The sequence below is a fragment of the Protopterus annectens genome, chromosome 7.part0 (assembly GCF_019279795.1).
Source record: "Protopterus annectens isolate FY-2018-M chromosome 7.part0, PAN1.0, whole genome shotgun sequence".
Lineage (NCBI taxonomy): Eukaryota > Metazoa > Chordata > Ceratodontiformes > Protopteridae > Protopterus > Protopterus annectens.
Window position 1 is genome coordinate 1,987,329,500 of NC_056739.1, and position 72,089 is coordinate 1,987,401,588.

Below are 72,089 nucleotides of genomic sequence, written 5' to 3' on the forward strand. Positions count from 1 at the left end.
AGCATTACTGTAGCTCCAACACCCTAGGTGTAAAGTTCCTAGAATCCATACACTCAATTGCTATGGAACGACTTGTTACCACTCCCACAAGTGGGGAATACATGCTGTACCTGTTCATCACCAACATGTGGACTATATGCTCCAGACCAGAAGTGTATCCCTCGCTGGTAAGATGACACCATAGACTACTCTCACTGTATATTCACATACCAAATGCAGCCCCTGCACAGAAAACCACAGTCATAAAGTTGTGTAATGCAAATTACATGTATTCACATGAGGCAGGCTTTACACATGGGAACTATTTCAGGTCACAGGTACATATGTCTATGTGACACACACATACTTCATGTGTGCATTGACATTACTGATATGCTCTATGTCATACAATATTAAGAGCAACACCCCACACACATGGACAAACTGTGTGACAGAAACAAACATGGCATTTGTAAGATTCAAACCCCTACCTAATTATGTTATGACACTTGAGAGAGATACATTAGCAGAGCATGCTATTCGCATCACTGGGAGGTTATCCTTCTCCTGCTGTACTTATAGGGTGCTGACATCATCAATGTTTAGAATGAGGAATGTGCATCATGCAGTGTGTTCTTGTAGTTGGCAAAAGGGACATTTCTTTCACACACACGGAGCATTTGCAGGATTCAAACCCCTACCTAACTATGTTATGACACTTGTGAGAGATGCATTAGCAGAGCAGGCTATCCGAATTACTGGGAAGTTTTCCTTCTCCTGCTGTACTTATAGGGTGCTGACATCATCAGTGTTTAGAAAGAGGAGTATGCATCATGCAGTGTGTTATTCTAGTTGGCAAAAGGGACATTTCTTTCACACAGAATTGCACACACACTAACCCCCCTCACCCAAACACACACACACATTGAGCATTTGCAGGATTCAAACATGGTTGTGACATTGCAAATTCAACCCCTGGGATCTCCACTGTGTTCCTGTTTGACGGAGGCACAGCACACTAGCTTTACATGGTACCTTCTGTGGCCTACTTTACAGAGGCACAGTAGCCTACTGTACTGGGGAGGCAGATGCCAAGCACACTCTGGCTAAGCTTGTATTCCCTAGGGCAAACAGCCTAGTATTGACCTCTACACCCATATGTTTAATTTTCAGATGCACAATATTTGTTGCTGATAAACTGTTTGTAGGTCTTTATTGCCATAGCTTTCCCTGTTTCTATGTACAACTTGTGTATCTGTGGAAGATGTTTGAATATGTGTGGGATCCACTATTTAACTTATGTCTCTGTAGTCATTTAACTGTGTGCACTGGACAGATTGCTGTCTTGTGGTTGGTTCCTGGTTTAACACATACAAATACCACATATGTGTGGCCAACTGCTAAACTGAGACATGGCCTAAGTGTGTGAGCATGCCCAGTTCAGGCATATTCCATGGCTTGTTGCCTGACATACGTCTCATTTATCAAAGTGTGTGAGCATGCCCAGTGTGTGCTTTCCATATGTTGAGATCTTCAGTCCACCACATTTGTGGGTGTGTGTGAACTTCAACAATATTTCACATTTATAGTTGTGTGTTGAGAGTCATGTTGTGTACATACTGCCCAACTGCTTTGTGTCTGAACCCAACAGGGATTACACTGTGCCTGCAGGGTTTCCATGGGATAGTTTGCATACAGTTGTCAACATCCTTTCATAATGACCATACACTGTAATATTGTATAGTGTACTGGTTCAGTACTTTCACTGTGGTGGACAGTATCCTGGGTTTCAGTCCTATCACTGCTTTCAATATTCATAGTGAGCACACCAGACTGGTTAAGGGCCAGTTGTGCACATATGACCATGCTGCATTTTGTTCGGATATGGACTACTTACACCAGGCTTGTCCAACATTGGTAGTGTATTCCACAACTTGAGTGGACATTGACAAACACTAGCGATGTGCCCTAGGCCATTTCTACTGCTAGTCAGAGAGTGTGTTTGTCCTTCAACACACATTGTAACTGGAATTTGACATGACATATTTCAAGGTTAGTATACTGTGCCTCTGTCTACCCATGACATAACAGTGATACCCAGGGTAAACCTACCATCTCCCATCCACTCATCATGATTCCTGTTGAGGAGAGTCAATGAGGGACTGTCTGGCTAACCTGTACTGGGAGTTTACTCAAGAGTGGAGTGAGCTTCTGGGTTATGGATCAATCACTACAGCATGTCCTATGTATGTCAGTGCTGGGGTTCAGGTCTCCCATGTGCATAGCTCACTGGCATTCAGATTGTACAAGGTACAGCATGTTCACTGATTCCAGCTTGGACATGGCTTTATACATCAGGCACAGATTGCCTCTGGGCAGGCAGTATGGCACTGTGTGGAGCTGCGGTTTGTTTAATCAGGCAACACATGGCATCTGTTTGAGCTCTTTGATCCTCCTGGTGGGCACTTTTGGGGTCTTTCCAGTTGCTGGAGGTATCTGCTGAGGTACATCCCACAGGGGCCATTGTACTTAATTGTGAGGCTGATGAAGGATGACTGAAGAGGCACGATGACCTCCCCTGATCTAGATCTGACTACCTTCATGATTAGGTGGGTATATGGTATGTTTCTGTAACCACTACAGCCACATGGTTGTCAAATGCAATATATCTATAAAATTGTGTCCCCAGGTCTCTTATTACTTCTAAAGTACTTAATGGGTTAACACCTATGTGGTAATTGGTGGGCACTTACTGTTTATCCACAGGGGATGACTATACACTTTTCTGCAATTAGCTTGATGACATGGCTCTGGCACCTGTTGTCTGTTTTTATGTGGCCCTTTTGTAGGATGCTTGTGTCAGCTGGAGGGTCAGATAAGGTGCCCAGTTTGTAGCCCTCTGCAAACTTGTTCAGACACAGTCCTTCCATGTTGGCCTGTACCTATGGGAAATATATACCATACAAGGGAGGTCCCAGGACTGAGCCTTGTGGGATGCCAGTTGTAGATGGTTTGTAGTCTGACATGGCTACAGCATGTCTGACCATGTCAGTTCTGTCCTTGGGCTGGTTTGCAACCCATCTACTGACATAAGGGGTTTATATTTAAGCTGGTGAGCTTATCTATAATGAACACGTGGGGTATTGTATGGAAGGCTTTTGCAAGGTCCAGATAGGCTGTGTGGACCACATTCCCCTCATCAACGGCCTTGATGACTGTTTCAAATGAGTCAGACATATTTACAGGGCAGGATCTGCCCTTAAGAAAGCCACGCTGGGTAGGGTCCAGTGTCTGTAGGTCCCCAATATCTTTATTTCTGAGGTCCATGATGATCCTTTCCATAGCTTTGCAGACCAAGCTTGTCAGGATTCTGGGGTGATAGTTTGCAGTATCCATTGAGGCACCACCTTTATGGAGAGGGACCACTGTTGCTGTACACTGCTCTTTGGATACATATCCTGTGGTAAGGCTGAAATTGAGCAGTAGTGTTATTTGGCATTCCATTCTTCTTGGAGTTCATGTTGGACACAGCCCAGGACACCATCTCATACCATTGATGCTGTGTGTCTTGCTTTGAAGATGCTGCCTGTTACCTCAGCATCTGCAATGTCATGGGGCCAGCACTCTGCTGGGATAGATATTTGTCATTTGGGGGGGGGGGGGGTTTGCACTGAACCTGTCAGGTTGGATGTTGGCAATGTGTGTGGGTTTGGTGTATTGTTTGTAATATTTGGTAATTCAGAGCATATCTGTGAATTCCCAACAAGGTTCCTACCATCAGTTAAGACAGCCTTGTGATTATCCTTAGTGTCCTGTACAATTTGTATCTCCATAGGTTCATAGGTTCATACTGGGCTATCTGCCCTAAGGCATTTATCAGCCTTGCCAGAGTGTGTGTGGCTTTCGCCACCCCTTGCTATGTGAATATTATGGCCGTTTAGGGTTTACCTTACTGTGCCTCTGTCTAGATGTGACACACTGAAGACTGCCACTGTAAATCTATGATCTCCCATCCACTTGGCAAGATTCCTGTTGAAGAGAGTCAGTGAGGGGCTCTGCCTAACATGGAGTGGGTTCTGTTCCAGAGTGTAGGGAGCCTCTGGGTTAGGAATCTGTCCCTCCAGCACATCCGATTTATTTATGTGTTGAGGTTGACATCTGTCACTCTCACGGCTCTAATGGCTTTGCATTTTCTGAGGAGGAGCATGTCCATCAATTCTGTATTGGATATGCCCTTGTACATCGGGCATACATCGCCTCTGAGTATGCAGTATGTGACTGCATACAGCTGGGGTGTTGTCAGCCAGGCAGCATATGACAAATGTTTGACACCCTTTATCCTCTTGGTCAGGTACTTTTGAGGTCTTTCTAACTGCTGCAGGTGTCGGGTACGGTACATCCCAAATGGGGCATTGTACTCACTTATGGGCCTGATAAGAGAAGAGTATAGGGGCACAATGACCTCTCTTGATGTAGATGTGAATCCTTTCATGATAAGGTGGCCAATATAGGTGGTCTTCCTAGCCATGTTGGCAAAGTAAGTGTTGCATGTGGGGTTACTGTCCACTTGTGTCCCTAGGTCCCTGATTACTTCTTCCATACGTAATGGATTACCACCTATGTGGTGATTTGTGAGTACCTTGTTTGGTATTTGGGGAGACATTCATACTTTCCAGTGTCTTCAGGGAGGCTGAGTGGTGTTCCTGGGTCTGAGAGGGTGGTCTGTAGCATGCTACAAACTGTACAGCGGTTTTGCCTACAGTTAGTTGCACATGGATGGTCTCTGATGCTTCGTGCATTGTCAGTAACCTGGACGTGTGGGTATCTTTGCTGAATATGGATGCTCCCCCTCTTTTTGTGGTTTGGTCCAGGTTTTGGGGGTGAAAAGCATGATTTGAGGTATAACCTGGTAGTGCTGGGGTGCTCTCAGGAGCCCTGATGCAGGTTTCCATCACTGCACAGACATCAATGTTCTCCATACTGGGGAGGGCCTCAAGAACGTGCATCTTGTGGTTTAGACATCTGGCACTGAGCAGCATTACCCTCATGTTTTTTCCACTTATGTTTTCTGGGGAGGTGGGTTTGTCTTTTCAGCCTTGCCTACAAAAGGCACTATGGAGGTGGCAAGAGCCTTAGCCAATATCCAGACACATAGGGGTGACAGGTGCAAGCCATCCCTGGCAAAGCAGAGTGGCTTGTCAAGCATGACATCCCAAGCAGACACACATTGTATCCCCTTGGAATGACACCAGTAATTGAGCCAATTGTTAAAGCTGATAATTCTGTGTTTGTACTGTGGCATCATTCTTGGTGGGGGTAGGATGCTGATCAGGGTCAGAGTCATACCGGCCTGGCCTACATAATCAGAGAGCTCCTCTATGTCTCTTTACATGTAGTTCAGGGAGGTACGTCTCAGGTCATTCACACCAGTATGGACAATGACTGAGTCATATTTGTACTTGCTTTGGAGTGACCTGCATGATTGTGTTATCTGGCAGATTGTAGCAGCCTACAGGCAGCTTACTGTACCCTTTTCCTTGTTCAGTCACATGAGTGGGACATCAGTGTGTCTGACTATGGAGTCACCTATTACAAGTGTATCAGGCATGTTGTTTGTCCTTACGGGCTGTGACTGTTTGGCACACCGACTTTGTGTACTATGTGTTGCATGTGCTATGTTTGGGGGTAGTGGTTGCTTGGGTGTCTGCTTTGGAGGCCTCTGTTGATTTGGTGGTTTTTAATTATAGCCTCCAGGAATGTTTTTGTGTGTTTATGTCTTTGGTTTGCAGTTGTGATAGGTCTATGTGAGTGGGTTTGTGGTGTGTGTGGTTACCTTCTCCTCCTGACTAGTTTAGACAGTACTGAGTTGAGTGAGCTCAGCCTCCAGTTTGGAGATGTGCTTGCATCTCTCACATATATTTGTATTTCTTGGGGGGTGGAGGGGGTTGTCTGTGTACATGGGGCAGGTGTAACATTGCCCAAGATTCACAGATTCAAGTTGTTGTAGCTGGCCTTAGTGGATTTTATGACTGGCCATATTTTATTGCCATAATACTGATCAGATATTACTTCCCTTTTTGGGTTTGCTCTATCATGTGGTGACTTCCTCATTCTCTTGCATGGTTTGGTAGTGGCTGTGGTCCACCATGCCAGATGCCTGTGTGTATGGTATTGGGCCTTGGTTTTATTTGGGATTGCATAATCCATGCATTCCTGACTGTGTTCATAGAATGCATTTATAAAGGGTTCTGAGGTGTGGCCCATATTTTCCACAGGCACAGGGCCTTTAATGGATTCCACATCAGTTTGGAGGAGTGCAACATTTCCTTTACACATGTTTTTCACTGTGGTTTTCTGGCCAGGGACTGTGGTCCGGCTGTGAATATCCAGTGTGATTACTCTATGGTCTGATCTTACCAGTGAGGAATACACTTCTCATCTGGCCATAGAGTACCCATGTTGCTGATTATCACATCCAGTATGCTTACCCCTCTTGTGGGAGTGGTACATTGTTCCTAAGCATTTTGGTTTATGGATTGTAGGAAACTTTGGCCTAGGGTGTTGGTGCTGGGATAATGCTCCCAGTCTATGTTTGAGTATTTTCAGTCACCCATTATAATGTTGTTTGGAGAGCTTGATATTTCCATGTGTTCCAACGTAGGCCAAGTGCAGTTCCTGGCATTAGGAGGGTAGTCTGTAGCAGGCTACAAACTGGCAGGCAGTCTTAGCCACTGTTACTTGAGCATGGATAATCCATGCTGCTTCTTGTTGTGGTACCAACATGGGGGTGTGGTTATCCTTGACAATTATTGCTACTCACCCTCCTTTTGTAGTTTGTTCCATGTTTTGGGGCTGTAAAGCATGGTATGAGGTATAACATGGTAGTGTTAGGGTGCTCTTGTGAGCCTTAACCCAGTTTTCTGTTACAGGACAGATATCAACATTCTCCATGCTGAGGGGAGTTTAGACTGCATGCATCTTTCAGTCTGGACATCTGGCATTGGGTAGCATTACATCTAGGTTCTTATCCCTTGTAATACCTATGGAGGTGGAGCATCATGCCTTGCTCAGCATGTCATCTCAGGCTGGCACTCATTGGATCCCCTTTGACTAATGGCAATACTTAAGCCAATTATTGTAATTGATCATCTCGTCTTCATATTCTGGCATCATGCTTGGTGAGAGTAGGATGTTAGTCAGGGTCATCATGTTTGCATTATACTACATGGTGTTACATTGCTTAACGCATGGTAATCATGCCTCAGGTGGTGCTGCAGGGCTGTCTATGTTGGATGCACTTACTACACTCCCTGTACATGTTTGATAGCAGGTTGTGTCAACTTAGGCATCCCTTTTACTATATGTGTGAGTCAGAGAGAGGTATCATTTCCTGGGTTCCTACTGAGCCAGTGTATGTGCTATGCATTGCAGCTTTGCCAAGGCCAAGGCATACTGGGCTCGCCTCCTTCTGCCTACTGGGGCAGGCTCAGGTTATTCCTCCTCCGAGTCACGCTCTGCCTGTGATTGGCTTGGCAATGGTGGGGGGCTGTTTGGCCCAGCCCTATGCTGGTCCTGCTGCAGCTGTTTTTACAGAATCATATTATGTAGCATAGCACATACCATGACGATTTGGGTACATGTAGTTGGTGAGTACTGCAAGGCTCCACCAGATGTTTCCAGGCAACGGAACCATGACTTGAGCAGCCCAAACACACACTCAATTACATTTTGTGTTTGTGCATGTGCCTCGTTATGGCATTCTTGTTCAGGTGTGTGTGCGTTTCTGATGGGTGTCATCAGCCACGGCTCCAGTGCATAGCCAGCATCCCCCACTAAGTGACCATATGGGATGTCCCCATTGGCAAATGTCTGGTACAGCTGCATCAGATGCCAGATATGTGAATCGTGGTAACTTCCAGGGCAGCCAGCACACACATTCATTAATATGCCCTGGGCATCACACACAACCTGGCAGTTGATGGAGGGGAAGCCCTTGCGGTTAATGTAGGCCCTACCCCGCTCACCGGCTGGTGCTTTGATGCATATATGCATGCAGTCTATTGCACCCACTACCTCAGGGTATTCCGCTATTTGCTGGAAGAGATGCATATTGCTGGCCAATACCTCATGGGAATTGGGGAAATATACATGCTCACTGACATGTGCTGACATGGCATCCAGGAACCGGTGCAGTACCCTGGATGCTGATGCCTGTGATATCCCCATCATATCACCAGTTGGTCTCTGGAAGGTACCTGTTGCTAGTATTCTTAGGCCAACAAATACCTTGGTTTCCACTGGGATGGGTTCCCCTCTGTTGGTTCTGTGTGTGAGGCATGGCCTGCACAGCTCAACAATTTGCTGCATGAGGTTTCTGTCCACTCTATAGTGCTCCACTATCTGCAGCTCATGTAACCCCAGGTAGGTGACCCTGGGCCTGTACACTCTTCTCCATCTCATCACTGTGGGTTGTCTGGCAGCATTTGCATAATCATCACTCTCAGCAAGTTGCATATGTCTCCTTATAACAGCTATGGCAGCCCCTAGCATTTTTGGTCTGAGTGAAGCTTTTTCAGTTTTCACTTCTAGTAGCTTACTCCTCTGTTGCAGTGTCTCTTGAGAGAAACATTCTGCACTGTTGTTTGCAGTGTTTTAAGTGCTGGGCTGGGCTACTGTTCTGCCTGTGTAATTGCCTGCTTCTGATTGTTTTCACCTGCTAGCTCTGCCAGTAATTTCTGCTAGCTTCCTACTATTTCCCATGCTTCCTTTTTCCCTTCTGTTTCCTCAGGGAGGAGCAACGTGCATACCAGCAAAAACACACTCACAGTGGCTAACACACGCGCACACATGTTTAGACGGACTAGAATCTGCTTATTCGGGTTAAAACGCACGCACACCAGCGCAAACAAGCATACAGGTGTTTAAACAGGCTCCTACATGCATATTCTGCCTTAAACGTGAGCACTCATGCTTGCACATGCGCACTCTGTCTTACTCGTGCCTACCAGCGCACACATGCGCGCATGCACGCCCAGCAAGAAACTTTGGTGTTATCCATCGTGTACACCTTCCATTTCTTGGCTTTCCCATGCCTACTTGTTGACACTCCTCTTTCCATGATGTGTGACTGAAAGCTTTCACATGCCACTGTGCTCCAATGAGCTGCATTCCTTTCATACATTCCCCCCTGTGATGTCATCTATCTCCTACTCTGTTACTCCCCCTTATCCTACTCCTACACTGCACAGATTGTGCTAATTTTCTATGTAACAGTGCGATTCACTATCCTACCATTCATTTACATAGGATTGCCTACTAATGCTTAGTTACATGTCTTACACTCCGCTTCCCCCCTTAGCAACCCCTACTCAATGGCCATCTTGTTTTACCCTGCTATTCCCTTCCATTGTATACTCATGCTTTGCATAAACCCACATTTGTGGGTTTAATATTTTTATTTTTTGTTTTTTTATAGCGCAGCCCATTTGCTCGACGATGCGCTATGTTTAAACATCGCCGAAAAAAATAATTTTTATTTCATGTTTGCATCAGGGTACGTTGCCACTGGCCACATATTTGGCCATTGGCATGCTGCCTGCGACATTTGCAACCTTTATTTGGAGGTGACAGGGCTCCATTGTGTTATTTGCAGAATGGTACTCAGTTATCAACTGAGTACATTTCTGTAGATAACACGGCTCTTACACGGGCAGGTTTCTGCTTCCTGGATCGTGAATTTACCTCATTTGCATGCCTTTCGGCTGCAAGTGAGGTAATTAGCATATCCACGCCCTGCCCGTGTAAGAGCCGTTTTAGGTGCTCTCTTACATGCACAATCTGGCTGTTCCTGGATCACAATGGCTGCATGGAGTCTTACACTACTCTATGAATCCTGCCCATGGTGTTTACTGTAATTTATAAAATTCTGTTTAAAACTGCGAACCTAAAGAATACTACCACTGTAAAAATAGTTTGTGCTGAAGAGTTTGAAATTCACATTTCTTAGTAAGCTCTGTGGTTTCATAGATATGAACACTTGTTTGAAATGTAAGGACATCATTTTTATCTTTCAAAAACCTTAAGTTTTGCCCATTTGGAAGTTACAGTGCAAACTACCAGAGCTCCATTAAAGGGAGGGAGTTAATAGACTCTCACAAGACTATACTATACTTTTAAATAAGACCACTCTTTTTCCTGTCAGTTTAATGGCCATTTTGGAGGGGGAGATTGTGTTTATTTTACTTTTGGGCTGAGAAAGTGCTTTAAAGTGCTTTTTACTGTTTATCATTGAAAAAAGTGGCTTTTAAAGATTTTTTTAACAACATTTGCTGCTTGTTTTCCCTGTGAAAGAGGCAACGTTTTTAGACTGACCATGGAATAATCTGTCCATCATATTGGCAGTCCTTTTTTCCGGTCACAAAAATAAAAATGTTAAGCTAACAGTCTTTGGTATCACAGCAGAGAATCAGTTGGCCTCAGCCACAGGTGAATGACAATGCTGTGGATATTAGTTATACCTCAGACCACTCATCATTTATCCCTTTGGTGTAGCACCTACAATCACTATGGACCAGGGAGTAACCACTTACTGTATAGCTTTGGAGTCCTGTGAGTGGGTAAGGGAGAGATACTCTTGTCAGTCATGGGAAAGGAACAGGGAAGGCTATTGTACCTATCCCTGGGGAAGCTACTGCTGCTATTAATAAAACTGCTGTTCCCATTATTCCTATCAAAAAGAAACAGAAAACTAAACATGTATCTATTCTTCCTCAAATTTCCTTACACAGGAGTTATTTGTGGCTCAAGGTTTAATTCAGGCTATTGATTCTTCTTGTAAAGAAGTTTCTGATAAAAGAAAAGAAAGAGGGATACCTCCTTTCCTAAATAGATTCAAGATTCTGAATATGGACAGAAGGATAAAGGAACAGATCCAGGGTTTTCTCCTCAGATTTCTGATTCAGACTCGGAGGAAGGCTCAGTTTGACTCTCCATTTGGGGGGGTTCTCTTTCTCTGATAATATTTTTATAATGCACCAGAGGCATACCTCTCAACCTCTAGGTGCAAGAAGTCTGGACAAAGCCAGAAATAATGGGGGAACAAAGGTCCAAAAATAGAGACACATTTTAAATACTGCTCCTATAACCTTAGAAAGTTGTTAGAATAGTAGATTTTTTTATTATTATGTATTCTCTGAACGATATGAAGTCTGAAAGTGAAATGTCTGTTATTATTTAGTATTATTTAGTTAATCCTCAATAATTTGCTAGAAAACTGCAAATTCTGTAAGGAACAAAACATTAATATGAGGCAAATATCTGTACATTCTGTGAAAAGCTGGACAGTTGAGAGGTATGTGGTTCCAGTGGAAGAACACTGGGGTTTTTCAGTCTCTAAGAAAATACTTTTGAGCAGTTGCAGAAGGCATTTGCAGAACCTTCTCCAGTTCTGGCAGTATTGGAGGATGTGTGTGTTACTGCCTGCAATTTCTTCTGACAGTCAGCCAGCTGACCCCCAAAAAGGCAGATAGGATGTATAAAGTTCCTCAGTCTTTTAAGTTTTTATAAACACCTCCCAAACCTGATCTGGCAGCTATAGCTTAAGTTAATCCTTCTACTGCTAAACACCTAGTTAATTCAAGTCTTACTATTTCTGGCAAGGGTGGGAAGATTACTGATAAGTATGGGGGAAAAGTCTATACTTCTATAACTTTGATTTTCAGAATTTTGAATAATCAGACTCATATGTTAAGGTTTGTCCTGACTAATTGTGAAAGTGTAAGGAATGTTTTATCTGTAGTTTCTTCTTAGGAGGAAAAATCTGCTTTAAATAACTTAGTTTCTTTTGCACAGATCACTACTCATTGTTTACAGCATGTGTACGATTCTGCTAATACTTCTTCTAGGGCTATGGCCATAAGTACTGCTTTGAGGAGGTTTGCATGGCTGCTTTCGCAAAACCTTCCAGATGATGATAAAAATGAGATTTTAAATTCACCTTTGCACACAGATTTAGTTTTTGGTGCCTGTGCTCAGGGATGATCAAAAAGTGTGATGAAAGGGGTAAGTTGATTCAGAAACTCTCTAAGATTTTTTTCAACCATCCTTTTCCAAATTTTCAAATGGATTCTGTAACTCACCAACAAATTTTGTTAAGAAACAGTCTCAACAAAATGCAGGTGAATAGACATTTAAGAAGAAATGGTAAGGGAGTTCCAAGAAGAATTCTGGAATCTCCTAAAACCAAGGACAGTCCAATAAGTCAGAATGACTTTTTGAGACTCTGTTGCCCAGTCCACCCTTGCAACCCCCCTTTTCCCCAACAGAGTCTAAATATCCACTTTTCTCTTTGCAACAGATAGTTAAGACAAATAGATTCTGAACATCATTCATCAAGGTTACAGATTATAGTGGAAGGAAATTCCTCCTTTCCATGTGCTAATTCCTTATTCTCCTAACCACACACTTTGTTTCCTCCTATCCTTCATCACATGCTGTCCCAGGGAGTGATAAAACCAATTCACTCTTCCCGGGTGAGAAAGGGGTTTTATTCAAGGATGTTTTTAGTACCAAGAAAGAAAGAAAGAAAATATTTGGAGACCAGTTCTGGGTCTTCCTTTCCTAAACCTGCTTGTGATAGTGCTCAAATTGAAAATGATGTCACTTCACAACCTATTACATCTTTTTTTTAATTTAAGTTTCCTGGTAACACTTGATTTAAAATATGTTTATCACATTCCTATTCATCCAGACTTTAGATGTTTCTTAAGGTTTTGTTTGTATGGATCACTTTATCAGTTCTCTGCCTTACCTTTTGGACTATCCAATAAACCAAGATTGTTTACAAAATGACCAGCACCCACTATAGCTCATTGCAGGTTCCATATATAGATGACTTGCTTAATTTTGCACAATTTTTCAGTGTCAGAAATCTCTCTGTTGGGTGGGAGATCTCTTACACAAGCTGGTATTCCAAGACAACATTCAAATGTCTTTCTTGACTTCTCACAGGATTGTGTTTCTTTGATATTAACTAGACACCACAGTTTAGCATTTTTTCCACAGGAAAAAAAAAATAGATCGATACCAAGATCTATTTCTAGGATTTTTACACTCAGACTTTCGTCAGGGCAAGGAAGTACCTCAGGATTTGGGTCTCATGGCTTCTATGATTCTCATGATACTGCTGGCATGACTCCACATGAGAAAGATACAGTGGTATCTGAAGTATCTTTCGTCCCAGCACCAATACCCCTTGTCTTTTCAGATCCCAGTACTGGGGTTTGTCTGATAAGAAATCACTTAGTGGAGACAACAGATATTCCCAAATCTAGGTGTCCCCTTCTCCCTCTCTGTTCCAAAGCAGTCAGTCATCAAAGATACACCAGGCTTTGCTTGGGGAGCAGTTGTAAGAGGGATGCAAGTGCAAGGTGTGTGGGACACCAAGGGCAGACCAAACCACATAAATATAAAAAAGATGCTTGTCCTGATCAAGGCACTCAACTCTCTGAATCATCTTTGGTCCCTAGGACTTCTTCAATTTGTTACAGACTATACCACAGTCTTGTGGTACATCAGTGAACAAGGGGAAACCAGGGCATACCCTGCAGGAGCCTACCCATGTTAGCACAATCCTGTATTCTATCAGAGCAAAACTATGTGGCACACATGCTGAGTAGGACAAGGGCAGATCCTTATGAATGGAAGCTAGATTAGGGGTCTTCCATGATTTGATCCATCTGTGAGGAGTTTCTCAAGTAGATCTCTTTGCCTCCTTTCGGAACAATCAGCTGGCAACATTGTTCTACAGGACTCCATGCAAGAAGAGATGGAAGACACATGCTTTTTCTTTTTTTTTGGGGGGGGGCAGGAATGTTCCTGTATGCTTTTCCACGCTTACCACTAATATCCAGGGTACTTCTTAAGACTCAGAAAGAATCCTCCCAAGATCATTGTGGTGACTCACTTCTGGCCCAGGCAACAGGGGTTCTCCCTTCTTTTGGAAATGACCAGGGACAATTACCACAAGCTTCCTCACAGACTGGATCTACTCACACAAGAACAGGGTTTTTTGATACACCCTGACACCCATAAACTTCAGCTGACTACCTGGATGACAGTGTCTTTATTCCTTTTAGGCACCTGCTTACTGAGGGCATGCAGCAGCTACTAATGGAGGCAAGAAAGCCTGCAACTAGAAAATCATATATTAACAAATGGAAAAGGTTTTCTAATTGGTGTCAGAGACATAAGCAACACCTAGTCAGGACTAGTCATTCATTAATGGTATGAGTTACTGTCCTATGGCTTTTCTTACTCCTCTGTCAAGGTTCATTTATCGGCCATTCCAGAATGCCTGCCCATGGATTCTCCTCTTTCAATGCATTCTCATGTCAAAAAGTTTTTAAAAGGGTTTTGAATAAGAGGCCTCCAATAAAACTGGTACCCCCTCCTTGGGATCTTTATTTTATATTAAAGAAGTTACCACTTGTTCCATTTGAACCAGGTAACCTGGCTGACTTGAGCTTCTTAACATGGAAAACAGTTTTCCTGATTACTCTGACTTCTGCATCAAGGGTTTCTGAGCTGCAAGCTCTTATGGTGAGTCATTCACATCTCATTTTTTACAGGGAGAGGGTTTCTTTGAGAACTGATCCTTCTTTTGTGCCTACAGTGGTATCTGAATTTATTTTAAACCAAACTATCCACCTTCCCATGTTCTTTGCTGAACCCAAAAATGATGAGAAAGGCTTCTCCATACCTTGGATGCCCCAGACAACTCAGATACTATCTTCACAGAACTACATTTTTCAGATTTTCAGATCTTCAGATCAGTTGTTCTTTCTTGTGAAGGTAAGAAGAAGGGACAACCAGTGTCAAAGCAGACTATTTCCAAATGATTGTCGAAGGCCATTATCTTTTGTTATATTCATTGTGAGACTGCTAGCCCAGCTAGCTAGAATTTTGTATTAAATCCTATGTCATTTGTAAATATTAATATGATCCATAGGCTTGTCTTACACATGTACGTAAACTGTATGATATGTAATGAGCTGCAAGAATGTAACCACAGTGTATCCTATTGGGAAAGAACAGAAATGGATGTAAACTATACGCCTGTGCAAATGAATGTTTTAATATTAGTAGTTGGAACATACAGAGTTAACTTGCAAACCCTCAAAAAATAAGCTGAAATTGTTTGTGTTATCTCTCAGTTTCAGCAAGAACATAGAATGTCTACAGCTAGAGTTTCTTTCTATTGTCTTAAGACAGAAATAATTACTAAGTTTAAAATGTAAAAGTATTAATTGTTTTACGACTTCCAGTGCTAGCTAAACATCTGAGAGATAAGTATTTTTCACAGAGAAATGTTAATTCTGTTGGTATCTGTTTAGCCTGGGAACTTGAGGCAGGTATCAAACAGTGATGTCATCTAGCTAACCCAGCAGTAATGTGCATTATTAATTTAAGAACTATCTCAGAGAGAAAGTCTGAGCATTTTGTATCTTCTGTTGGATCTGAGCACATCCACCTTCAGCACTTCTCATCTGTATTTGCCTTGTTCTGTAAGTAAGACTTAGATCATAGTATCTCTATTAGAGATAGATAGGAATAAAGTAAGATTAGTCTAAATGTTTTCTGTATTTATGTGAGACTGTCCTGCAATGTTGTTTTAAAGTATTTCCTGTGATTCTGAACTCTCTTGTCACTGTATTGAGTTATTGAGTATTGTCTTGTTCTTTTATTATTTATTATTAAAAGATATATTTAAACCTTTTAATTGTGGCTGGTTTATTTAGAGATATTTAAGCTCATACAGTACTTGCATATGTATTTGTTGATGCTGTACAGCCCTCTCTTGAAATAGCCTTAAAAGTTTGGTCACACTTACCATTTGGATAATAGTAACATTGCACAGTAGAACTGGTCACCCTTTGGAAGGGCCTTATAGTAGCTGATAAAAAGATAGTTGGTGGCATTGTTTACTACCTTATAGTTTGGGAAGAAGGGGGCATAGCTAGAGAACCTGTACCAGCCTTGTCCAGGAGTGTCTGTTTGTTTGTATATAAATAAAATCTCAAAGTAAGTGTGTGTGTGTGTGTGTGTGTGTGTGTGTGTGTGTGTGTGTGTGTGTGTGTGTGTGTGTGTGTGTGTGTGTGTGTGCATGTGTTTGTGTCAGCTACCTGGGCAGGGACATGAAGCACTGGTTGGACAGAGAGGATGCTGAAGGTTTTGGTTTGACCACTCGGCTGAGATCTTAACCCTATAGGTGTGCCAGTGGAGAGTCTTATTGGGGATCTGGAGAAAGAGGCAGAAACCAGCCCCAGACTGACTATGATCTCTGTGTGCTCTTAAGGGAAATTGTACTTTACCTTGTGTGCACTTGTCATCCTCCCAATGTGCATGTCCCTCACTGGTGCTAGTGGTGAGGATTGAGGCTCCTTGATTACTGAGCCAGTGCAGGGGTGTCACATATTAATTGTTTGGCAGTGGTGGGATAGCCACATTGCATATTAATTGGTTGATAGTGGTGAGATAGCCACATCACATATTAATTGGCTTGTAGTGGTGTGGATATTGAATTCCTGTAGCTTGTGTACAGTGATCAATGAAGGTGCTTCTACTCTTAATCAGCTATGCAGTGAACATTCAGTGTTTATATCACAATTGTTTTATTTTTTCTTTAGCTTGGTTAGTCAGGGAGAGCAGGCAAGCATGTCAGCAGAGGAGTATGGCAAGCTGACAAGGAGCCAGTTGGCTGAGAATGTGCCAGGCTAAATGACTGGTGCATGTCAACCTAACTAAGGCAGACATGGGCAGCTTTAGTCACAGCTACATCAGAGAATAGCAACCAGGAGGACGATCAGACTGGCTGTGGAGATGTACAACTCTCAGAGAATGGACAGCTCAACCTTCCCACAGGGGACTTAAAAATCCATCTAGAGATGAGACTTGTGCTAGAGGCCAAGTGTTTGGAAATAGAGGCAGCAGAGAGTCTGAGGCATCTAGTGACTGAGGAAAATGAAAAACTGCTATGCCTGGACATTTGGAGAAGGAGAGGCAGAGGCAACATGAATGGAGATGCTGACTCTTTGCCAGAGTCATGGAGGTAATGAGGAAAGGAGTAACCAAACCCCAGAAGCAACAAAAGTCACTACATTTCTTCTACAACTTACAGAGGGGGATAATTTTGATAGTTTCATTCATATGTTTGAGAGGGTATGTAAACAGTATAATGTTGACCAAGGGCTCTGGCTATGGTTCCTGATCCCCTTACTCCATGGTAAAGCTGTAACTGTTCTTTCCAAACTGTCTGATAATGACTGCTTAAATTATAATGTTGTAAAGAATTGTTTGCTAGAATTTTTTAAGTTAACACCTGAAGCTTATAGAAAAAAGATTTGTGAGCATAGACACAAAGCAGATGAAAGTGTGTGTGAATATGTTGCTGAACTAAGTACTTATTTTCATAGGTGGGTGAGTGGATGTCAGGTCCCCACTTTTGAAGGGCTAGCAGAACTTTTGGTGAAGGAATAAGCCTTTAGCACTCTGCCTGAGGACATGAGAATCTGGATAGCTGATAGACAACGCCTTACTGTAGATGAGTTGGGGAAGAAAGGAGACCTATACCTAGCAAGCAGGGCATCTCTGCACAGGAAAGGGACACACAGTGCAGCTCATGGGTCTAAGGGAACCCATGGAGGGCAGCCCAGACTGCCCCAACAGAATCTCCCAGTAGCAGAGGAAGCCACTAGTCCAGGTACACGTCCATGACATGAGGTTAAATGTTTTAAATGCAACCAGTGAGGCCATGTAGCATATAGATGTCTGCGGAGGCAAGGTGGGGAGCAAAAGGTGGGAGAGCCAGTAAGTTGGAATGACAAAATGCAAACAATGGGTTGTCTTGAGACAACAAGGGTACCAAACTACCACAAGAGGTTATATCCTAACTTAGTGAATGGCAAAGAGACAATTGCTAACAGAGACACAGCCTCTGACCTAACCATTGTGACACATGCAATAGTTATAGAGGATTACTTGCCTGGGTAGTCTACTCAAGTCAGAGCTTTAGGAGGGCTCCCATTAGAAATACCTTTGGCTAGGGTTCACCTTGACTGGGAGGGTGGAAAAGGAAGCAAGCATGTAGATGTGTTTGAAGATATCCCTGCAGATGTACTGATAGGGAATGATTCTGATACTGCAGTACCATGTGTTCATGCAGTTACACACAGATAGGCTTGGAGACAAGCATGTGGGTCTTGTAGCCTGGGTGAGACCCAGACAGACCTCACACTTGCAACCAGGACTGGTAAGGTGGTTACTTCAGGGAGGGAGCTACCCTGTAGCAGTGAGACTGAAGGTGAGCCACAGCTGCTTGTGGGCATTGATGTTCCCTTGGACAGAGTGACTGCAAAGGTAGAAGTGAGTAGTAGTACCAGACTGACAGTGAGGCACCGCTGTCAGAGGATACCAGACTTCCTATGGAAGGGGAGCTGGGAAAGGTTACCAAGAGAGCTGAGACAGGCTCAGCTCTCAAAATCAACATTACAAGGCCTAAGGGAGGTAGCTAATGAGGCACCTGATTCTCAAGGGAAGGGGGAATCTGTATACTGGGGCAAAGGGTTACTGTATAGAGAATGGACCCCTGAGGGAGGGCTGGAGGGTGAGAGAAAACAACAGTTGGTATTGCCCAGAGCCTACCGTCTGACACTTCTAGCCATAGCCCATGATATTCCCTTTGCAGGTCATATGGGCATAAAACATACCAAGTGACATATTATGCAAAACTTTTATTGGCCTGAGATTTACAGAAATGGAACTGGGTACTGCAGGACCTGTGAGCAGTGCCAAAGGGTAGGCAAGGCAGGAGACAAGGTGAAAGCTCCTTTTATGCCTTTCCTGTGATTGAGGAGCCATTTCAGAGTGTAGCTATGGATATTGGGGGGGCCTCTGAGTACCCCAAGTTCTACAGGAAAAAAATATATCCTAGTGGTAGTCGATAAGGCTATCAGATACCTCGAGGCAGTGGCTCTGTCCTCCATTGAGGCAGAAAAGGTGGCAAATGATTTGTTAGAGATTTAAAGCAGGATAGGTTTTCCAATAGAAATACTGACTGACAGAGGTGCCAATTTCATGTCAGACCTGCTGACTTGTCTGTGGAAGTACTGTGGGGTGAAGCACCTACAGGCATTTGCAGACCAGTTTAACAGGGATGGGCCAAATATTTGCCCCATCTGTTGTTTGATTACAGAAATGTTCCCCAGGCATCCACAGGTTTTTCAACATTTGAGTTGCTGTATGGGCATAGGGTGAGGAAACCTCTAGATTTAATTCGAGATGAGTGGGAGGGAGAGTCTGAATCCCACAAGCCATAAGATATTTAAAACAGAAATTAAGCAGTTGCTGTACAAGTAAAGATTTTTAAACTTTCATTAACAACATACATAAAGTTAAAAAGTATGAAAAAGAAAAACTCACAAAGCACCCTGTAGCCACTGTTCATCCCAGGCTAAACTTATAAGGGATTAAAAACAGGTATCAAAAGTTCAATGCACTGTCCTGAAATGCAGCTCAAGTTTCAGATAGTCACAATGATTCATTAACCAAGTATACAGATTGCTCTGAAGCTAGCATGATTGTCTGTGTTAACACAATAGGCAGCATTGCTTATCAAATATGCAAGAAACCAAGGCATAAACATGACAAATAGCCACACCACACGTCACAGCACAGACTTGTGGCCACATCGAGGTAAAGTAGTGCACGACCTGTATGTGTGCACGATGTAAACAAAGAGTGTGCTTGAAAAACTAGAGATTCAGAAGCAAGTGCTCATTTCACATCAAATAGTTAATCAGGAAGACGTGAGCAAGGAAAAGTCTAGCAACAAGTGAGCAATGAAGGTTGATAGTGTACAGTGCATTGCTTGAACTCAAGGATGTGTTGAACAATACTGGCATTGTCATTCTCATTAATAAACAGTCATTAAATGTTCCGGAGGAAAAAAGTGCCATAGGACAATATATGCACATAAGAACATTTGAACTCCACATGGGCACATCTCTTAAATTCCCAATGCAGGAGTACAGAACAAACACACAAACATGTGTGGGAAATGTACAGAATTAGGGTAAACTTGGATTACTGCTTCTATATGATGTGAAAGTGGATACAATAACAATTATATCAGAAGTATGCATGTCATGAAGGGTAGGAAATGAGGCACAGAAAAAAATCATTATTTAGAGCCACAGAACCACAGAGGGTGGAACAGCAAATAAGTTGTTATAGTGCATAAATTGGAACAGCTGAGGAAATCATAACAGGTGATACATATGCACATGGAAGATGTAGGACATGTCATTAAAACTGTACTGTGATGGAACTCTTGCCATAAATCACACATGTGGAGGAAGTTAATCTGCAAATATATCCTTGAATAAAAATGGCCATAATTAAAAGTAAGAACAAGAGCACCAATAAAAGGGTCATATCTAAGGAAATGTAACCACAGCACATCTGTGCATTCTCATCTTCGTCTAACAACAATTGTTTTATACACTGCTCCAATGCATGTCTACTTGTCACAGTTGCATAAGATGTGCCTTAGCTGATGCTGCCACACAAAAATTGGTACAGCACTAGTATGAAATACCCTTCTGAAGGGTGTGTGACAACATTATTGGAAAATGATTAGTGAATTGAGCATTGTGCAACAGACAACAGTAAAAGGTGGATCACAATACTCAACATACCTCACCGACAGTTGCAACATATCAGGGTTACAATGAACTATGGAGGTTGAGAGCGTTGAGATAATAAGTCTGTAGGCAGGCTATAACAATCATGTTGTCCTCTACAAATTGTCCATAACCTTCACTGTGCAAATGTGACAAAAGGCAAATTCTGAGCAGATTTTGCCACAGGTAAGATGTGAGAATTACTATTCCCCATCACTGAAACTGTTTTATGCTTACAGTCACGCAATGGAAGATGCATATGTGGTTAAACTGGCCATGTTCGCAATGAAGTACAGCACTGAGGGGATCAAAATTACCCTTCCATCCAAATAATCTATTGAGTAAGCCATCTCAGCATGTCACCAATGCACATTTATACAAGACAGACATTACTGTATGTATACCTGTGCAGTAGTTGCTGACACTGCAGACGAAAGCACAATACAGTTGTTAGAAGGCACACAGTTGAAGGGATACCTTGAGCATTGTGACAGAGTACATATTGCCCCATCAAAAGGGAGTACAACACATGATGGATCAACACCTACTCCCTGTGTAAATGTAACCCCTAAGTAGAATTTGACAGTAATTATATTTTACAGTAATTATATCTGTGAAGTTACCAGTACTGTTTATTACCATTTTCATTGTCTGACTCACTCATATTAGGTACACACTGTTGGGCTCAAACACCCGCCTACCTAACTCAACACAGCTGTGCAGTAACTGCTGATGCTACAGAAGAAATTGTATCATACTGTCCAGAAATCATGCATTACAAGACCTACGCTGAACAACATGTTTGCATGCATACAGGCTTCTTTAAAAGACAGAACAACAGTTGGTGGATCAAACTCCTTCACCTGTGTTGATGTTACCCCTAAGTAGAATGGTACATATCACCTCTCTTGAGTAAAACAATCCTGCCTGTTGCTATCGACTTTTGCGTTCATACTAGTTACAAGTTACCTGATTTGAACAACGGCCTACCTTACCCTACATTTTTTATACCAGTGCACTAACTGCGGAAGCTACTGAAGAAGCCATAGCACAGCTGTCAAGAAGCATAAATTTGAATGGAAAATCCTTAGCAGGAAGTTGGAATGCATATGAGCTCCATTAAAGGAGAGTACAAGACCTGAGGAATAAAAATCTTTCACCCGTATAACTGGATAAGCTATTCCAAGCCTCAGCATTGTAACAAAACCCAGAAGAGTCATCCAGCAGTAGTCTCTGGCTGTAATGTCTGACCAGGAGTCCTACAAAAGTCTTAGACTCTTCTTGACACCACCTCTGCACTCTAAATGAAGCACTAGTATCACCATCACCTGCTATATCTTCCTTTCAAAGATCTCAGGAAAAATGGCAGGGAATTGCCTCCCAAATCAGATGTCACATGCACTAGCCAGTGTGCAACAGATAACATGGAGAACTGCATTTGCACAATAGATGGCACAGGAATGGTCTAGAATTAACTATATCTATTTCTTCAGTGTGAACTTTAGGTGACAAACATGGTAATAACAGTTTGCCATGTGTCCTGATCACTATTTGTATATGTCCCACAATGACACGCCTGTTGCTGTTGTCATGCCAGTTACAGATTATACTATCCCACCTCTGGGCATGCACTCAGGATGGTTCATAGCATTCATAACATTAGCAGTGTGCCAAAAAAATATGAAATCACTTGCATTATGCCAATGTGTTATCCTTCTGTACATTTTGTTTCAGTGTTGCAGGATGCATTGGTGTCACATAAATTATAATGAAGTGTCAGTGATAGCACCTTGGCATCAAACCCATGACAAAATGGAACATGAACTTCTGAACTCTGTGTATTAACTATTAACACAACAGGGGAACTGATTTTCAAAGTGTATAAGGTGAGGACTACAAATGTATCCTTGACTGGAAATCTACCTAATTCTGACAGCACTATAACTATTACAGTACGATTTGTTCTCTTAATGGAGTAATAATTAGAGACACAGATGGTTTTATGTGGTATAATTTTCATTGTATTATTTTTTTACAATCTTCAGTACTAACTGATTGCATTATTCTTAAAATATCTTAAATGTTAACTGATGTCTGCTGAAGCCAAGTTTATTTGCATGACTGATGGCAAAGTCTTAGTGCATCTGTAATTATTTGTTTAGCTTTTGCCACAGGATGAGAATTGTCAGTTCTCCACAATCATTAAATAAAAAATATAATGTGGTGTGTGCAAACTGGATTCCCAGACAAATAGTAAATGCAGAAAAAAAGATAGGAAACACCAGACCACAGCAGATGAAATCAAATAAAACTCCAAAATTTAATCCACAAGTGCAGTACAAACAATGGTGAGCACTTTCGTAGCCAAAGCTACTTCATCAGACAACTCAATAAATTACTCAGTGATTTTTAAAACAACATCAGCCAATCAGGGCCAATTTCCAATAAAAACAATTACCCTAATAGCTGTTAACCACAAAACCAAGGCACTAGAAGTACTTCTAAATTAAGGAAGCCACACCAAAATTATTCCAAGAAAGGCTGTATGAGCACTTTCGTTCTTTTAATCACTTTCAACAAAACGGAACTTCATCAGATACAAAATAATACATCATTTCCCCCTGTTTAAATACCCATAAGATCATGTGATCCACAACCATTACTTAAAAATTCATCTTTCTTTAAACACATTAATAAAAATCTAATCATTATACTTTAAACAGTAAAAACATACACATATTGTTGCTAAAAACCTACTACTTGGAACTTCCTAACCTACTATTTATATTAATTAGTATGCAGTTCCCGTTGATATATTTATTTGTTTATTTATTTAAACTAATACCCCAGTCACCAACTAAGACCTGCACAACAACCACCCACGCAATAAAATATTCTTGCATTTATAATTGCTTCCAATGGTTGTATAAGTAATCCATATATTCTTAGTTTTCCCATTTAATTCAAATATTTTCTACTCTCATATTAAGCATACTACTAATTGATATTCTATCATTTAAGCCAGGTTTCATGGTTGCATTCAATAATACCTGCCGAAAGGTCTCCCTAAATTCAAGAAAATTGGCCCAGTTGCCTCCTCTCTCCTGTTTTATAACCTTCTCCAGCACACAAAACCTAATTTTTTAAAAATCCTAACACATAACACTATGCCTATATAGGGCATTCGTACCCTCCTGCTTTTTAATAGCATAATTGTGTTGGTATACTCTTTTTCTAAATTCATTTTCCGTTTTACCTATATAATAGGCCTTACAGGTTTGACATAGGGCAACATATACAACCCCATTTGTCCTACAGTTGTAATTACCTTTTATTGTGATGACCCTATCATACCCCTTGATGATCAAGTTCTTGGTCTCGTACATAAATCTACATTCCCTACAACATCCACAAGTACTCATCTTACCCATCATCATCCTATCCTCTTTATTCTGACTTCTTTCAAAAAGGGTCTTAATGTTATTTCCCTTTCTATACACTATCCTTGGGTTAGGGCCTAACTTGTCAATAAGACCAAAAGCACCAAACACTCCATTCCAATTTTTCTCCAATATTCCTCGAATTTCTGTTGAGTGTTCATCAAATGTTAAAGTGCAACTAAACGAGCCCACTTGTGTATTTTGTCAACCCATTGTCACATTAGGAGTTTTTAACAAGGGTGGGTAACAATCCATCCTTCTATCTGTAACATACTTTTCCTGTCCCTCAACCAATGTTTTAGGGTATCCTCTAGTGAATAACATCTCCTTCAAGATGCCAATTTCCTCCACAAATTTTTTATGTTCACTAGTTAATCTGGACACTCTTATCATTTGTCCTTTAATAAGGTTCCTTTTCTGCCAAAGTGGATGTTCACTATCAAAATGTAGCAAACTATTTGAGTATGCTGGTTCTCCATAGATTGATGACTCATAACTCTTACTACCCATATTTTTATACAGGTGTACATCCAGATAGTTAACCATTTCCTTTCCTTTTGTACTTGTAAAAGTTAAAAAGTTAGTGGTATTATTGGCATATTCAAGGAACTCATCTGCCTCCTCCTCTCTCCCAATCCACAAAATCAAAATGTAATCTAAAAATCTATAATATCTGTAAATACTAGTTTTAAACCTTGATTCCAACACAAATTTGGTCTCCCAATACCATAGGACAATATTTGCAAAGATTGGAGCTGCTATAGCTCCCATTGCCACTCCCCAGGTCTGTTTAAAATATTCACCCTGAAACCAGACAAAATTATTACTAAGTACTAATTCCATAAGGGTTGATAGTACATACACTGAGTCACTAGAATACCTAGTGCCCTTCCTAAGTGCATTCTGGAACATCTCCATACCTTCCTTGTGGGGGATACTCAAATACAGATCCTTAACATCAATACTTAAGAAAATCACTTTCTCATTAAATTCAACCTCTGCCAGACTCCTCAACAAGTGCCATGAATCCTTTAATATGTGATTTTTTTCCCTCAAAATTATTTTAAATGAAAATCAACCATCTTAGCTAAGGGTTCAGTTTTACTTCCTCTCCCTGCCACTGTTGATCTCATTGGTGGATCTGTGACAGATTTGTGGATCTTAGGAATCCCAAAAAAGAAGCAACCTTTGGATGTTCCACTTTCAGAAAATTAATTTCTTCCACTGTAAAGCTATACTCATGAAAAAGGTCCTCCAAAATGAAGTCCAACCTATTATTAAAAATATTGATTTCATTCAGGGAAGCTGGAGTAAATAATTCACTGTTTAAATATCTTAACATTCTACTGGTATACACAAAGTGATCCATTATAACAACCCCACCCCCTTTATTGGGTTTCATAACCCTAATATTATGATTCTTCATTAATTCCCTCAACACACGGTCTTCATCCTTAGTTAAATTGTTACACCCGTGTTTTCTGTACTTACCTAAAAGGTTCCTACTTTCCAAGGAAAGCTCTTTGGTCTCTACCAAATTCCTAATTGCACAACCTCTACATCCTAAGCTTTGTTTCAGTTTCTTGTGATAACAGGTTAAGGAATGGTTGAGAGGATTAACTCCTTAAATAATATTTGTGTGTTAGACTTTGTATCTTTGAGGAAATGTATGACAGAGCAAAAATTATTAATCTAGTTACTTTCTAAGCTTATATCTTATGCTGAAGAAGTTGAGAGGTATTGTGATGTTGTCTATAACAGAATGTAGAGATTTTTTGCCTCATATGTTTTGTTCTGTTTCTTGTATACTGTGTGGATTTCTGGCAAACTGAGGGTCGATATCATTAAATATAATGACTGATACTTGTGGGCTGAAGTCATTAAATGAGAGATTTGTGTTTTACACTTCATATATTTAAGAAAATGCATGATAAATCAAACTGTTCTACCAACTTTCTAAAATTGTAATAGCAATATTTAAAATCTATCTCTGATTTTTGAGCCTTTGTCCTGCATTCTCTTTGGCTTTGTGATAATTTAATCAAATTGGACCGTCACCTGAGCACTTACAACAAGCCTAGTTTGTATTAGTTTTTTCTACGTAAGTTATTATGGTTGCAGAGGGTATTATGATTGCTGAGTTACCATGTATTTCATCTTTATCGGTTCATAAGTTCATAGGTAGGTACTAGGCTATCTGCCCGAGGGCATTTATAAGCCTAGCCAGAGTGTGTCGGCTTTCGCCGCCCCATTGATTAATTAACTGAGCCTCTGTTAAGCAGAGCCAATGAAGTGATCTCAGGGGTGTATTTTCTGTTACCCATCCACTCGTCAAGGCTTCTCTTGAAGAGTGTTAGTGAGGGGCTCTGCCTAATGTTGTTAGGGATTTTGTTCCAAAGCATTGGGAGTCTCTGTGAGAGGAATCTATCCCTCCAGCATGTTTTATTTATTGTTGTGGTGAGGTTTGGCTTACTAGAGCACGTGGCTCTCAGTGACTTGGATTTCTTTAGGTGGAGCATGTCCATCAATTCTGAGTTGGACATGGCTTTGTAAGTCAGGCAGAAATCACATCTGAGTAAGTGATATGCCACTGAGTACAGCCGGAGTTTTTTCAGTTGGGCTGCATAGGACATATATTTGAGGCCAGTAATCCTCTTGGTGAGGTGCTTTTGTGGTCTTTCCAGCTGTTGGAAGTGTCTTGTGAGGTAAATCCCAAATGGGGCGTTGTACTTTATGATGGGTCTGATGAGTGACGAGTAGAGGGGCACTATAACCTCTTTATTTCTAGATGTGAACCCCTTAGTAATTAGATGGGCCACATAAAAGGATTTACTAACTACTTTGGCAATATGATTGTCAAAGCAGAGATTACTATCTACCTGGGTCCCCAGATCTCTTATTACCTCTTCTGTATTAAGGGGGCTGCCACCTATGTGGTAATTTGTGGGTGTTTTGTTTTTCCCAAATGGGATGACTATGCATTTTTTGGCATTTAGCTTGAGGCCATGACTTTGACTCCAGGTGGTTTTCTCAGTAAGGCCTTTTTGAAGAATGCCCGTTATCTTGTCGGCCCACAGTATGCCTCGAAATGTCTGACTTTTGCTGTCATGTTCTGTGTCCAGGCTTTATTCTCAGCTGGATACCTTTGCATCAGGTTTGTTTGTGCAACAGTTGAGGGTCTCAACTAGGCGCAGTAGTTACTGTTGCTGCCTGTGTATCTGATCCACAGATTTTAATCGCAGATGAATACCTTCTATGTTGGATCTGCATGCCCCCCTGTCTGTACCAGGTTCATGTGTGTAACAGCTGCAGAATGTCACTCTGGCACAGGAGTTACTGTTACTGCCTTTCATTGCTTGACCTCCACAGTTAATTTTTCAGGTGGAGTATGTATGTCCTCTTGCACCCACACAGTGTGTTTTCTCCTTATGGATAGCTATATATCAAGGTTTGCTACACATAGCCGGCCTTAAAGCATAGGCCAACTAGGTGGCTGCCTAGGGTGCCACTCTAGCAAGGGCACTTTTCTAGTAAACTGGATGGTGTAAATAGACCAGTATGGGGGCTCCAGGTGGTGTTGGAGAGTGCTGTGGAGCCCTTTTGCCTCTAGGGCACCACTTGACCTAAGGCCGACCCTGGTGCTACATAACTTGAGAGTTTCATATTACAAGACATGACCAAGTAGTTCTGGCTAGTGACCATGGCACAGGCCTCTGAGGCATTGCTGATGCTTGCCACTTAGCTGTATTGTGTAGATTGATATTAATAGCTATTTTGGTTTATTGTAGTGTTGCTGAGGAAGGATCCTGGAAGAATTATGGTCAGGAAAAGGTCAATGGGTCAGCAAAGAGCTGGAAACAGCAAAGTGTCTTCTAAGAAGTTAAAAGCATTCTGTACTTACAATAAGGTATGGCAGCAGTTACTCATGGTTGGGATCTGCTCCAAATGCATATGCAATGGCCAAGTGCACATCCTGTGGAACAATGTTCATTATTAAGTAGAATAGAGAAAAGGCAATGAAAAGCCATCAGAAGTCAGATAAACATCAGCAAATCCTTCAGCTCCAGAAGCAAAACTTTATAATGACAAAGTTTATTCACCCAGGTAGTGCAACCACTGGAGCATCCAAAGTCACAGCAGCTCAGGTGATAGCAGTTTATCAAGGTGTAAAACACAATCACTCATATGTATCCATTGACTGTGGAGGTAAGCTGGCACAGACAGTTTTCCCTGACTCTGCTGTGGCATCACAATTCAGCTGTGGGAAGACTGAATCTGACAGCATAGTAAAGAATGTACATGCACCTCGTTGAAAGGAGCTCCTTCAGCAGGAACGTGGCACTTTCTATTTCTCACTGGAATCAGATGCATCCAATAAAGGGAAAAGAAAAATGCCCCCCCCCCCCCCCCCCCAGTTATTCAGTACTTCACTCACAGCCATGGTACACAACAAAAACTTCTGGATTTCTATGAGGATCATAACAAAAGTGTTGAATGCAGCTTTACAAGAATAAATGACATCCTTGTGCAGAAAGGACTAAAAGTACAAAGCATGTCTAGCTATGCTGCAGGCAATGTCTCAGTTAATTATGGAAAACACAGGTCTGTTTTTAAACATCTGAAGCTAAGGTGCCTCACATCATTGCAGCAAACTGTTTGTGCCCCATAATACATAACTGAGCAAAGCAAGCAAGCAAGTTCCTTGCAAGGTTTCATGTGGAGACTCTGGTTTTGAATGTGCACAGTGAGTTTTCAACATCTGCAAAAAAATGGCAAAGTTGAAGGACTTCTTTTCTTTCCTAGACCAGGACTTTAAGGAGATCATGCAGCATGTTATCATAGGTAGTTGCCTTTGTTCCCAGCTGTAGCAAGGCTGGTAGAATTCTGGCCCTTTATTAAAAGTTATTTTATTAGTCAAGGGCCTTAGGAGTGTCACACCACTATCTGAAGATTTGTAGAGGCCAGTGAGATGGCATCAGTGAGAATATCTTAGAGGCAATACATTTCATACACTATATCCTGTAGATATTCCATAAGTCTATAGCAAAACATTGAAAGTAATACACTCTCTGCCCCAGAGATGTACACAGTAATGAGGAGTCTTAGAGATAAGTTGCAGAGATGGCTAGATGAGCAGTTCTTTGGTGCTAAAGCTTTATCTGCTTAAAAGCACTTTACTTCAGCTGTGGCACAGCAGTTCTGTAATTTTTATAGTAGAGCAGTTTGTTACCTGCAGAAGTGGTTTGACTTTGATAATAGCCCCTTTAAAGCTCTGCAGGTCCTCAGCCTCCAACTTGTTCAGAGCTGTGTATAGTTGAAGATGTTTTCAAATTGGATATGGCAATTTACTCGAGTACTTTACTTTAACTGTTGCTTTGCCAGCCCTATTGAGATAAGTTCATAGATTAGTACTAAGCTAACTGCCCTTGTGAGCCATTTTAAGCCTAGCCAATTATCCCTTGTGGGGCTCAAACCCTGCAGCTTATGCTTGTAAGGCAAGCACCTTAACCATTAAGTCAGATGATTTATGCATCTGTAAGCGATTGCCAGGTGACTTTTCCACTTTACAGACTGGTGCAATTCACCCTTCCAACCCCACCACCACCACCAAGTAATAGCTTCATGGGAAGTTTTTTTTTTCACTTAAGGGTAATGCATGGACTGATACAAGAAACAGAATGCTTTGTCTCTTGTCAAGGCTGAGTTGTAGGTCAAGCTAAATTTTAATATGAGTTGTTCATAATTTTATACATTTGCAAAAAGTAACAAGCCATTACTACAGGGTGCCAGATCAAATGCAAAATAGAGCTTCAAATATCAGCAGTGATTATAGCAAGTGGCCTGCTGTTGCTGGAAAACTTAAAAAAAAATAAATAAATATAAATATATATATATATATATATATATATATATATATATATATATATATATATATATATATATGTGTGTATATATAATTGTAGCAAGACTATGATTTGTTTCACTTTTTCTATAAGCTTAATAATGTGACCCATGATTTTATATTCAGTTTTCCCATGCTTATCTTTTGTCCTGTAGTGTGCGGTGTCATTTTGATGTACTGTTGTATGTAGTGAACCCTTAACAATGTACTGCTTTGAATGAATTTCTGCTAAATAAACCTTTTACTTTTCATCTGATTAATTAAGTATTTTCTTCATTTAGTAACTGCATGTGGTATTCAAGACTTGTGCTAATGGGTGTTGTTATGAAAGAGGAGCTGTGGCTACTAAAGGGAACTGGTGTGGCTAGATTATGCATGAGGTGGGGCTTGTTTGTCAGGAAATGGCACTATAGACAGGTGGCAACACTAGCTAAGTGAAGTGCAAAACAGTAAAATAAATCTTTTATCTGCCAAGGAATGTAAAGGATTAATTCAGTACCCTCTCAGTGTGTGGAAAGGATGCCAATCAGATTTGACAATATTACCTTCATATTGTTCCTTGTCTTCCTTGTCTCCTGTTCTGGGAAGTGTGTGAGTGACTGCTGTCCTACTTTACTTACAAATTGCTACTTGTTACATTTCTACTGTGATATTTTTTTAATTTTTCTCTGTCTATATGTGCAACTGTTTCCTGCATTGAGAACAAAGCATTGTAATTTCGTTCAGCTACACTGCTGTGTAGTTCTGAATGACAATAAAGTTTTCTTTGACTTGAGATGAAAATGATTTGTAGTAAGGGAGATTAGCTCAGTAGCAATGCTTGTTTGCTGAGTGGGCTGTCAATAATATGGATCTGCGTAAAATAATGGGTGGGAAAAGTACTTAATTAGCTTACACAACTGACAATCACTATCAAAGAGGAGAGGGAAGAAGGAAGTTTTGTAGTCAGATTACCATATGGAGGAGAAATCAGAGACAGTGGCGTTTAAAACCAATACAAGCAAATGTTGGAGGGTTTGGGAAAACTTGGCGCTGCTATAAGAAGACAAACAAATCAGACACTACAGCTTGTAGTCCACAGTATTTCAGATCTGCATGTAAGCCAAAATGGCAAGTAAAATTGTTTTATGGCCCAGTGATATACAGAATTAATTGACAAAGACAAGGATAGTAATCCAAACAGTAAAACAGATCTATACAGACCAGATAAAAATATAGCAGAGCCAAGCTGTCACCACAGCTGTTTGTAAACTACTCAGGCATGATGCTTTTAACAAAATTGTCTCAGCTACAGCATAAAGTACTTTACTTACAGAAAGTTCAGAGGTGTGGTAAGAAGCCAGACAAATCAGACATTGCAGCTTGTAGTCTACAGTATATCAAGGATAACTCTCAGGTCTGATACATTGCTAGCAAAGTTAAACATATTCCCCTTTAAATAATAAAAAAGCTCAAGTAAAAAACAGTCAAAGTCTTCAAGAGAGCATAAATAGTCATGACCATAATTTTAAGTATGTTAGGATGCAGACAATTAGCACATATCCAAGAAAGGATTGGCTCCAAGGGATGAGCTACAGAGTTAATGGTAGATATTTGTTCTTCAGGAAAAGAGAGTATAGCTGGGCACCATCTGCACAGTAGTGCTAACATAATCATCTATTTTGAATGAGTTTACCAAGTGAAAGCATATATATGGAAGATTATAATAGGGTGAAATATGGAGCCCTGTGGTTCTCTGGAAGCAAGAGGAAAGAGAGATAATTATTAATACCAGACTCTACTGCTTGTGTGCATCCTGAAAGGCCAGAGTCCACCCAGTTAAGGACAGTGTATTGGAAGCTAGATCTGCTATTTTTTTCATTGCTTCAGGAAGGCTACATGATAAATATTTGAGATATGATACAGTCTTTCATGAAGCACAGCATTTGAATTTAGTTTAATGCTGATATGCTGTCTCACGTTAATTGTTATATACTTAGCATGTGCTTGCAAAGGAATAATAAACATGGAATAGGCTAATGATGTAAATAATGAAAAGTGATGGTAATTATGTATCTATATCAATTGATTAAAAGTCAATGAAAATTATGTATTTATGAGACTGCCTTCTGAAAGAGTTTTAGTTTTGGGGCTGGTGTTTCTTTTTAGTAGTGATTTAGCTGATCAGCAAACTAGCTTTTATACTTTTTACCTTTACCTTCTTCAGCAGACTCTTCAGCTTTGTAGTCGTATAGTACCTCACAAGCCATTCTGTGCAAATGTGGGTGAGGTCTTAGTGATTGACATGTGAAAGGGGCATGTCATCATATGGAAAACATGCATGATTGACATCCATGTAGATTTAAGTGTGATATCATGCATACATCGACTGTTGATCATGCATAGAGTAAATGGAATTGATGCATCCTTTTTAATTTTATTAATTAATTCTTTGTAATGAAACTTGATAGTTGCCACTGGAGACTCGGCTATGAATAAACAATGACATGTTTGAGTAAGGAATGCTAAAGAAACTACACTATAACTGCAAGTATTACTTTATTTCCTTTGTTTTTGCAGGGGGGCAAGCCCCCTGCACCTCCCACACCTCCCAAAATTAAACATACCAACTCTGAGATCACACTACATTGGGAAAAAGGGTAAGCTATAAATAGACAATCCCTGGGATTCATGAAGCTTGCGCCAGGTGCAGGCGTAGCATCAGCATTCTAACACCAAATATGGCCACCGAGCGATTCAGGTATGAGCTGTTTCCACGTGCACTACCTGCATATGCTAAGCCTGCACAACTCCCGAGCCTTGTATGCTAATTACCCCATGTGCAGCAGTGTAGCATGCAAATGAAGGTATGTAGTGATTCAGGAAGTGGTGCAGGCGTAGTGTAAGCATGCAGAAATGTAAACCACAGAAAATGGTTTACATTTTTGCAAACATAAAATCGGAGCCATGACAGCCGACCAAACACATGTATTATATTGTTAATATATACCAATGGCTAAATATATAGCCATTGGCATAAAAAAAAACATGTACAAAATATAAAATTACCATTTAATATATATAGTCGCACTATTGCGATGTGGAAGCGCAGGGCAGCGGTGCGCAAAGGGGATCGCAAGGAATACATAAAAATATAGAATAAAACTGCAATGAAACACATATCACAATTTCCCCATAATAGTCAATGGCAGGCATGCTACACGATACTATGGCGCAAGGGTTGCTAAGGGGCAGTGACAGTGTTATGCGCAGTAGCTAGGAATTAGTAGGCAATTCCATCCAAATGATAGGAGTAATAGTGAATCACAGATTCCCCGCTGGTGTAAGGATGCACCTCACAGCGTAGCATTATAACACCGAGGTGTGCCCTTGAGATAAAGATGACATCAAGACAAGGGTGTGTCACCACTGTTGTAAGCACATTGGAGCATTGCTAAACTGGTCTGACCCTAGCTAGGCAAAACTGCAGGATAGGGGTGTATCAAATTGGCCATAGCTATGCTTAGCTGAGAGTACACAAGGTAACCGAGTATGCATGTGAACGGAGATGAAAATGCATGTAAACCCGGTAAACAGGTATGCGTAGCGTGCACTACAGCTGAAACAGGAAGGATATAGGAAAGAAATAAGGAAATGCTGCAGCAGTGAAATTGGAGTACAAATGACTAATTAACACCTAGGAGCCTACAGTGGGCCATTGACAACAGCTAACAAGGCTGCAAGCAGCTACCAGCAGAACAGGAAAGGGGAGGGGCTGTACTGCAAAGAAAACAGTAAAGTGTCAAAGCAGAACAAAGCCGATTTGCAGTATATCAGCTACAAGGCACATTTTGCCATGACTGGGTAGGGAAAGTACAAAACAAGAAAGACGGCAGGAGGATGCATGCCTGATAATGGGAGGGGATCCAGCTCTAAAAGTGAATTAAAGGGCAACAGATTAATCAAGGCTGCAAGTAGATCTCCATAGTAAAGGCCCCACACTTGCAGTACTCATTACAAAACCCATAATTAAGACACACTGCAGCTGGAATAGCTCATACACACCCACTGATATCAGCAGCATCCATAACACAATACTATAAAGTGTGAAAGCACCTCACACACATTTGTGTATTCCCATACACTCTGCGCCAGTGGTGTATACAGACGGGGAACTTTTAGTATGTACATGTTAGGGGCTGCCATAGCTTTGATCCACCAGCATGTGTTGGAGACTGAAGGTGGTGTGGAGGATGATGCACACGACCACCTCAGGCACCAGAGGAGGAGGAGAGTGTTCAGACCCAGGGTAACCTACCAGGGGCTACATGATCTGGAGATAGTAGAGCATTACAGGGTGGACAGGGACATCCTACAGCAACTTGTGGAGCTGTGCCAGCCATGACTCAGAGCCAGAACAAACAGAGAGGAACCCATCTCAGTGGATATGAAGGTATGTGTAAGCCTGAGAATACTAGCTACATGTACCTTTCAAAGACTAACTGGGGATATCATGGGGATCTCACAGGCATCAGCATCTAGGGTACTACACCAGTTCCTGGATGCCATGTTACCACATGCCAATGAGCACATATACTTCCTCCAAATGCAGGAAGAGTTGGCCAGCAATATGCGTCTCTTCCACTATGTGGCAGAATACCCGTAAGTACTGGGTGCAATAGACTGCGCGTGCATACACATCAAGTCACCACCCGGTGAGCAGGGTAGGCACTGCATAAATCACAAGGGATACAACTCCATCAACTGCCAGATCATGTGCAATGCCCAGGGCATTATCATGGATGTGTGTGCTGGCAGCACTGGAAGCTATCACGACTCCCACATCTGGCATGCCTCACAGCTGTATTGGTTATTTGCCAGGGGGGACATCCCAAATGGCCACCTGGTGGCAGATGCTGGCTATGCACTGGAACCATGGATGATGACTCCCATCAGAAATGCACACACTCCCATGCAGGAATGCCATAATGAGGCACATGCACAAACCAGAATCATCATAGAGCGTGTGTTTGGGATGCTAAAATCATGGTTCTGTTGCTTGGACATATCTGGTGGAGCCTTGCAGTACTCTCCAGGCACGTGTGCCCACATCTTCATAGTGTGTGCCATGCTACACAATATGGTCCTGCAGAAATAGCTGCAGCAGGGACAGAATGGTGAAGGCCCTCACAGCCCACCACCATTGCCAAGGGCCCACAGACACAGAGGTACTCAGACCAGGAACACCCCGAGCCAGCCCCAGTAGGCAGACAGAGGCATGCTCAGTAGGCCCATACCTTGGCAAAGAGGGAACGTATAGCACACACACTGACAGTGTAGGCACCTAGGGACTAACACCTTTCTCCACCGGCACACACAGTAAAAATGGATGGCACACACACAAGACTACCTGTAAATTGTCATGTGTAGGCAGTCTACTGTGTGCATCCAACATAGGCAGCCCTCAACTATTGCACACACAACTGCCACTGGCACAAGGTAAGTCAACACCTGAACGGTAAATTAAGCTATCAGCATATGCAGATACTGTATGTATAGATTCGTAGGTAGGTACTTGGCAAACTGCCAGAAGCCATTCATATGCCCAGCCAAAACGTGGCAGCTTTTGCCACCCCATTGATTCATTAACTGTCCGTCTGTGGAGCAGAGACAATGGTGGGATCCCTGGGATGCATCTACTGTTCCCCATCCACTCTTCAAGGTTTCTCTTGCAGAGTGTTACTTAGGGGCTCTGTATAATGTAGTTAGAGATGTTGTTACAAAGTGTGGGGAGTGTCTGTGACAGGAAGCTGTCCCTCCAGCATCTTCCAGTTATTGTTGTGGCAAGGTTCAGCTCACTACACTGTGTGGCTCACTGTGACATGGATTCCCATAGGTGGAGCATATCCATCAAGCCTAAGTTCGACATGGCTGTGTTGGCCAGCGGAGATCATCTCTGGGTAAATGAGATGCCACTGAGTACAGCAGGAGTTTATTCAGTCTGGCTGCATAGGCCATATGTTGGAGGCCAGTATTCCCCTTGGCGAGGTACATTCGTGGACTCCCAGCTGTTGGAAGTGTCTTCTGAGGTACATCCCACATAGGTTATTATACCCTATGATGGGACTGATGAGTGATGAGTAAAGGGGCACTATAACCCCAGTATGTCTAGATGGGAATATTTTAGTAATCAGATGGCCTACATAGAAGGATGTCCTAACTACTGTGGAGATATGATTGTCAAAGGGGAGATCACTATCTACCTTAGTCCCCAGATACCCCATTACCTCATCCGTATTAAAGTGGCTGCCACTTATGTGTTACTATGTGGGTGCCAGTTCCACAATGGAATGACCATGCAGTTAGTGGCACTTGGCTAGAGGCCATGACGTTGACACCCTGTGATGTTCTCTGTGAGGCCCATTGAGGGATGTCTGTGTCAGCTGGACTATCAATCATGGCTCCCAGTTTGTAGTCATTGCCAAACATGGTCTGCCGTAGTCCACCTGTGTTTGCCTGTATCTCTGAGATGTATATACCAAACAGTAGGGCTCCCAGGACTGAGTCCTGTGGGACACCAGTCGTGACTGGTCAAGAGTTGGGCCTGGAGACCGCTAGTCGTACCATGTGAGTTCTGTGTGTAAGCCCGTTAGCAACCCAACCTGTGATGTATGGGTGTATGTACAGGCTGGTGTGTTTATCAATAATATCTGAGTGGGGCATGGTGTCAAAAGCCTTGGCGAGGTCCAGGTAGTATGTGTGAACCGCCTCCCCATCATCTAACATCTTGGTGACTGTATGTAAGATGTCAAGCAGGTTCAGGAGGCATGAACTGCACTCAACCAAGCTGACCTGGGTTGGGTCACGTGTTCGGAGGTTACCAATGTCTTTGTTAATAAGTACCATGAGGATGTGAGCCATACCATTCCAGACCAGGCTAGTCAAGCTTATGGGGCGGTAGTTACCATGGTCAGTTGTGATTCCACCTTGATGGAGTGGAAAAACCATTGCCACACACCATTGTATGGGCATGTAGCCTGTGGAGAGTCTGAGGTAGGAAAGCTTAATTAGGTGGGGGGTCAGGTTGTCTTGTACAGTTTGCAAGATACAGTCTGGGCAACATCTGCCTCCATTGACACTGTGTTCTGCTGTTAGAGAGGGTCATTTCATCCTGTGTGTCTCTGATGTGTGGGATACTGTACCTTTCGGGTAGTGTTGTGGGCTCTTTAGGGGGTGAAGTATGCACTGAATGTATCTGCAAGGATGTTGGCGATATCAGTAGGGTCAGCATATTTTGTGCTATATTTCACCGGCACAGTGCAAATCTGTGTGTCACCACGTAGATCCTTGACATAGCCAAAGAAGGCGTTGTGGTTATCTTTTGAATCCTTGCGTATTCTCCTGCTGATGTTAGCCTTGGATGATGTCACGAGGGATCTATGTATCATACCAATAGTGGTCACGGATGCCTGCCCTTCATGGGATTTGCTGTTTGTCTGGAACACTGTCCTACTTCTGTGGTATAGCCTGTTTATTGCAGAGGTCCACCAGACCGGTGTCCTTGTCTAGGAGGAGTGAGTCTTGGTTTATCAGTGATGACACGATCCATACATCCGTGTAGGTGCATATAGACTGCATTTGTACATCTGTCTGTATGTTGAGCAGTGTTTCCCCTTAGCCTGGGGGCTGTGAAAGCCCCCACCCCTGTCACTAGTAGTGTAAAGTTAGCTGTCTGAAAAGTATACAATGTGGTATCAGTGGGTGGGGGAGATGCTTGGGTGTTGGAACAGTGAATAGTTCATGGTCAGATCTAACCAGTGACCAGTTAACTTCTGCTGTGATGCACCTGTTTCCCATGTTGGTGATGACCACTTCTAGTAGTTTCCACCCCATGTTAGGGAGATTACCACCTGATACAGGGCATACGAGGTGATAACTTCCAGGAAGCGCTGGGCCTGGAAGTGAGTACCGGAGTAAGTTTCCCAGTTAATGGTATGGTGGTTGACATCGACCAATGCCAGGGTGTGCATTAGGACTGTCATGTTCTCCACTGTCTCCAGGTAGGTGGAGTGGTGGTCCTGGGTCATGGAGGGTGATCCGTAACAGACCACAGTTTACATTGCAGTTGTGGCTGATGTTAGCTGCACATGAATGATCTCAGAGGTATCATGCTGCCCCACTAACCTGGAGGTGTAGGTATCCCTGATGAATATGGATACAGCCCCTCCATGTCTGTATCAGTCCATGTTTTGTGGCTGAAATGTGTGGTATGGGTTGTAGTCTGGTAGTGCTGTTGTGCTGTCAGGAGCCTTAAGACAGGTCTCAGTTACTGCACAGATGTTGATGTTGTCCATCCTGAGGAGTGCTGTGAGTGCATGCATGTTGTGATCACAACCCCATGGTGTTGAGTAGCATAACCCTCATTGAATCTGCAATGTGTGGTTTATGAAGCTGGTATTAAATAAGGCACCATGGGACGCCAATAGCCTTGGCCAGTATTCCAAAGCCTAAGGCTGACACATAGGCTGGTATGGTATTGTTGCATGCATGTTCCCATCTGTGCTTGTTTTTCATCTCTGCTGTAGGTAACCAACTGGTAAGCAATAGAAAGCCTTAAACTTATACAAGTCTTCTAGCTTCCAAGATAGGCTTTTGGAGTGACTAAGTATCAATGTTCTGTATGTTCTTGCTGTACTTAACTGTCTCCTTACTACATGGTGATTTCTCACTGTATATTGTGATCTGAAGGTCTGTTTATTCACATATTATGGCTGTGATTGCCTGCACTTTAGAGGTTCACAGATAGCCTACTACCTATCTGCCCAAGAGCAATTAGAAGCATAGCTACAGTATGTTGGCTTTCCCTGCACCATTGGTGAAGTAACTGAGCCTCTGTCAAGCATAGCCAATGAAGCAATTCCAGGCAGAGTTGCTGGAAGCTGTTGAAGACTGGGGTTGTGGAGGGTGATAGGGGCACTTAGTGATCTAAAGAGGGCATGTTAATGTGACAATTCAACACCATTCAATTCCCCCAACAGGTCTTGCAGCTATCAAACTGGTTTTTACAGTTCTGTTTACCTTTTGAATTTCTCAGTCTAGATGATGGTAGCAATTTTTTGAGTGCGATCGCCATGGATGGATTTCACTTCAGTGGCCTTTTTGAGTGGTAATGGTGTTTTCTTTTTGTAATTGAATGCTAATCTAGGGCATTTTGCAGCCGCGGTTTAGATCAGCACCGTTTGATGTTTTGCTGCCGCGATGGCCGCACTAATATGCCTATAACTAAGATTATGCTTTGTACTTGTTAATTGTCGCAATTTATTGTGTGTTTTTGAAAGAGCAGTTATTTAAGGGAACTTACTGCTTTGTAATAGTGTCTGGCAGCATCTTTCCTTTTTACACATATTTATTTTGTACCATGTATTTGGTGCTTTGATGCATATGGTTTGCTTATTAACCATATGCTATACTGCAAGAAGCACAGTACGAGCTCTGCCGAGCGATTTCAACAATACAGTTAGTTGAGATACTTTAACGATATTGTTTTGTTACATATTTCTATTAAGTAGACATGTTTTCCGGTTTTTGGCCTATGACTTATGCTTCGGTCAGGAATATTTTCAGTTTAGTTTTATAGCAAGTTTGGTCTGTTAGCAGGCTCACATTGTTAGCCTGACAGATGATTTTGTTTTGTTTTATACATGCAGTATAGTTTATTTAAGGCATTCTTTTTTCCAATCATGCTGCTCGAGTCATTTTTAAATATTTTAAGGATTTTTTATCTTGTTTTACATGGAATTGCTAATGTTGTGTTCTCAACCAGTTTATCATGATTGTTACAATTATTCAATTTAGGTTTTAATTGATAAGTTTGAGCGCCAAAAGAGTTTGTATAAAAAGCTGTCCAATTTTATGTCTCATTACACCTGAAGAAGCGTAGTACAACTACGTGAAAGCGCTTGTGTGTTCCTGTTTCCAATAAAGAAGCTTTTTCCAACAGTGATCTTCTTCGTGTGGTGTTTCCAGTGGATTTTGTGTGTTCTAGTTTCCTGTTTTTTCCACTGGGGCCTTTGTTCTCTTGCTACAGTTTTTGGATTTCATTTTTCTGCTGCTGTGCTGTATGCAAGGTAAACACATGGAGCATAACAACATTGAGTTGGACTTTCGCCCAGAGACGAGGACTACTGGAATATCTACTTGGGATTCTCTCAAGCATTGCAAAGAAAACCCTTTATTGGCTCTGGAGTTGAACAACCAACCAACTGTGTCACCAACTACATCTAATGGTGAGAATGCTATTGAGTTTAACAGACTATTTAAAATGCTCCAAGATGATTTATATCAGTTACAGAGACTAGCCTGGCAGAGACTGCATTTAGAGGCATGTTTACACTTTAAGATAGTGCCTAGAGGTATGCGTGTCTTTTGCATGCCATCTTATGGCAATAGCCATCCTCTATTGTTAAGGAAATGGCAGGACCTTAATATACAGCTAGGTTTCAGTTATATTAACCTGCTGTTGGAATATTTTTCACCATTGGAGGTTGAGCTAAGAAACAAGATAGATTCGCAGTATGCAGTGATTATAGAACATTTCAAGACTGAGCATTTCACCAGGAGACTTGATTCTCTTTGGGTCCAGGTATAATCCTATAGTGAAAGGCTCAAAGAAGTCAAACACAAGAAACTCACTAGGGATGCCAATGATTTTGCCAGTGGACAGATCTTTATATGGCCTAGAACTGAACACACACGTATGCAGAACACACGTCATGATGGGCTCCCTAATAAAATTGGTTTTTCATCCATGTCTACAGTCAATTCTAATATTGAACCTTTTTTTGATCAACCTGCCTCCTCCTCAGTGAATAATATGACTAATCTAGCACCAGTGCCTTCCAATCCTACCTCTACTTCGGTCAGTGAAGTTAGTATAGATAACAGCACTCCACCTCCCAATCAGCAGGCAGCCAAAATGTCCTTGTTGGCAGGTGCTAGACCGAAGGATTTGTCCTCTGCCAGCAATCATTTTTTACCTTTTCCAGTCAAGGAACAAACAGGATGGCGAGGCCGGTCAAGCAGCAGAGGTCCAAGGAAAAGAAAGGGATCAGTGGAAAATTTTCCAAACAACAGGAGACAAAGGAATTGAGCACTAAGTCTCTGCACCTAGAAGATGACAGACTGATTTCTCTTGTGTATAACATTTCCAGTCATATGCTGTCTGACTCTGACTTGTCTCTTTTAGAGAAAGGACTGAATTTCATCCCTTCACAAGTCAGTTATTTGAGTGATATATTAATAGATTTGAGGCTGTTTTGTCGCAACGTTTCTCTTAAGATCTTTTTCAAAGACAGCAATGTTTTGGACACCAACACCTTAAAGAATTTTTTTAGGGTTAAGAGCAGCTTTACACCTTTGATGCCACATAATGTGGAAAGTTTCTTGAAAATGTGTGAGAGTGATTTCTATGAATGGTTTAGGTCTAGTGATAATAGAAAAAGATGTAGCTTTTACAATGTCAGTAAAGCTGAGCAGAGTTCCATTACCTCTCTGAAGAATAATGAGAATGTCATTGTTAAACAAGCTGACAAAGGAGGAGCAGTGGTTGTTATGAACTCATCAGAGTATACTACCACTATGAATAATATGCTGACAGATGATAAAGTATATGAGGTCATTTCCAGAGAACAGGTCAGTGCTATTGTGAAGTTGGTACAAGATAGTCTTTATGATCTTTTGATGTGTGGACAGATCAGTTGTGAGTTGTATGAATACTTCTTGATTGAGTTTCCCACCTTACCCATCATCAAGGGTCTACCCAAAATCCACAAAGGGGTAGTACCAGTACCAATGAGACCCATTGTTTCAGGTGAACGGTGGATCACCTCCACTATTTCTTCATTTGTGGAAGGGCTATTACGCCCCTTAGTAGATGACATTCCTGTCATTTTGAGGGATTCATATCAGCTCATTGAGTTCCTCAAAGGTTTTAAGTTTGATGGGAGTGAGGCAACATTGCTGTTAGTGACAATGGACGTCCAGAACCTCTTCACTAGCATACCTAATGACCTGGGGTTGCAGGCTATTAGAGAGATCCTTGTCAGCAACTCAGGTTATAGTAATAGCAGACAGATTTTGATCAACTGCCTGCTAGAAATGATATTAGAGAACAACGTATTCCTGTTTCAGGACCGGCTATTCCTTCAGAAATGGGGAGTTGCCATGGGCACTCCCTGTGCGAATAGCTATGCTAACCTTGTTGTTTATCATTGGGAACTGCGACATCTCTTTGAGCATCCTGATTATAAAAAGGTTAGAATGTACAGGAGGTTCGTTGATGACGTCCTTTTTGTGTGGGATGGGACCGAAGCGGAGTGTTTGAGGTTTATTGCTGCATTAGAATCCACCTCCACTTTCTTGAGATTTACAGTAGAAATCTCTCCCATTTAAGTCCATTTTTTAGATCTCAAGTTGCGGTTTAGTGACAATAAGATAGTCACCTCTCTATACAGGAAGTCCATTTGGAGGAATTCTTTGTTGCGATATGAGAGCATGCATCCCAGGTTCACCTTCAGAGGGATTGTTCTAAGTCAAATATATCGAATCTGTAGAGTTTGCAGTGACAAGAGTGATTTGGCTTCTGAGTTGAATGTACTTGAGGGCTTGTTCAAAGAGAGAGGGTACCCTTCCAAGCTAGTGGATGATTGTAAGCAGGAGGTTTTTTTGAAATTATTTGGTACGGGAGACAGTACTGTCCCATTTCGAGACAGTGCCCCTCTTCCCATATTCAATAACTATAAGCATGCTGACAAACTTACTTATGTTACAAAATATACCAGTGATGTAGTTGCACATAACAAAATTGTCAGCAGGAATTGGAATGTGCTGGTCGCAGACCCATTTACCAAGAAAATTGTAGGGGCTTATCCAACATTTAGTTATAAGACATGTAATAATTTAAAACAAACTTTATGTGTAGAACGGAGCTGTTTGACTAATAGTCACTGCAGTGGTCCTCAAGGGACTTTTCCATGTGGGCACTGTCATATGTGCCCACATATATCGAAAGACCTTAGGTTTTCACATCCTGATGGATCCTTTTTGTTTATACCCAGATTTCACAGTAATTGTAATAGGACCAACTTAATTTATTTGGCTGTATGTGATTCATGTAAAGCCTTCTATGTAGGCCTCACGAAGAGAAGACTCCGTGACAGGATCTACAACCATTACTATGACATCAGGAAAGGCAATGAAAGTAGCGCCTTAGCCAAGCACACTCTGGAATTTAATACACACAGTTTTAAATTTATGGTTTTGGAACTGCTACCGATTCACATTAGGGAAGGTGATAATATGAATCAATTGGCAGTGAGGGAGCTCAAGTGGATTCTCACTTTAAAGGCGCACCTACACCCAGGTATCAACCAATATGTTTCAGTTAAACCTGTTCTTAACATGAGGTAGTGGACACAGAAGTTGGTTTGTCCTGTTGCATGGCCCAGCTTCTAATGTGTCTCCGATCATGTTTTTTTGCTCTTATGAGCCTTCTATGTGTTTTCGCACAGGTATACCCTCTTTTGATATGGTTCCATTGAGCGGTTTATTATATGATATGTTCATATACTGCTTCTTGTATTAGGCTGTTACAGGTTTGTGTACAGCCTATTCTATTTTGACTACTCTGATGTTTAGCATGTGTATTGTATTGAAGCCTTCATATGGTACAAGGGAATAGTGGACTAAGATTTCATATAACTTTATATACAGTGGTGGTTTTCTGTTTTGATGGTGGTCTCACCATATTCGCTGTCTGTGTATGATGCTAGTTTTGTTTAATTTCTTTTTTTTATAATATATTTAGTCGTTCTTACGGTGTGTCTTTATGCTTCCTATTATTGTGTTTATGATATGAAGGTGTTCGTTATATTTGTGCCTCCTGTCGTTTATATAACTGGACACTACTGTAGGCATTGACTTATACATGGTTTCTAATTTTATCCAGCACCTTATAATCTGTCATGGTCTAGCACAGTTTTTGCTATGTTGAATATATTATAGAGTTATCATCTATGTCCATAGCATACTTATATGTTTTGGTTAGGTCCCCTAGACCTTCCAGCCTCATCTGGGGGTTGACTGTTGATAGATTGTGTTCGTTTAATGTTGACATTTGCCTCTCTACTAACGTTTTGTTGGGTCCTTAGAAGCTTGACGTGGTGCGTCGCTTGGCTGGCAGTTACCCAACAGTTGATCGATGGAGACACTTTTTGCTTTAGATATTATGGCAACCTATAGTTTTCAAATATTGTTGTCTAGTTTTATGTTGTTGGTTGTTGGATTTTTTGTTATACAAAAAGTCAACTAGCAATGTTTTAGCAAGTTAGCACTTGGTTGCTATCTTGCTATTCCGCTGTTCAGTTTGGTAGTTGCTGTTGTCAGCAGGACACTCTTCACTGACGGACTGGTTTTTACAGTTCTGTTTACCTTTTGAATTTCTCAGTCTAGATGATGGTAGCAATTTTTTGAGTGCGATCGCCATGGATGGATTTCACTTCAGTGGCCTTTTTGAGTTGTAATGGTGTTTTCTTTTTGTAATTGAATGCTAATCTAGGGCATTTTGCAGCCGCGGTTTAGATCAGCACCGTTTGATGTTTTGCTGCCGCGATGGCCGCACTAATATGCCTATAACTAAGATTATGCTTTGTACTTGTTAATTGTCGCAATTTATTGTGTGTTTTTGAAAGAGCAGTTATTTAAGGGAACTTACTGCTTTGTAATAGTGTCTGGCAGCATCTTTCCTTTTTACACATATTTATTTTGTACCATGTATTTGGTGCTTTGATGCATATGGTTTGCTTATTAACCATATGCTATACTGCAAGAAGCACAGTACGAGCTCTGCCGAGCGATTTCAACAATACAGTTAGTTGAGATACTTTAACGATATTGTTTTGTTACATATTTCTATTAAGTAGACATGTTTTCTGGTTTTTGGCCTATGACTTATGCTTCGGTCAGGAATATTTTCAGTTTAGTTTTATAGCAAGTTTGGTCTGTTAGCAGGCTCACATTGTTAGCCTGACAGATGATTTTGTTTTGTTTTATACATGCAGTATAGTTTATTTAAGGCATTCTTTTTTCCAATCATGCTGCTCGAGTCATTTTTAATATTTTAAGGATTTTTTACCTTGTTTTACATGGAATTGCTAATGTTGTGTTCTCAACCAGTTTATCATGATTGTTACAATTATTCAATTTAGGTTTTAATTGATAAGTTTGAGCGCCAAAAGAGTTTGTATAAAAAGCTGTCCAATTTTATGTCTCATTACACCTGAAGAAGCGTAGTACAACTACATGAAAGCGCTTGTGTGTTCCTGTTTCCAATAAAGAAGCTTTTTCCAACAGTGATCTTCTTCGTGTGGTGTTTCCAGTGGATTTTGTGTGTTCTAATGTGGTATCAGTGGGTGGGGGAGATGCTTGGGTGTTGGAACAGTGAATAGTTCATGGTCAGATCTAACCAGTGACCAGTTAACTTCTGCTGTGATGCACCTGTTTCCCATGTTGGTGATGACCACTTCTAGTAGTTTCCACCCCATGTTAGGGAGGTTACCACCTGATACAGGGCATACGAGGTGATAACTTCCAGGAAGCGCTGGGCCTGGAAGTGAGTACCGGAGTAAGTTTCCCAGTTAATGGTATGGTGGTTGACATCGACCAATGCCAGGGTGTGCATTAGGACTGTCATGTTCTCCACTGTCTCCAGGTAGGTGGAGTGGTGGTTCTGGGTCATGGAGGGTGATCCGTAGCAGACCACAGTTTACATTGCAGTTGTGGCTGATGTTAGCTGCACATGAATGATCTCAGAGGTATCATGCTGCCCCACTAACCTGGAGGTGTAGGTATCCCTGATGAATATGGATACAGCCCCTCCATGTCTGTATCAGTCCATGTTTTGTGGCTGAAATGTGTGGTATGGGTTGTAGTCTGGTAGTGCTGTTGTGCTGTCAGGAGCCTTAAGACAGGTCTCAGTTACTGCACAGATGTTGATGTTGTCCATCCTGAGGAGTGCTGTGAGTGCATGCATGTTGTGATCACAACCCCATGGTGTTGAGTAGCATAACCCTCATTGAATCTGCAATGTGTGGTTTATGAAGCTGGTATTAAATAAGGCACCATGGGATGCCAATAGCCTTGGCCAGTATTCCAAAGCCTAAGGCTGACACATAGGCTGGTATGGTATCGTTGCATGCATGTTCCCATCTGTGCTTGTTTTTCATCTCTGCTGTAGGTAACCAACTGGTAAGCAATAGAAAGCCTTAAACTTATACAAGTCTTCTAGCTTCCAAGATAGGCTTTTGGAGTGACTAAGTATCAATGTTCTGTATGTTCTTGCTGTACTTAACTGTCTCCTTACTACATGGTGATTTCTCACTGTATATTGTGATCTGAAGGTCTGTTTATTCACATATTATGGCTGTGATTGCCTGCACTTTAGAGGTTCACAGATAGCCTACTACCTATCTGCCCAAGAGCAATTAGAAGCATAGCTACAGTGTGTTGGCTTTCCCTGCACCATTGGTGAAGTAACTGAGCCTCTGTCAAGCATAGCCAATGAAGCAATTCCAGGCAGAGTTGCTGGAAGCTGTTGAAGACTGGGGTTGTGGAGGGTGATAGGGGCACTTAGTGATCTAAAGAGGGCATGTTAATGTGACAATTCAACACCATTCAATTCCCCCAACAGGTCTCGCAGCTATCAAACTGGAGAGGCTCCCCCACCCTCTGGCTGTATGGTTCTGGGACATATGATCCCAGGGGTGTATATTCTGTTACCCATTCACACAACATGGTTTCCCTTGAAGTGTGTCAGTGAGGGGCTATGCCTAATGTAGTTAGGAATGTAATGTATTGTCTCACAGCACATTTGTTATATGTTGTTATTTCAAGAGTACGTGAAACTCGGTGATTTCGGGGACCTCCGCCCTTTGCTTAGCCTAGCTTACACATAGAAATCATCTAAATAGGAAATAGGTGAAAGCAATGTTAATGTCAACAGTGTAATGGCTACAGCATCCGCATAGTATCTGTGCATTCGAGGTTCCAATCACGATAAAGGCAGGGATGTTTATCATGTTCAAAAGTATACCTTAACCACAGCTTGCATATATAGGTAGTAATCATCTCTATAATAAACATTCAAAACACCCATATAAACCCATGTGTGCTGGAGAGTACAGTCAACAGAGAATGTAATATGTCAGCACATAGTGAGATGTTACTTCACTTGACATGTATATATCCTGAGTAGTTAGCGGATGTGGCCGTGTTTGCGCGCACAGGTTATACGTTACAAAGTTTGTTTAATTATGTTTAACTGCTGCTATAATGTCACACAAACACTTTTAAACATGCTTAGAACTGCTTAAATGAGCCTTATTCTGGAGTAAGAAACATTTGCAAAGCATCTCAGGTGTTGAGCCCTGGACTATGCACACTATAGTCATGGGACTTACCACAAAGCCATCCGAGGTGTATACATGTTTCATGGTCTTGAGACTTCACCTTATACCATATGCATTTCACTGTAAATGATCACAAATGGGACAGTCACTTTGTGTACATGTGTACAGTACATTGTAATGTAATGTAGTTTCTGAACCAACACATTCCAGTCTACATATGTATTATTATTACAAATTAATACGAAATATATATATAATATATATATATATATATATATATATATATATATATATATATATAATGTCTGCACATATATATATATATATATATATATATGTATATATATATATATATATATATATATATATATATATATATATATGTGTGTGTGTGTGTGTGTATATATATATATATATATATATATATATATACACATACATATATGTATGTGTATATATATATTATACAGTCAGCTGGTAGTCTACTTGATGCCGAAAATGTGATGAGACCTTGGGACACAGGTGGACAGTAGTCTCTTCTTTGATAATCACATCGCCACAGTGGTTAGAAAATCCTTCTACGTGGCTCACTTCATCACAAAAGGTTTCTCATACAGAAAAAAAGAGGTCATTGTTCCCCTCTACTCATCACTCATTCGACCCATTATAGAGTACAATGCCCCTTTTGGTATGTACCTCACAAGACATCTACAACAACTGGGAAGGCCACAGAAATACCTCACAAAAAGGATTACTGGCCTGAAACAAATGGCCTAAGCAGACCATCTCAAAAAACTCCAGCTTTACTCCATTGCATATCACCTACTCAGGGGCGATCTCTGCCTAACATACAAAGTTATGTCAAACCCATAGCTGTTGGACATGCTCCACTTAAAGAAATCCCAATCCCTCCAAGGTACACGCTCGAGGGACCTAAACCTTGTCACCACAATAAACAGAACATGCTGGATGAATAGATTCCTGTCCCAGAGACTTCCCATACTCTGGAACAGACTACCTATCTATGTCAAACAGAGCTCCTCATTAGTGCTCTTCAAGAAAAATCTTGATGATTGGATAGGAAATAGGAAATTCACCCCAGGGATCACTTCTGTGGCTCTGCTCGACAGGGACACAGGAAAATAATTTTCTTGGGTGGCAAAAGCCAGTGTACATTTTTGGCTAGGCTTATGTAGGCCCTAGGGCCAATAGCCTAGTACCTACCTATGAACCTATGAACCTAAGTTAAATCAATAGTCATATATATAAACATCTATGAACACACTTAGTGACACAGAAGCACTCTAAAGGAATTGGAGTGTACACAAAACACATGCAGCTCTGGTATTATAACAATTAATATTAACCTTATTCACCATATAAGGGGTGGTTGTTATGTATGTGAAGAATGGGGTGGGGGAGGAATGATGGGTAATGCAATCATGCATCAAGGAGGGCCTGGGTCGGATGTCCATTAACTGAACTGGATGGGTATACATGGAGTATGGGGACAATATAAAAAGGACACAAAACAAGAACCTTTCTCATTCATAATACACCCTGTCATGTCACATTGCAACACCTAATTTCACAAACATATGAACATTAACATGTATCAGACATATGTACACCAACTGACTTTCACATTTGTTTTCAGTAGTGAGAAATGTCTGTAGTACAATGTATATTCTAAACACCATAACATTTGTACATATCTCAGATGCCTTAGTGGTAAAGTCAGTGACTGTGGTGTTCATGGTCCTGGGTTCAAGGGCTGTTAGGTTATTTTGAGGGCCAGAATAAGGGCTGTTGGATGTAGGTGGATTAAAGCACTCTTAAGCAGTTGTAAGTGGGTTTTCACGGGTTTGCACGACGATAAGCGGCACTGAAACATGGTAAACAGAGAAGCGCTTCACAGGTTTAACCTTTGCAGGCCATGGGCAAACCTACTTACAACCGTGTAAATGTGCATTATTCACACGTTCCCCTCCAGTGCCTACTCTGACTGGTAAAATAATGACACCTTCCAGGAGTAGAACCCGCAACCATGTACTCCATCTTCAGAGTAACCTAACACTAAGCTAACTGGGATGTACCTATCCCAGATGTGTATACAGACAGGTTAAAACACAAAATGGAGGAATGTGTTGAAATAGGACAACACGCCATGTACCCAATTAAAGGTGTATGCTCATATATATAGATACATAGAGAGAGAAATACATAGAGACATGTCAATATATACAGGTCTACATATATATGTAGATATATAGATAGGTTAAAAACATCTACACATCTATGGAGGTACAGATAAACGTATGCAATAATATATATATCTATATATGTGTATATATATATATATATATATATATATATATATATATATATATATATATATATATATATATACACATACACACATGTCTGTAGACAGCATCCAAAGTGTTCATATCTGAGTATAACATGGACCATAGCAATCACACATTCTGCCCCCCCCAATCAATATGAACATAACATATGAAGAGTATATGCCAATACACTATCGCAAATATGTTCTATGGACACAGTCACCAACACAACTGCAATGACTGCAAATAGCCATGACAGAAATACACAGATAGCTTTCATTTTGCAAAACTTTATTACATTCCGATGTATTGCCAAAAGGATTCAAGGACTAACAGTACTTGCATGCTATACAGGTAGCATTTAACAGTGCCTTAATGAATCAGCCTGCAATTACCATAGTATTAGTCCACTAAGGGATAGGTGTTCATATAGGGAAAGAACACCCACACACACATATAGACATTATATAAAAGGGGTTCCTACACACCTGCATGTGCTATGTACACCCACCAACATCTACCCCAAAACCAAAATAATTACATCAATACATATTGTCATACCATAACCAATTATTCAACTACTGTACAACATCTGCTGAAAACTTAACATACCTGGACACAGACACACTAACATGGCCCTGTGTGAAATAGTTGCTGTTATACAACTGAACAGCTGCTGATGTAACAGGGTTTGTATGAATTAATCCCATTTCAGAGGGTTGAAAGGTTCATACACCAGGAATTGGTGAAGGAATTGTCAGCACAGTATGATACACAGCAACACCAAACTAAATATGTCCGGTAAGCACACTGTAAACCCCCTAACATTATATGCATAGCTATGCAGCCTTGAGCTGGTCAAGCAACCTGGCCAGACTGAAACATATGCAAAAGTATTAGGTACAGACAAACCCTGCAAAAGTAGCAATGAACAGAAATATAACAGCAATACTCACATTTAGACCAAATCCTCTAGGCATTACACACACTATATTACTGTTTGTCTCCATACAGCTGTTGCAATAGATTCCAAACAAGACTTCCACGCTATCTTCTTCACAAGTAAGGCAAAGGGACATTGCCCAAGTGGAGTACTCAATTATACTCTATAGCCATGGTATTGGCTAAGGCAGTAGCAGCACAGCTGATGTGCATGTAATTAGCTACTTAGGAACACCAACTGGTGATCGGGATAGCACATGTTACTGATCTGTAACTATAAAAGATTGCCTTGTCACACATTTAGACCATCTGTATCTACCTGTAGGACAGTACAAAACACTGAAAGACGAACCAAAAACCAGTATTATACTAGGCAATAACACCTCTGATTACTAAGAAGGTATGTATAACATGTAGTATGTATGTGTATGTAGTACCTGTACTGTAAGAATTACAGTGTAATCAATGCATATAGTGGAAATAGGTATCTTGTAGTGATGTATTGTTGAGCAGTAGTAATGCTTGTAGTATTCTATGTGTGTACCGCTGTAGGTCACACGGCAAATTCTGCATACACCACAAAGGATGATATGGGCTTGGAACCCACCAATTCACTTCCAGCCACTGTCAGGATTGGTCCAACAAGTATGTGCTATAACAGGGGATAGTATATGTCGATATATTGTAACAGTCGACATATGTATGGGTGTATAAGTAAGATGGACGTGTCAAATCTAGGCTTACCGTGCAAATATGGTGTGCATTGTGGGATATTGTGCCAATAACTGTGTAATGTACAATATTTTAGGCTGATCTGTATTCTATTCTATATAGCAGTTCTGTTATGTTATGCAAACAGAAGTTATGTCTATTGGCAATTACAATACTCAATAACAGGATACATATAATTTGTATTCATCTGACAGTTTAGCAGCAAGCTAGCAAAGATAACTGGAAGAGCCAGGTAACTATCCATGCACATAACACATGTAATATCCACCTCTCTAGTATCATTTGCAAGCAATAACAGCTGTTTATGTGCACATGTTATGCAAATGTGTAGTGACCCTTGTTACAGGGCTGGTCCTCTCTAGTATCATTTGCAAGCAATAACAGCTGTGCCTGTATACATGTTATGCAAATGTGTAGTGACCCTTGTTACAGGGCTGGACCTCTCCAGTATTGTTTGCAAGCAATAAGAGCTGTGCATGTGTACACGTTATGCAAATGTTTAGTGACCCTTGTTATAGGGCTGGTTCTCACTAGTATCATTTGCAAGCAAAAAGAGCTGTGCATGTGTACATTTTATACACATGTGTAGTGACTTTTGTTACAGGGGTGGTCCTCTCTAGTATCCTTTGCAAGCAATAACAGCTGTGCATGTGTACATGTTATGCAAATGTGTAGTGACCCTTGTTACAAGGCTGGACCTCTCTAGTATCGTTTGCAAGCAATAAGAGGTGTGCATGTGTACATGTTATGCAAATGTGTAGTGACCCTTGTTACAGGTCTGGTCCTCTCTAGTATCGTTTGCAAGCAATAACAGCTGTGCATGTGTACATGTTATGCAAATGTGTATTGACCCTTGTTACAGGGCTGGGCCAAATGGCTATGTGCACACCTACATAGAGGGGATATTGACAGTATAAACACACTGGTTGAACTACCAGGTTTATGTAGCCCAACCTCTCATTGCCAACCTAACAGCCACTTGCACATACTGTATGTAAGGTAGTGCACAGCACTGGTAATGAAACAGGTTGCATATCATCTTTAACTCCAGTGTAACATCTGCAGTAGGAGTGTAAGATGTAGGAGACAGCTGCCCATGTGCAATAGCCGCTTCATGGGTGATGGCTCACACTATCTGATTATATCCTGATCATGTTGATAGTGGCATCAGAGTCTATTGATACATGACTCTGTTTGGAGAGTGGGTGTCTGTGCCCAACAGAGCTTATGGTTCTGATGGATATGTGAGTATATACCCAGAAAAGGAAACAGACATGTAGACACTTGCATCATCTGTAATCAACTAACAGGATGTGATGTGCTCTTCAGAGGAAGATTGCTGCTAAAGGTAGCTACAATGTTTCCGTAATAGCCAGTGTTGTCACATCCATAACAAAGATATTTACATGTGAGCATCACTGTCTAAAACATCTTCATAAGCAATACGTAAACTAAATACAGTACTTGGTATTGTAGTACTGAATGCTCATACAGGCATGTCCACTAGTCAGCTACTGGTGTTTACTAATGTCAGCTTTGTGTATGTGGCCATCCTGGAGGAATGTAATCTCTATGCCATGTACACTACCAAACCCACCTAACACCATGCCCCACACATTGTTTGGGATACAGTTACAGGGGTAATCTGGAAGGCAGCCCAGTCTACAGCCATGACTGGACTGGACAGTCATGAGGTGTAGGTTAACACATGCAGCTCATCAACACAACCAACAAATACCTTTACCAGAACACAGTAAGGACACCCACACACACTACCAGAAATCACACACATTCACAGATGCTTCTAAGTATCTGGCCAAACAAGTGACCCCCCAAGCTGGAAGAGACAGACACCGAAATACACAAACCATATGACATAGTTTTCATAATTGTGCCACACCTCAGAACATGTGGCTGGAAACATGCCCAACAGTACTCATTTGTGAATGCAAACTCTAGCACTATGTAACACACCAACCTATATGAGGGCTTACATACTGTCAGCTGCCTCTCTGCCATGATTAGCCACATACCCATACAATCAGACCAACTTTTGAACTATACACATGGCTCTGGCATATTCCATGTTGTTGTGCAGGACCTGTGATGCAGTAGCCTGGACTGCATGGAAACACATGTCGGAACTGTCAGGTCTTGTAGCCCATGCAGGTATGTCCCAAGGCCTGGTAGCATTCTGTCATTGGCCAGAATGATACTGCAGTACAGGGACAAAAGGATTGTATTCCACAATTGTCTAGTGTAGTGGTGCAAGTCAAAGGGTATCCAGTATCTGTCTGCCTGGGATAACATGGTTGACAGACCATGATGCTTTGCCAGACAGGGCCTGCACCTGTCACCCCTGGGAATCTGGATACTGCCTATGGCTCATGCTTCCCCTATAGTGCCTTCATCATGCACAGTTCAAGTGAAGGTCCACTGCTGTTACAGGGACAGCCAAGCAATAAACTACGGGTCTCGCTACACAATGATACATGTCAGAAACACTATACGGACACACATATGTCAATCCCTAACATGGAGAACATATCTGTGCAGTGGCTGAGACATGTTTCAATGCTCCGGAGAGCACACCTGCATGACCATGTTATAACACATACCTCACCTCTTGCCCATTATCCTTTACTGGAACACACGGGCCGCAGAGGTGTCTATATTCCTGAAGGATATGTACACACCCACTCTCTTTGCACTTGCATAACTTCAAATGCATTATGCTAAGCAACTACCTTTGTGCCAAAGTGGAATTCAAATTGCACCTTGAGACAGATCACCACCAGGCCACGGATTTCCCAACTGTCATAATGTGCTGTAATGGGGAAGATTAGGTCTGAGACAGAACCATAATAATGGCTACACTCAACTATTCAATTATTAACTGGGAAGACTCCTCATGTACCAACACCTGTGCTCAATGATGTTGGATTCCATCGACCCCACTGACCTGGATCACAGTAGTCAAACAAACAGGGCTAACAGTATGCTACACATAGTTAGTCTCCAATGCCAATGTTATGTTTCCTAAGAGCAGAGTGGTGACTGTCATGGCACCCATGCAGATGGACAATACATGTGCAAATGCTGAATCCTACACAAATGAACCTTAAGCAGTCACATAAGTGCAGTGATTGTGCCAATGAAACAGAACCAGGATTTAACCCAACACAAACAAGAAGGCAAACTGGTAGTACCATGCTTTAAACTGTACCACAGAAGGTAGTAACTGTTGCAAGAGTGAACACACATGAGTGTAGGTGATCCCTTGTAAACCTCAGTAAGATGCAGATACACCATATAAAACCACACAAAGCAACTGTGAAACTAATCAGCCACATATTATGAGGCCAAGCACAGAGCATTATATAGCTGTGTCAATCGTAATGGCAACAACAAGACCTGCCGTGCTTCACAGCACTATGGCATGGGAAGTACTGCACCTACAGAAATCGCACCCGTTCATCCAGATAGGGTCTTGGAGAACTTAAACCATTCCCACCCCCCCAAACAGGTACACTTAGTAATATATCCATGTACACTACAGGGCCCTTGTAATAACGACTATGCAGGTACAAGCTGAACTCTCTAAAGCCATACATATAGCTTTCATGGGACTTGTCAACATCCCAGGGTGTATCCTACACAAATGTAAGAACATTCAGCTATCCACATACACATCATGTTCAATTATAGTTCCATGTTAGGCTGTGTACACACTGAATGGTGCACAGCAACAGTTGTCACACCCCACAAAGGGGGAGACACCATCGATAATGGGAAATAGTGCACAACTACCCTGTGAGTCTGGTCTGTAAGGCCGTGAACCATGATCAACGTATTTGATATATTCGGTACAGATGTAGATAACAGTAGGGTTGATTCACACTGTATATCATGACCATGCCAGGTCGTAGGACACCATCACCCATACTGTGTTCCAGCTACACTCAGTAAACTAGATGTATATTCCTATGTCACAGGAGTGGTTGGAAACTGGACTGCTGGCAGAACCAACACTACAGAAGGTGTCTGACTAATACACACACATCAAACCAGTGCCAGCCACAGTAATTTATTTTTTCTTTGTTATTTTATTTTACATTTGTTGACTGGGAAAGTCCGACTAGGTTCCACAGATCCTGTTTTCAGCGGAGGCCCGGGAAGAAATGCTCCTGAAGTAATACAGGGTTCATTCCTGGTACTCGCTCTCTTTGTTATCTATACCACACATACTAACACAGAAGGCATCAGCCTATTGATGTTTGCAAATGACTATGAACTAGAAGCAATAGTTGATTCAGTGTGTGCTGCATTCAACATACAGAAGGGCCTTAGTGTGTCAGATGTGTGGTGTGTGACATATGGCCACAATCTGACAGCTAAGTATTGCATTGTCATCCTCTATGTTACAATCCCTGTACCCATGAACTACCACCTAGGCAGCGGTCAACATAATGGCAACTGTGTGTATGGGATGCAGCTGGACAGTACTCCTTCCTTTGATAGTTACTTCACCACACTAGACAGGTAGTCATATGTTTCATCCCTAATCATGACAGGGTGCCATCCAGGAATATAGAGATAATTGCTCAGCCATACTCATCACCCATGTAACCCATAATAGATCACATATTTCCTTTAAGGGTTATTGCCCATGTGTAGATGGCCTACACTGACCTTCCCAATTCCTAGCTGCACTATGTATCATGCAGCCTACCCTGAATAAAGCCATGTCCAACCCAGAGGTTTTGGACATGCTACACTTAACACATCTTGATCCCAAATAACACATACTTCATGGACATCCACCTTTCTAGTACATGGATGACAACATGCCTGACAGATATCTGTCCCATACACATAACATACTCTTGCCATACTATGCATCCCTGTCCAGTGAAGCTGCACATCACCCCTCTCTGTGACATGGTGTGATGACCACATGCCAAATATATCAGTAACTCTGTGGATCAGTTCTGTGGCACTGCTTGAACTGGCCACTGAAACTTACCTGTTTGTTGCCTACAGCTAGTAACCTGCCTGCCTAGGCTCATAAATGGCCCAGGGCATATAGCCTACTAGATCACTATGACCATACATGCTATAGTTGATATCCAACCCTACAAATATCATTAGGCTAGCTATTGTCCCATGTGTTACACATTTGCAACAGAGGCAATACATGGCAGGATGCTACACAGCTGTGCAGTGCCATGTAGATGTATATGGCAAAACACATACATGCTTGCAAGTCTGCTGAGTCACAGGTCATGTCATAATGGCTATGTATGACTATATATGTGACATATACACAGCATTAAGGTCAATTGCATTAATGTGAATGCATCCAGGCATGTGCTGCTAGGTAAAGACACCAGTACAGGCAAACAGACATGCCCACGTCAAGACAACATCCACATGGTGTATGAGCAATGTCATGGCATGACACACACACACATATGGTGATAACATCACATCACCAGTAAGTGTCAAATGTGTGTGACTTATACATGTCAGTGGTGTTAGTGTCATGTAGATTTGCAAAGATGTATTTGTAATCTTAATAAATGTGAGACACATGTATGTTCAGCTGTACTTCTGTACTTCTCTGTGAGTTACTGTGACCTGTCTCCATCATTACGTCTTCCAGGTATGCCATGTAGCAGATTGCCAGCATACAGCCACTTGGAGGATGAGGTCCTCGTCCCATACCTCCTCGACAACCATACAACATTCTTCAGCCATGTGCCACGGGATGCACAGCAGTGGGATGCCCTGTGGGAGGAACTCTGCAGGAGGGTAAATGATGTTGGCGGTCGCAATTGCACCTATCAGTAGGTGTGCCGACACTGCACTGATCTCATAAGATGAGTGAAACAGAGTGCTAATGCAATCGCCAGGGAACAAGGTGCAACAGGTGTGGGGCCACTCACCCAGCCCCCACTCACACATACAGAGGAGCTACTGGCCAAACTGGGGATACCTGCAGACCACCATCCACAAGCTTTAGCTGGTATTGTGGAGGTGGGTGTCTCTCAACCACCAAGCCTGGACTTGCCTGGTAAGTCACTACTGCACATATAGCACAACTATATTTCACATAGTTACATGTGTTACTATACAATATGTAATGTAACATCATATGCAAGGCATGTATGCACACATGCCACATACTATAGTCTGCTACTCTATGTATTCCAAGATGTGCATACTCCATAGTATAATGTATTGTACTGGCTTATGTGCTATCATGGACATTGCACCCTGTAGCTATTACACAGATGTGGATAATGATCTTACTGCTGTGACACTCCTGTTTAGGTACCGCTGGCATTTTGCAATGACAGCAGCTTGTGTCAGGTGAGATTGTTATTATTTACCAGGCTTGATAATGCACATAACATATTAATTGCATGCTATCTTCCATAACACACATACACATAATTTATGGTGGTCCTGTTAATGGACACTGGTCAGACCTTCAATGCATCACAGTGTTTATCCATGTGAAACAATTGAAGACAATATGAAACACCTACACTAAACCTTCCAAACTGTCACTGCCAGATGTGTGGACAGCAGTGAATACAATGGTGGAGGTGTGTTTCACTGTAGGGACAGGTACTACATATCAGCGTTACACATGTTGGAAATACGAACAATACTGTACAGAGAGCATATGTGTGCACACACTCTAAATGTGTTGGAGCTGGAGTATGATCGGCCCACAGGATACACCCCTGTGGATTATATCCTTACTATGAATGTCATGCAATGTCATGTGCTATTTGACATGTCCATGACATATAGTGGGCTGACTGCAGCACTGCTCAACTATCCTGCAAAATATGTCTCACATCCCATACATGCCACCCTTTGTCTGCATAACCCTGTTCTCAGTGGAGCATATGACATCTATGGGTGTATGTCATATGGGATAACACTGACATGTGAAATAAGATGGCCATCACAACCATTGGACAGAACATGTGTACAGATGGCCATGGAGGATGGCCAGAGACTTGAAGCAACACACACGCAGTAGAAGTGATGTACATGTGTGTACACCCTGTTATACATTGGCTCAGCACAATACAACTATGGTCTTTGTGTAATGGTGATATTGCAGATGTGAAACACTAAACATCATACAGGCCTGTGCACAGCTTGTGTAGGCATAACATGAAACCAACACATAACATGTCTTGAACATCTTGAGTGTGTCAAGACATGAAAGCATTCACCTATACAGTATCCAAATACATACATGTGTTGCACAACATACACATACAACCACATTAGGCCACAGATAGAGTACATTCACCTTGCTGGTGTCAGACATCATTGTCATGCCTGCTCCTCATGTGTGTGAGGTACACAGATGGCATGTGGGACATAGAGTACTGCTAAGTTAGCCATGTGAGGGCATAGTTGCTAGGCATCAGTAATATGGTTGCAGATGTGCAGGGGTGTCATCCGTATACCCTTATGTGACCTGTGTCACACATTCCACATTAGGGTTTAGTGTGTATACACTCAGTGACGTGGGTCACATTCCACATTAGATATGCATTGTATGTGAATATAGTCATGGCTATGAACTGTGTCAGTAGCTCACACAGTATAGCAATTGTGAAGCCACATGTAGCCCTGCAATGGCTATGCACATCAGCTCAGTGTGCAGTATGTCCCTGCATATTTGTAGGGTGGACAGACAGCATTGCATCAGTTAAAGGCCCATGTTAGTATAACACATCCCTGCATTGGGACACCATTACTCTACTGTAGATTGAAAAGGACACCATTGTGTTACACATGTATGCATGCCATTCAACACGTCAGCAGAAGACATGTCATACTGCATGTAATTGGCAAGGTCATACGCCACACAGCAGGCTGGTGTACTGTAAACCTGTGCTGGTCTATGGCACCATTGTAAAGTAGGGACAGCCATGTCAAACATGTGTGTACAGCCACTTGCACAATGTCTAGACTCAGCTCAGGGGTAGGCGGAATAATGTTGAACAGACATGCACTGCTTTGGTGGTGATATGCAAGCTAGGGCTCAGGCAAACATAGTATGCAGTCAAGATACCCTACTGCTCATGTCCTCACACATAGGGGCGGTGGCCAAAACAAAGCATCAGTGGCAGATGTACAAAGATCAGTGATGGTCTGTTAACATGTGGTGTATGTTGCACACACCATGGCAGTGTGGTGCAACGGTACAAAGTGCATGCATTGTGTTGCAGGTATGGGGCACAGGCTACTAACACAAATGGTGCAATACAGGTATGTATGCTAACCACCACTATAATTGTGTAAGGTGAATGCCGTCTGCTATAACACATGCATGCTGTTGTGTGCAACTCAGGGATGTATGATAACTACCACTATAATTGTCTAAGCTGAAACTATAATTGTCTAAGCTGAGTGCCATCTGCCATATCACCTGCATGTAGTGTGTGTGTCTGTGTGTTTGTGTATCTCTGTCTGTGTGTGTGTCTGTGTGTGTGTGTGTGTGTCTCAGTGTGTGTCTCTGTCTGTGTGTCTCTGTCTGTGTGTGTGTCTATGTGCCTCTGTCTGTGTGTCTCTGTCTGTGTGTCTGTGTGTCTCTGTCTGTCTGTGTGTGTGTCTGTGTCTCTGTCTGTCTGTGTGTCTCTGTCTGTCTGTGTGTGTGTCTGTGTGTCTATCTGTGTGTATGTCTGGTATAACTTGTAATGTACAGTTCTTGTCTTCCCCTCACAGGTGTTGATGGTGCGTTGCCCCCCTGCAGTCCACCTGATGTTAGTGTCCCCACAGACTCAGCAGTGATGATGATAGTATGATTGAGGCACAGGCAGGGTTGTCAGGGGCTGAATCTGTGCCATTGGTTGCCATTCCACCTGTCTCACCCTCATCCTCGCACACAGTTTCCCTGCCTACACATACCCCATCACTACTGGCCATAGAGGAAGGACAATTGGTGGGTGGTAGCATGGAACAGGGAAGTGTGGAGACTATGGAAGGTGTGCCTGCACACCATGATCCCAGTCAACTGACTGGTGATGTCCGACACAGGCATGTCCCAGCACTGGTCATAGGAGGACCACTGGCCAATATGCCCCTGTGAGACAAAGCACATCAGCTGGCATCACTAGACGCATGTTTTGGGCTGTAATGGAGGCACAGGCACGTGCTGAATGGCACAACAGAGAAGATCTGAGGCTTCAGAGGGCTGCTTTCCATTCATTAACTGACAACATCCAGGCACTTGCAAATGCTCACCATCATCTTGTAGATGCTTTGGACAGATGATTGGGAGACATGGTGGAAGTCCTTGACCGTGGCATGTCAATCCCTGAGTGTGGAATGTCTGTGCTGGAACATCTGGTGGGTGTGAGGCGTCGGGCACATGGACGTAGGTCAGCGACATCACCTCTTGAAGGTCTACGTGAACATGCTACTGCACATGCCCATTTCCATAGTGGTGGTAACAGCAGCAGTGCAGCTGGTGCTGTGCAGTCCACACTAGGACACAGCAGGTCAAGTGCACGTGGTCCTGGTTGGTCCCAACAGGGACACAACTCCAGTGGACCTCTGCCTGGTAGTGCCTGTGCAACCCCTGGCAGGTGCAGGTCACGTGGCTGTGGCCAGACACTGTGAACTGTGAAACCCGCCTTGTACAGTCCGCAGCTGTCAATAATACCCTTGTGTAGGCCAGCCACATGCCAGACCTGTGTGCATGCATACACACACACCAGAAACAAATGTAGGGCACCTCAACACACATACGCATAACATTCACACACGCCCAATGATATGACAGGCCCTAGCACACAAACAAGATGTCATCCAATGGTGCAGCCTAGGCCTCTGGCAAACATTATCACCCTGTGCATATGATGATGCCAGTGCCGTATCCCTGTCATCCACACCATCGGTGCAGGGACATGCTCATATGGTTTGATGCACAGGGTGAACATACTAGGTAGACAACTGTGAATTAATATTGCTGAGTAGTGTTGACAGGCATCTAAGGATGCTAGATTGCATTGAGTGAATGGGAGAGAGGGGGCATTAACATTTCACTTTGGTAAAATACAGCCTCACTCCAGGGACTGGACAGCCATACACACGGACAGCCATACACACACACACACACACACACACACACACAAACAAACACACAGAGTTTTAGAATGCATTTTGTACATTTGACAATATGTATCATGTGTAACAACACTAACAGCATGTTGATCTTGACGTTCTGCCTTCCTCTTTCAGGTGTAGTTGCATGTGCCGGGGGATGTCGGTGTTTGCGGTTAGTGTCCCATATGTACATGTTGACTACCCACAGGTCAGTATGACAATTCCTGCATGCACTTTGTAGCTTCCACATCACAGTTATATTCTCCCATGTTTCAATTATGTTAACTGTTCTAATGATCCAAGAGCATGATAGCTGTGTAGTAAGCTATTGTATTCAGAGCCATCACATCCATAGTGGATGGTCTCACAGGTATAGTTACCTGGAGCAGGGAGGAGGTAAAAGAGTGGTATGCCGGATGACAAGGGTAAAGGCCGGTGGAAATAGTGGCTTCTCATTGGGAAGCAGTAATACCCACCACCATGACAGCATGCAAACACAGACACACCCACACACTTATGGATTCACAGACACAGCAACACATGCTCTGACACACACACACACACACACACACACACACACACACACACACACACACAGTTGCCAGTGTTTAGATGAGAACCCCTGCCCATGTGAATATCATCATTATAGTACTACGCAATTACAAGATGCACCACAGAGATTACATATGTACAGGTGGTCAGAATGGCCTAAGATCGAGGACATTGACAGGGATACTACAGTGCAGTGAGTGTATGTGGGGAGTGAGGTCCATCAGTAGGCTATGTAACAACAGGTCACACCCCAGGGTGTACATGTTAACAGGCAGTTAGAATGCCCATCTACAATTGATATCAACAGGGATGCTAGATTGCATTGAGTGAATGGGAGAGAGGGGGCATTAACATTTCACTTTGGTAAAATACAGCCTCACTCCAGGGACCGGGCAGCCATACACACGGACAGCCACACACACACACACACACACACACACACACACACACACACACACACACACACACACACACACACACACACACTGTGGCATTCACAAAGATATACAACTATGTCACACACATACAGACACTTTACAAATGTGAGGTTCAACCACCTGTCTATGCCTTTCTTTCTACACTTCACTCTGTACTGGTATCAACAACAGTGTTCAGGAGAGTGAAAACATGTGGGATGTATTCCCAACCATACGTGACATATATGGACACACACACACACCCACACATGCCAGTACTGTGAATCAAACACCTGCCTATCTCATGATAGGTATTACAGAAGTACAGCACTATTGCATCTGGTACAAAGCTTACTGACTCTTTCCTTTGCCAACTGTGCTGATATATCCATAATATATGCACAGGGGAGGTATTACTGTTACAGGTGTAATGAGGTTTGCCTTCAGTGTTACCCTTACAGCAGTCTACATTGCCTGTCTTCCACTTTGATTAACAAAACCTGACCTTAGCAGTTACACAGGTTATTGTAGGAATAGTTGTAACACACCAATGAGCTGTCCTCAGTAATCATTCATCTGCAAAGAAGCCCCACCACTCAGTAGTCATGTCCAAACATCTGTCCATACCTCATGTACAGCTTACAGTATTTAGTTCATATCACTATATACAGTTGGCAATGTTGAGGATGTATTGCAACAGCATGATGTACTAAGACAACAGTCACCTTCGGACATCAGACACTGCACACACATGGAATCTACACAAACATCAATACATGTACACATATGCGGTCTACATCAGTAAGTGCACTAGCAAGTCAAGAGGATACATTCCACACCTTCCCCACACCATGTGTGACACATAGCCGAGCATTACACCATAATCAATGTTGTATTCATGTACTGGTAGGACACCACCACCTTACCGATTAGCCAAGTGTACATATATGACAACAGCACATATCAGCGAGACACACACAGCATTATTCAATGTCATGCTCCTACAAACTGTTACTTGAGAGTGCCATGGTGAAGCCAGGGCACTGTAATGGTCAACAGAGAGCACATCATATTTGCCACACACACCTCATGTTTACTGGAAGAGTGCCAGCGATGTGCTCTGTTAGAGCTAGGCAGTACACTCATTCAAGCATGTGCGAGGACTATGGCTTGTAAACATCTCACCACAGCATGTAGTAGCTATTGTGGTACTAAGGCTAATGTCCAGACAGCACACAGCATGCATAGCTTGCAATTGTTGACATGGGGTATATGTAGGAGCTGTGGGCACACATGGCTGTACATGTCATGAGCATATCACCTGTGACTACTCAGGAACATACAGAGAAAAGCTGGAATTCCCTGAGTCTGTAAATACAGGCCTTGTGTAGGTCCTATGATCCTGTTATTTGGGTATGTTTGTAGGCATTGCATTAGGTGGACATGTCTAATGACATGCATGCCACAAGGGGTATTGTATGATATGATAGGTGTCATGGGTGACCAGTAGAGAGGGAATATGACCTCTGTTAACATAGATATCAAACCTCATGTATTGTTACCATGCTATCTGCCATGTGCATGTGTGTAATGACTGTAGCCTCCTGGATGTAGAAAGGATAATGAAAGTTATAGAAATATCATTTATGTTGAATCAGTGTAGGAAGTGCATATCCAGAGCAGGTACATTTAGGTCATATCCAACCATGAGGGTGTTGTTTACTGGTGTACAGCAACAGTCAAATGTGTTAATGCTGACAACATCTGAGGGACCCTGGTATGTGTACAACTGAGCTGGCTATAAACAGTGGTATTATTGCATTGCATAACACATTATGCAACTGTGTCTGTACATGGGTTCTTTGCACAGTTGATGTAGGCCTAGGTACAGTCCACCAATCGAGGGTTATATGGTGGTCTACCATACTATTCATACCACATATGGATGTGTGTTGGTAGTCTGGGGACAAGGTGGTGGATGTATATGAGGATACAATCTAGAATGCAGCATTTGCACTGTCACCTGCACCTAACGCATCTGTAATGTGTTATGTTGGAGTAGTGGTCTTTACATGTGAGTAGTTTTTATGAATATGTGTAAACCACCACCTGGAGTGGTCCATACCACTGTTATGGCCCACATGTCTGGATCTGAGTTATATGGTGGTAGTGCAATTGTGCACTACAGAGCCTTCAGCCAGGTGTTCCTTACTGCACAAATGTCAGTATTCCCCATTGTAGGTTCTACATTGAGCAAATGGATTACTAAAGCCACACATCTAGCACTGGTTAGCATAAGCATCCAATGCAATTGTCTTGTAGGTGTCAGGGTGTTACTTCTGGGTGTAGTACATTTGCCTTGGAATGTGGCTATATGGGTAAATGTGACCTAGGTATTATCCACACACACGTGAAACATGGATGCATGTGCTCTGTTTTGAAGGCTTGTCATTCAGTCTTGACAGCCCAGAATGACAGACACTGGACAACCTCATAATAACAGCAGGAGATTGGCTCATTGTTTTGGTCTAGCAGTTGCCACTCATACCATGACATCACTGTGAGTGGCAGTAATGTGCTTGGCAGCAAATATCTCATGTAAGGTGATGGACAGCAGCAGAAATTGTGTATATGACCAATGTGAGATATACTTAGGGTAGCAGTCCTGCTAATAATGACAACTACTAACGCAGCCCGGAGAGGCCATCTTGACACCTGCACCTCAATAACATTACATAATGTGGCTCACACATTATGCTTGCACATGCCACTGTTCCACGTATAATGCCACTGTCCACAACCTGCTATCAATGTATGCCTTTCAGGGCAGCAAGGTGTGTCACACATGCTGTAGGTAGCATCTGCCTGTGTGTCCCAGGTAACCTATTGTCTGTCACGTCCACACATGCATGAATGTGTATACTTAACATATATATGTCAGTACATCATGTACATGCATGCGTGTGTATCACACAGCACAGACAGAGATATATAATTTACAGGCCACATACAGGTATCAGGTAGTATACCAGTATGATGTGCATATATACTGACAGGTAAGATGTACATAGCTGTAAACCTGTGTGTTTACAATAGGAGTCCATTACAACATGTTCTGTACATGTAAGTGTATGAGCTTGCACACTGTGGCCTTCTGTGGTTAGAATCGGAGTGCATCCCAAACAGACCCGTGCTACTAAGTGTATGAGCATACTAACTGCCACCTTGTGTAATTTGAGTCAGTGCATCCAACAAGCCCTTTGTTACTAAGTGTATGAGCATGCCCAGTATAACCTTGTGTAGTTGTAGTCATAGTGCATCCCAAACGGCCTTGTGCTACTAAGTGTATGATCATGCCCACTGTAACCCTGTTTAGTGACAGTAGTTGCCCATTCCACAGATGGCCATACTCCAGTTCAGGTTCCTGTTGTGCTACAACTATACCTTTCAGGCCTACCTTCAGATAATGTGTCTTGTTTGTGCATACAGGTTGTAATGGACACCTACTTTAAACACCCATGTTTACGGCTATGTACTTCATGACTGTCAGTCTCCCTGTTATTGCCCTCAGTCTTAGAAGGGCAGTCTGACTGCCTTGGAATGTAAAATCTCTGTGGCATATCTTGTAACTGCGTAGTACTGTAATTGTGATCTTTAGATAGGCAGGAGTTCTGATCCCACCACTGGCAACTGAGTTTGTGTGTGTGACAGCGAATGCCTGAGTGTGTGTGTCAGCAAATGGCTGAGGGTGTCTGTGTGTGTATGTCTCAGCAAATGCCTGAGTGTGTGTGTCTCAGCAAATGCCTGAGTGTGTGTGTGTCAAGAAATGCCTAAATGTGTGTGTCAGCAAATGGCTGAGTGTGGTTGTGTGTGTATTTGTGTCTGCATCCTGTCATGACAGCAGGTTTTGCTGCATTCCAAAGAGATACCTCCTTTTGCACTCGCCTTTATCCTTGTCATCTGCTAAACCTCTCTTCCCCCCTCCCACTGCAAGCAATCAGTCCTGTAATGTCACCCAGCTCAGAAGTGGAATCAGAGTAAGTGTAATTGTATGTGTTGTGTGGCACATACCCCAACTGCATACCACTGTACTAGTTACCTTTACATAGGCAAGATGTGTATGCACAATACTGGCAAGTGTGTGCGTGTTTGTGTGTGTGACTACCCTGTAGCCAGGCATACATGTGTAATGTCTTTTAGCACACCATGGTAGCCATCTGTGGTGACCGGTGTCTACAAAGTATTACATAGGTAGGAATGGTAAAGAATACACAGTCAAGCACAATTACAGTTGGGTATGTTATTTTCCTGTGCCACTGTCGAGCAGTGACACAGAAGTGGTCACTGGGGTGTCAGTCTATACCCACCATTCCCCCACCCTAACTCCACAATCCCCGGGGTAGATTACATTAGCCATCATTCCCCACTCCAAACTCCACATACACAACTATCCCTACTCTGGTGAACTGCTTAAGATTTAAATGTTATAACACAAGAGATGCCTCTGTTTTGTGTACACGTCAGTTCCTTTGGAACCCTTCTGCGTCACAAAGGGTGTTCAGACATGTGTGTATATATATATATATATATATATATATATATATATTTTTTTTTTTATATATATATATATATATATATATATGGCTATAGCTGTGTCTGTGTATATGTATATATATATATATATATATATATATATATATATATATATATATATATATATGTGTGTGTGTGTGTACACATCCCGTAGGTACATACATATATATGCAGTCATGACAGTTGTACAGCTGTAGACTTGGCTTCTTTGTTTCACAGAGTACAGTACATTCAAGGGTACTGTACATATGTACACAAAGTGACTGTCCCATTTGTTTTCAGTAATGTGGAATACATGTAGTAAGATGTGCATTATAGACTCCATGCAGCATGTATACAACCCAGATGGCTTAGTGGTACATCCAGTGATCTCAGGGTGCATGGTCCGGGGTTCAAGACCTGCAAGCCTTGTTGATACTGTCAATTAGGACTGCATAAGACACTTTTAAGCAGGTGTAAATGTGTTTTTGTGACATTAGGCAGTGGGTACAAGCAGGTAACAGACATGTACAACTCGCAGTACACTTGAAATGCCCTTCTTTGGCAATCCTGCTGATGTCACCCACCTATGAATACACCTCTGGGAGTGCTGTAACCCAGTAATCTCCATGGCGTGTGCTTTAACTGTGTAATGCTGTAGTGTGTTAAACTAGTTTGGTAGGTGTTCTAATGCCAGACAGGCCAAGTGTGTGTGTGTCTGCCTGCCTGTGAAAGAAACAATGCTTTTAGAGTATGCACACTTTACAATTCACATACCCACCTTTGGCAATCCTGCTGATGTCACCCACCTAGAAATACACCTCTGGGACTACTGTAACCCAGTATTCTCCATAGCATGTGCTATAACTGCATATTGCTGTAGTATGATAAGCTAGTTAGGTAGGGGTTCTATTCCAAGAGAGGCCAACTGTGTGTGTGTCTGTCTGCCTGAAAATGTAACAATGATTTTTAGAGTATGCACACTCTTTACAATTCACATAACCACCTTTGGCAATCCTGCTGTTGTCACCCACCTAGTAATACACCTCTGGGATTGCTGTAACCCAGTAATCTCTGTAGCCCATGCTGTAACTGTGTAATGCTGTAGTGTGATACACTAGTTAGGTAGGGATTCTATTCCAAGACATGGCAGGCATGTGTGTGTTTGACAGTCAGAGCCTGTGTGGAGGTGGCGGTGAGTGTCTAACCACTAGACATGTTGGGGAGTGGATTTTGTAGTTTTCCTATATGGTGTCCGTATTATATATCACAATGTCCACCTGACGAGGAGTACAGATGTCAGTCAGCCAAGGGATTGTGTTGGCAAGCCATACCCTTACATCTGGCAAAAGGGCAGGTGAACAATATTACCCAGAATATGTTCTGAACACGTGTCATACACAAACAGACTTGCCTAGAATATCCTGCTATGTTGCTAGCACCCTGCACATTGATGGCAGAGAGTAGGCATGGTGTGATTGCAGTGGGCTGCAGAGGGCATGGCACCCTGTACAGCAGTACAATAGGCACATAATTGCGGACAATGTGCCTTCACTATGTTGCCCACTGGATGCCTGCAACATATGTGGTGCCATCAAATGTGATCCACAGAGGCCAAACAATGCCTTACCCATGTGCCCTGTATGGACCAATGCCACTGACACCAGGGAATACCTGTATCATGCTATCAATGCGGGTGCAGGGTCAACCTGCTGTCTATAAGCAGGTACTGCCACACCAGGCTAGTAATGGCATATCTAAGGATAACAGTCTGTGTACACAACATGTGTCAGCCAAACCAGGTACACTTGTACATGTCACTGTACATTATTGTGGGACGTGCACATCCTAGGCAATGTCCATGTCAAGGACTATCAAACACAGACATGGCATGCATTGCAAAGCAATGGCCATACACAATGGTAACCAGGATGTCAGGACAGTTCATACAATACCCATCTGTGTGGGACATTGCAGACACAACACCCTTGTACCACACTGCACACCATTGTCGGGTGGCGTGATGCCAAGGATTACCCCTCACCCAGCCTTGTACAGCCATCTTGCACAGCCAACCATTATACACCCATGAAGCAATGCACACATGCATGTCAGTACTGGCACCTTGTGTCTGCATGTGGGGTATGACACTCCGAAACATAGTCACACCCAGTGTAACTCCCTTTGGCATACCGACTGATGTCAGACATGTTCACATGCCCTAGCCCATAGAACTTCTGGATATCCCTTGTGGTGCATGTAGTACCTGCGCATTATCGCAGTGTGGCAAACTAAGTAGTTAGGAAGTGTATTTGTGGGCCTGACAAAATGTGTCAATGTGAGTCCATTATAGAGTGTGTTTGTGTTGACAATGGCATCCGTTCATGTGGACAGCCATGTGTGCTACACCTAATGTATGTCTACTATATCTCTGTTGCAGATGTCGCTCACCAGCACACATATATGTTCTTACAGCACACCAACATGCCAGCTTTGTGGCACATGGAGTAACTGCATGCACTTGTAATAGTAATGGCTAGTCAGTCAGGGGTTTGAACCCCTGTACTGGTAGGTGTGTGACAGCTGATGCTTAGGTTTTAGTCTCCAAGCCCTTCTCTGATGTACTTTTACTCTGTCTGTCCCTCCCACACACTCTCTGGTGGATGTGGAGTTGTACACCTGCTCAGCAGCAGCTTGTGTTTTGTAAGTGATGGTCATGATCAGGTGATGGCCTCTGCACCTATTGCAGTCCTCTTCTAGCTGATTGCATGTAGAACAGCTGTGATGATACCCAATTGCATGGAAACACAGTACAATATCTAGGAACATCATGTTGGTGTTTGCCCATGACAGTCACTGTGAGTGGTACCTGGATCTAGTGTTTGGTAAACGGCATCACAGATGATATATGGATGTTCCTCAAACACCATACACAGTGGGAAATAGCCTAAAGACAGGAGGGTGATGTGCCAGACATAACTACAGCATGTAAGTGCAGCTATGCTTCATAGAGACTACTGCCAGTTTAACAAGTTGTGTGTGGTAATGGCTATTCTGCATGTTTTAAAACTGACAAGACAGTGCTCTGTTTGTGAGGGAATCCCCATCTGTAGGGCCATCTGTGGACTGGTCAGTGTGTGGAACCATTTGTTTCCTGTGTTACTCACTGAACACACATCTGTGAACTGAAAGAGCATAGTGTGAGGACTGCAGTCAGCACATGGTGATAGTGATGAGTTACTGCCATCGCTTCCCTGATTGGACATATGTCACATGAAACAGTGGTATGACAGACACTGTCTGGGGTTCTCAGTGACATGCCAATAATGGGCCACTGTTTATAGCTGCAGTCACAAGTCTTTTACACTTTGTACAGATGTCATGCAGTATATACGCATGTGTTGTGCTCCCTCTGCAAATGTATACCATCTGCTGTGTTGGGTTGATGGTCATATCTATGCATGCTGTTATAAGTAATCCTGAATGCTGTTGATTATTACTAAGCCATATCTGTGTTAAAACTGCAACACCATAAGCTGTATGGGTTTGGAGGTTCCAGCAGAACCTCCTGTCCCAAATCAGCTGGCCATGGTACCGGGCGACAGCACATCTGGGGCCCAGCCTTGGACCTCCACCTCTGTTGGCTCTGCACCACCTCCTGAGGATGGGGCTTGTCCCCCCTGGGAGCAGGTCCAGACAGGAACATGTCCGTTGTTGTACAGTCCTGGACGTGGTGCACAGGGGAGGTCAATAAGGGGGTTTGTGGCCAGATACGCCAGCTCAAGGGCAGAGTGTCACATTTACAGGGTGAGCCTGCCCCTCTTAGACAGTCCCCAGCACTGCCACCTTTGCAACTGTTTTGGTGCAGTGGTGGCTGCCCATGGCTGGGGACCTCCGTCCCACTGTTCCATCTGGGGGCTCATGGTCTTGTGACTGCCAAACACCCCTCCCCATCCAAGGTATATCCCCCCACATGTGTCATATACCGACCCTGTATGCTGTCTTGTCTGTCATCCTACCCAACCTATCCTCCATGAGCATACCTACTTTCCTTCCCCCATATCCCACTCTCACCCTACAGAAACAAAAGGCCAATCGGTTCCTAGAACAACATTTGCCCCGTACATAGCTGTCCATTTCACACACGTGTCCACTGGACACATGTAACCCATTTAATATGCATCACAACATACTCCAGTTGTCCTCACCCCATCTCTCAGGCACACGATCCTGGTATGCACATGACTCACAACACTACCGGCCCTTCTTTGGTTAACCCATTTACCTTTTTCATGATGATGATGTCGCACACAGCACCTTGCAAGAGTACTGTTCTCACATATTGATTGGACAGGAACTGTTGAGTTAATGTAAATAAAATTCACAGAGTGATGTATTTGGCCAATGTACAAATGCTTGCGTGTATTAATGACACATGTCTGTCTGTGGGAGTCTTGATATTACACAAGAGAACACCTCTACATCATACAGGCATTGTTGGTGTTTCCCTCTTCATTCCTTTGTAATGCTTTGTTGTCACATGGGATGTTCTTGATATATCTATATATATGTATGTATCTATATCTGGACATAAACACACACACATGCATCTAAATGATGGAATACATTTCCTATACTGTTGAATGACTGCGCTGGATGATATGTTTGTGATAAGATCTGATGTCTGTATATTTGCCATGGCTTAGTGGTAAATCACAATAGCTGTGTGTGCAGGGTCCTGACTTCGAGCCTTGCAGAGGCCGTTTATTTTTTTGCTGGGAAGAACAAGACCATTGGATACGGAGTGATTAAGGCACATTAAAGCAGTTGTGAGCGGTTGTGCATGGGTTTGCGCAGAGCTAAGCAATGCTAATCTCCAGT